General features: G+C 39.9%; 1 long non-coding RNA gene and 1 other non-coding gene across 2 annotated transcripts; both read right to left on the reverse strand.

Annotated features, from left to right (window-relative positions):
• Positions 1–6091: 6091 nt before the first annotated feature.
• Positions 6092–6193, reverse strand: LOC132539644 (U6 spliceosomal RNA). Its single transcript, XR_009550977.1, has one exon. It is a non-coding gene; the product is annotated as a U6 spliceosomal RNA (small nuclear RNA).
• Positions 6194–21999: 15806 nt separating this feature from the next.
• LOC132539265 (uncharacterized) lies at positions 22000–43231 on the reverse strand. Its single transcript, XR_009550528.1, has 3 exons — positions 42850–43231; positions 38672–38714; positions 22000–22339 (listed from the first exon to the last, which is right to left on the reverse strand). It is a non-coding gene; the product is annotated as an uncharacterized LOC132539265 (long non-coding RNA).
• Between the last annotated feature and the right edge of the window lie 28858 nt (positions 43232–72089).

Genomic DNA, 72089 nt, shown 5'->3' on the forward strand with positions numbered 1-72089 from the left:
TTTCTTTAACCCCAGAAGAGCTTACAGTAGAGTAGTGCTAACCTAGTGTTTGGATCAGAATGTGTTGGCAGATCAATAGAGTTAACAGTTCATTGTATTCCTATACTTTGCTCATGTCTCTGCCCTAATCCTGATTTCTAGTCATATTCTCAACTCTGACACCATCTTACCAGACAATACTTATATTCCACCTGCATGTTAGCTATCAGGCTAAGACAAAAGTCAATAAAGTCATAGGCCCCCTGGGAACATACCTAAAATAGACTTCCTAGATTCTTCCAACATGAATAATCATAGTTTCATCTGCTATATTCCTATCTTTGGGTTCTAGTTTATTAAAGAATTTGTTCTGCTTTATATATTACTGACTTTCAGGTACCAAGTTGGTTCTTTGAAAGAGCAAACAAAATTGACAAAGCTTTAGCCAGACTCACAAAACAAAAAAGGGAGAAGACCCAAATAAATTGGATCACAAATGAAAGAGGAAATATCACAACAGACACCACAGAAATTCAGCATATCATGCGAGACTTCTATGAACAACTATATGCCACCAAGCTAGAGAACCTGGGAGAAATGGACGATTTCCTAGATACCTATGAACTTCCAAAACTAAGTAAAGAGGAAGTGGATAACATGAAAAGGCCCATCACAGTTAATGAAATTGAAACAGTTATCAAAAACATTCCCAAGAATAAAAGTCCTGGACCAGATGGTTTTACGAATGAATTCTACAAAACCTTCAAAGAGGAACTAATACTTCTACTTTTAAAAGTCTTCCAGAAGATTGAAGATACTGGAATACCCCCTTCCAGCTTCTATGAAGTCAACATCACTTTGATACCAAAAACAAACAGGGACACAACCAAAAAAGAAAACTACAGACCAATATCTCTGATGAACATAGATGGTAAAATATTGAACAAAATTCTAGCCAACCAGAAACAGAGTATATTAGAAAGACTGTTTATCATGACCAAGTGGGGTTTATCCCAGGCATGCAAGGTTGGTTTAATATACATAAATCAGTCAAGGGGATCCACCACATCAATAAAAGAAAGACCAAAAACCACATGGTCATATCAATAGATGCAGAGAAAGACTGACAAAATACAACATGCCTTTATGATCAAAACACTACAAAAACTGGGAATAGATGGAAAATTCCTGAAGATAGTGGAGTCTATATATATAGCAAACCTACAGCCAACATCATAGTCAATGGTGAAAAACTGCAAGCATTTTCCCTCAGATCAGGTACTAGACAGGGCTGCCCACTATCACTTTTACTGTTCAACCATAGTGTTGGAAGTTCTTGCCATAGGAGTCAGGCAGGAGCAAGGAATTGAAGGGATACAGATTGGAAGAGAAGTCAAACTCTCCCTATTTGCAGATGACATGATAGTATACATAGAAAATCCTAAGGAATACAGCAAGAAGCTTTTGGAAATCATCATGCAATACAGTAAGGTGCCAGGCTACAAAATTAACATTCAAAAGTCAGTGGCATTCCTCTATGCAAACACTAAGTTAGAAGAAGTTGAAATCCAGAAATCAATTCTTTTTACTATAGCAACAAAAACAATAAAATATCTAAGAATAAACCTAACCAAAGAAGTGAAAGACTAATGTACTATTCATGGGTTGGAAGAATTAACATCATCAAAATGAATATACTGCCCAGAGCCATCTACAAATTTAATGCTATCCCTATCAAGATTCCCAACTTCATTTTTAGGAGAATAGAACAAATGCTACAAATGTTTATCTGAAACCAGAACAAATCTCCTATTGCCAAAACAATCTTGAGAAGAAAAGAACTGAACCGGAGGCATCACACTCCCAGATTTCAAGTTTTATTATAGGGCCATTGTCATCAAAACTGCTTGGTATTGGAACATGAATAGACACACTGACCAGTGGAATAGAATTGGGAGCCCAGAAGTAAGCCCTCACATCTATGGACAACTAATCTTTGACAAAGGTGCCCAGACTATTAAATGGAGACAGGGGAATCTCTTCATCAAATGGTATTGGAAAAAATGGGTTGAATCATGCAGAAGAATGAAACTGAACCACTATATTTCACCAAATACAAAAGTAAATTCCAAGTGGATCAAGGACTGGGAGGTTCTACCCAAAATTATCAGATACTTAGAGGACAATATTGGCAGAACTCTTTTCCGCATAAATTTTAAAGACATCTTCAGTGAAATGAATCCAATTACAAAGAAGACTAAGGCAAGTATAATCCTATGGGAGTACATCAAATTAAAAAGCTTCTGTACAGCAAAAGAAACCACTACCTAAACCAAGAGACCCCTCACAGAATGGGAGAAGATGTTTACATGCCATACAATAGACAAGAGTTTAATAACCAAAATAAAGAGCTTGCCAAACTTAACAACAAGAAAACAAATAACCCCATCCAAACATGGGGAGAGGACATGGGCAGAATAGTAACCACAGAAGAGATCCGAAAGGCTGAGAAACACATGAAAAAATGTTCCAAGTCTTTGATTGTCAGAGAAATGCAAATAAAGACAACAATGAGATACCCAGCAGCAAATGCTGGAGAGGTTGTAGGGTCAAAGGAACCCTCCTACACTGCTGGTGGGAAAGTAAATTGGTCCAACCTCTGTGGAGAACAATCTGGAGAACTCTCAGAAGGCTAGAAATGAACCTCCCAATGATCCTGCAATTCCTCTCCTGGGGATATATCCTAAGGAACTCAACACACCCATCCAAAAAGATGTGTGTACACATATGTTCTTAGCAGCAAAATTTGTAATAGCCAAATTGGAAGCAACCCAGGTGTCCAACAACAGATGAGTAGCTGAGCAAGTTGTGGTCTATATACACATTGGAATACTACTCAGCTATTAAAAAAGGAGACTTCTCCATTTTCAGTGATCTTGAATGGACCTTGAAAAATTCATGTTAAGTGAAATAAGTCTGAAATAGAAGAATGAATATGGGATGATCTCACTCTCAGGCAGAAGTTGAAAAACAAGATCAGAAGAGAAAACACAAGTAGAACCTGAACTGGAATTGGCATATTGAACCAAAGTAAAAGACTCTGGGGTAGGTGGGTGGGAGAAACCGGTCCAAAAAGGTAACAGAGGACCTAGTGGGGGTTGTACTATTATATGGAAAACTGGAAAATATTATGCATGTACAAACTATTGCATTTACTGTTGAATGTAAAACATTAATTCCCCCAATAAAGAAATTAAAAAAAAAAAAAAAAACCTTCTCTTGCCACAGCCTGGTTTGCACCATGGATTGTCCATTCTCTTTGATGCTCAGATGGTCTCAGGTGCCCTCTTGCTCTCAGTCAACCACCCATCTGCACTGTGGCCTGTGGAGCTCAGGCCTCCAGGGCTACAAAGGCAGGTGGTCTGGTGATCTGGGCAGGGGCCTCTGGTGATTTTCCTTCAATTCCAGTGCCTGATAGCCCATCAGGACTGTATAGCACATCTAATCCTTTGGGTTTTTAATTCTGTGATGATCTTCCTGGACATGTATCTTTAAGCATGTGGGAGGTCTCACTAGTACTTGTGTGAAGGAATTAGATGACTTTACCCCCAGGGTAGGGGGGGACTGTTGATGAAAAAGATGAACATGGTGGCAGCTAAGTGGCTTGGAGAGGAAAGGAAAGACTCTATCCTGTGGTCTCCAAACAAATTCACATATTAATCCCCCAGACTGAACACAGACAAAGATGTTGATTTAGTTAGCTTTTGCTTCCATTTCGGTAAACCAAATCCTCAAGCTTACTGTGTTTATAACTCTGTCTCTCCATCTACCATAAGCTTTATGCACCTAAATCAGTGCGTGTTTTCTTTCTTTCTTTCTTTCTTTTTTACCTCCAGAAAGGAAAAGTACATTTTAAGCTCAGAGAGTAAAGTAAATTTCTTTTTAATGACAGTACTTTTTTTTCCCAGAGTCAAATACCATTATCAAAAATCTATTTTCAAAGCCTAATTTCAGTTGCACTCTTCTTCCTTTTTATAAATAAGACTCTCTATTATAAGCTTGATTTTTAAGTCTGTGAAAAGCAGTAATTTTGCTGCAAAGTTTTTCTCTGACCTGAAATTCCATTTTTCTAGTTTGCAGCATCCTCCCAAGGTAAGTTGCAGACTTCTTATTAGTCTACGGATTCTCCTTGAGGAAGCTGGTATGAGCCCCACACCTCTGGGGACACCAGTAGGAATTGATTTAATTGTCACAAGGCTATCACACTAAGTGCCAGGAAACTCCAAAGAACAAAGGAGAGCAACCCTTTTAAGTTTCATTTGCAGTTCTGCACTACTAAAAAGTGATTTTTTTTTTCTGGAAAATCTGTCAATTCTGATGGCTTCCTTTTTTTAAAGGTCAGGAAATATCCTGTGGGATTCTTCCATTCATTGGAGCTTCTTCTATGTCTTGATATTTGCTCTAGCTTGATGGCCAGAAGATGAATGTAATACATTACCCAAAATAGAACTATCCAGAGCTGTCACACAGACTCTCCTGCCGTGCAAGCCAGCTGGTTGGGCATTGTGACATGTTCCACTTAGCTTCTTGCTGGAATGTGGGGAGGGGGCAGGAGGTAGTGTGACACAAGGGCCCAGGTTCAAGTCTTGGCTCTTACAATGAGGGAAGCAGCCAAACACTGCTGAAGTTCTCTCTCTCTCTCCTCTACCTCCCCTCTCCTGCTCTCTCTCTCTCTTTCTCCTCTACCTCCCCTCTCCTGTTAATTTCTCTAATCTCATAATAACAAACATCTCTTTATATTTAAATAAAATGTCCATTAATCTTGCTGAAAGAATAACTTTCAGATGGAGACAGGGTAATCGTTCTGCAAAAGTCTTTTCATGTCTGAGGCTCTGAGCTTTCAGGCTAATTCCCCAGCACCACTATAAGTCATGTCTAAGTGGTGCTCTGGTGCCTCTCTCTGCATCTTTCTCTCTGTATTTCTCTCATTAAAATAAAATAAATAAAACACTTAAAAAAAAAACTTCATTCAATCCACTTCTGCTGGTCTTCCACCAATCTGATAAAGGACTAGACCTGCAAAATGGACACCATCTAACTCTTGGTGATTATAATGGACGTAAACGTGTAGTCACAGCCACACCGTACACATCAGTTCAGGACACAAGGACCAGTCAGTGAAAATGTGGAGCGTGGACAATTTCAGGATTAGACATCAAAACACTTGCATTGATGTTACTCAATTGCCAATTACAGCTGCTTGTATAACTCAACTACCCAAAGCATTGTGGTGTGCCTTGATGAATAAACACTTAAAACTAATTGGAAAATGTATTTCTGGAGTACCATGTTGCCATCCTGCATAGCTCCTTTATTACTGCGACCTGGCATCCTGCCCATCAAGTGGGGCCCACTTTGCTCTGAATAAGGCTTGGATGTGATAGGCGGATGCCTGCCCTCCCCACCACCTTTCCCCCAGCTTTAAGAATGTAGCTGATTCTGTTCCACCCTTTGCTGCTGCCATTTATGCTTTTTTGTTGTTGTTGTTTGTTTCTCACCATTCAAAATAAATAAATCCGGCTGCTGGAAGCTCTAAAATTACTAGCTCTCTGGAAACATGCCTTCAAAATTCACGTTGCATCCAGTTTATGAAAAATGATTTTCTTAAGCATGGTGGGGAGGAGTAGGGGGGAAGCAGCAAGGCAATTTCAAGCAGTTTTCTCATTTGTTTATATAAAATTAAAGCGATAATTTCAGCAGATTGAATGCAAAATATACGCATGTGTATATACACGTACACACACACACACACACACACACACCACCGCAGGAGGAGCTATGTCAGAGTTAACTCCACCTGGTTCTAGACACTATGCTTAATGTGATTGTTTTATATCCTAATGTTTATTGTGACCATGAATCTCTGGCATATGCTTAGATAAAATAACCACTGACTTTGTTGAAATAACACCCCGCAATACAGTTCCACTTGTCTTCCTTAAACTAGTCTGGTCAAATGATCAGAGCAGCAAAATGGACCTCACTTAGTGCTTAATAAGTAGAAAGGACCTAAGCATAGAGTCATGAGCACAGTGGCATTTTTATCTCCCCCCAAAATAAAGACTACTTCATGAATTTGCATGGCACCCTTATGCAAAGGGGATGTTAATCTCTGTATTATTCTAATTTTAGCATGTGGGTTAACAAAATAAGCACCACTGGATTCATTTATTATTTTTACTTATTTATTTTTAAATTTTTATTTATTTATTTGTTATTGGATAGAGACAGAGAGAAATTGACAGAGAAGGGGGAGATAAAGAGGAAGAGAGACAGAGAGACACCTGCAGACCTGCTTCACCGCCTGTGAAGCGACTCCCTGCAGGTAGGGATCCAGGGGCTTGAACCAGGATCCTAACCAGTCCTTGTGCTTTGCACCACATGTGCTTAACCAACTGGGCTACAGGCCGACTCCCTATTTTTATTTATTTTTAATATCTTTATTTATTACTTATTGGATAGAAACAGCCAGAAATTGAGAGGAATGGGGATATATATATATATATATATATATATATATATATATATATATATGGAGAGAGAGAGAGAGAGAGAGATCTGCCATCCTGATCCAACAGTTGTGAAGCAGCCCCCCACACACATGGGGACACGGGGCTTAAACCTGAGTCCTTGTGCATGTGTAACATGTTCACTCAACCAGGTGTACCACCACCAGGCCCCTTGATTCATTTTTTAAGATGACTCTATTTATGTGGGAGAAAGAGTGGGGTGGGGGACCAGAACATCATTCTGTTTTATGTAGTGCTGGGAATTGAACTCTGGACCTCATACTTCTAAGTCTTAAGTTCTTTACTGTGCCTTCTCCTGGACAGCACTAAGAGAATTTTTAAATACATGTAAAATGGCACTAAAAACTACCTTCTACTAAAGTTGGACCACTTTTCTAGATAAGAGATTATCATAGAAACCAGGAGGGTCAGCACTACTGTTTACGTAGTTGACATGAGGTAAACAAAGAGAATTTGGGGAAAAGAGAGCTCAGTGAGGAAAGGTTATTTGTTGTTCCAGAAATGTCTGCCCACTTGCTCCAGAACTTCAGGAGTTAGCTATTTCAACTTCAGTTTTAGGGAGACAGACTGAGAAGAGTGGAGTGGTTGCCTTCCTATCTCAATGCCTACACCTGTCTTATTCTCACTTCAACAACAGAGGCAAAAATGACTCCAGGGAGTTACAGTTTTTCCTTTTATGCCCATATTTGAATCCTAGACATGATAGTTTGTGAGTTGTTATTGTATGTTTTACATTGGTTTGGTCTAGCTCTTCCCCTGCCAGGAAAATGGGTTTAGCCCTGCTAGTTTCGGGCCGCTTGTCCCCTCCGCAAAGAACCCCGACAGAGTTCGAGACTTCTTGGCGCCGCCATGTGAGAAGGATGCAGGAGAGTTCTGTTTGATGATTAGTTTGGGTTAGTTTATTAATCATTGTTTGTGAATAAAGAAATACAGTTTCCCAGCCCAGCCGCGTGTCTCTGGTCGTCTCTGTTACCCTCCCATGAAGCCAGGCCAGATTAAACAACATCTGGCGCCCATCGTGTTCCGCACCCATGCCCCGCTGGACGGCCCAGCCTGAGGTCCCCGAAAGCTGCCTAGACACAGGTAAGTGGCATCCGCCCACCTCTGTGGCCCCGCGTTTCCCTCCACCATGGGAAATTTTTCGCCCAGATAAAACAACAAGTTGTGAGGGTTGACCATTTAATTTCATATATGTATACACATATTTATGTATATAGATGACATTATTTAAAATATACATACACACACATACATATAAATATATATATATATATATCTGCATAAGATAGCTGCCTGGAATACAGGGGGTAAGAATTACCGAAATGGGGGGTCAAGTGGTGGTGCACTGGGTTAAGCACCCATAGTATGAAGTGCAAGGACCCGGTTCAAGCCCCCGACTCCCTACCTGCAGGGGGAACACTTCACAATCCTTAAAGCAGGTCTGTAGGTATCTATCCTTCTCTCTCCATCTCTATATCCCCCTCCTCTCTCATATTCTTTCTATCCAATCCAATAAAATGGAAAAAAAGTGGCCACAGGAAAAGTAGATTTGTAGTGCAGGCACCAAGCCCCAGTGATAACCCTGGAGGTAAAGTAAAATAAAATAAAATAAAATAAAATGAATAATTACTAGTAGGATATCTTGTGCAGATCTTAAAGGCACCATACTGAATGAGATAAGCCAGAAGGAAAGGGCAGATAGCAGATGATCTCACCTATAGGTAGAAATTAAGAAGCAAAGGCAGTAAGGAAGAATAAACATGAAACTCGGCTGGGTGTGGGTATTGCCACACCCAGGAAAAGACTCTGCGAAAAGAGGGAAAGGTTGAGATAGAAGGATGCTGGGGTCCTGGGGCATGGTGAGGGAAAATAGCTTAGCTTAGGAGAGAGAGTTGTAGAGACACCTATCCTGGTAGATGAAAGGTTATACCTATGTGTCATTAACTATACTGTAAAACATTAACCCCCCCCCAACAAAATGGAAAAAATATTTTTAAAGTGGCATCAAAGAAAACAAATAGTAGGAAGGTTTTAAGTGTATGAAATTGCCATTCTTTTTTTTTTTTTTTTTTTTTTTTCTTTTTGCCTCCATGGTTATTGCTGGGACTCAGTGTCTGCACTACATATCCACTGCCCTTGGAGGATATTTTTCCTTTGTGTTGCCCTTGTTGTTTATTATTGTTGTTGTTGTTATTACTGTTGTTGTTGGATAGGACAGAAAAAAATGGAGAGAGAAGGGGAAGACAGAGAGGGAGAGAGAAAGATAGATACCAGCAGACCTGCTTCACTGCTTGTGAAGTAACTCCCCCTGCAGGTGGGAAGCCGGGGGCTGGAACCGGGATCCTTACGCTGATCCTTGAGCTTCATGCCTTGTGTGTTTAACCCATTGCATCACCACCCAGCCCCCTAAAATTTCCATTCTACTGAGGAAGTTATAAGTGAATCAGGGAGAGAAAGGAGAGAATACACAGGGGGAAATAATATTTAGCAGTAAAATATTGAAGTTGTAATGAAGTTTTCCAAAGCACATTGTTATATACAATGAGAAAAACAGCATATTATAGAGCTGAACATTAGAAGGACTATTTTTTTTGAAACTGGAAAAGTTTCTTCTAAGCTCAAACAAGACTGTATAGTCAAAATTATTATTATTATTACTATTATTATTTGCCTCCAGGGTTATAGCTGGGGTTTGGTGCCTGCACTATGAATGCACTGCTCCTGGAGATCATCTCTTTTCCATTGTTGTTGTTGTTGTTGCTGCTGCCATTGTTGTTCGTTTGTTGTTGTTGCTGCTACTGTTGTTGTTGGCTAGAACAGAGAGAAACTGAGAGAGGCAGGGATGACAGAGGGGGAATGTAAGATTGACACCAGAAGACCTGCTTCACCACTTGCAAAGTGACTCCCCTGCAGGTGGGGAGCCAGGGGCTTGAACCATTATCCTTGAGTGAGTCTTTGTGCTTTGCACGTTGTGGGTTTAACCTGGTGCAAAACCTCCCTCCTGATCCCAAGACTCCCTAGACTCCTTTGTTTCTTTGGGGACTTTAGGAAATTTGAGATTATAATTGGAGGAGAGAGAACTTTATGGGCTAAGGTCATGTTTAAGTTCCACTTTATCAAAAAAGGGGATATAGAATATATATATACACAGAAACATCTCATAAAGCAAATTAAAATGTTCTTCTTGGCTAAATAATTTTTATTTTATAAGTTTTCATGGGAGTGCTTACCAAGTTTCAATATATGGTTGCATGCCTAAGAGATAATAGAGACATTAACTCCCAGAAAAACAGCCAAAGTGAAGTCTTCCTTAAAGGTGATATGTTAAGTGTCAGCCAATGAGTAATGCTATTCCAAAGAACATTCTTTCTATACCCAACTACGTCCTGGGGTATATAAAGTGACTGAATCTTGTCATACATGAGAGGTGTGTATAGGAAATGGATGGATATCTAATCCATGCCATAACCTAGTGGCACTGTTGAACTCAACTTTAATTTTTTTTTTATTTATAAAATGGAAATACTGACAAGACCACAGGATGAGAGGAGTACAATTCCACACAGTTCCCACCACCAGAACTCCATATCCTATCCCCTCTCCTGATAGCTATTATATTCTTTATTCCTCTGGGATTATGGGCCCGGGGTCATTAGGGGTTGCAGAAGGTAGAAGGTCTGGGTTCTGCAATCGCTTCCCTGCTGAACATGGGCATTGGCAGGTCAATCCATACTCCCAGCCTGCCTCTCTCATTCCTAGTGGGGCAGATCTCTGGGGAAATGGGGCTCCAAGACACATTGGTGAGGTTGTCTGCTTTTACTGAGCACTAAATACATTTTAAACATTTAGGTAACTATTATAGTGAAAATGGGCAAAACGTTATTCTATCCCTCAAGATGGAAGTATGAAACAGTATAAACTTGATGTGTTTTAACAACAACTACTTTAACAGAACATAATACTAAGCAAGTGCAATTACTGAAAAATAAATGAATGAATAAATAAATATATTCATTATAAATCATGGGGCCAGGCAGTGGTGCACCCAGTAAAATGCACATAGTACCATGCACAAGGACCAAGGTTCAAGCCCCCTGCTCCCCACCTGCAGGGGTGAACAGACAGTGAAGCAAGCCTGCAGGTGTTTGTCTTTCTTTTTTTTTTAAAAAAAAAATTATTTATTTATTAATGAGAAAGGTAGGAGAGAGAAAAGAACCAGACATCACTCTGGTACATGTGCTGCCGGGGTTTGAACTCAGGACCTCATTCTTGAGAGTCCAATGCCTTAGCCACTGTGCCACCTCCCAGACCACAAGGTGTTTGTCTTTCTATCTCCCCTTCCCCTCTCAATTTCTCTCTGTCCTATCGAATAAAATGGAAAGAAAACAAACATGGGGGATGATATCTGCTAAGAGCTTTGGATTCATAGTGCTGGCTCCTGGAGGAAAAGAAAGAAAGAAAGAGAGAGAGAGAGAGAGAGAGAGAGAGAGAGGGAGGGAGGAAGGAAGGGAGAAAGAGAGAGAGAGAGAGAAGAATATCATTATCATAACAGAGAAGATTTTGGAAATATTTTTGGATATAGGGGAAAGAAATGGTCTTGATTACACAGCTATACTTGTGATTCACTCTTGTGAAGAGTCTTCTATACTCGTCTCACTAACTCCCATTAGTGACCTAGAGATAGGGAGCATACTACTTTTAATCCCACTCAATAGATGAGGAAGCTCTGTCTAGGGTGTATGCAGCTTTCTGAAAAATAAATAAAGTTACAAAATCTTGTGATTCTTCCATTTCTCTTCTCTCAGCTCAAGGAGAATGGAATATAGGAGTCTTCCTTCTTGAGGTAGTGTAAGATCTTCTGTTTTTCAGAACCTAGGAGGTGGGAGTGAAAAAATCTGGTCTTTAAAAATAGAAAAATGAGCCAGCAGGGGAAAAAGAAGAAACTTAAGAAACTTAGAGGATTCGTGCAGACTGATGTGATAAAGTAAGACTTTTGAGGAATTCACAGTGAGAAAAGAGCCTTGTAGTAGAAACATTGAAAAAGAAATGATGGATGGTATGTAAGTTGTAATAGTCATTAAGAATGTGTTCTCCTCCCTCCCTATTTTGGAAAGCGCCCAGTAAATTCTGAATAATGTTTCATGACTTGTAATGCTGGAACAATGTTAGGTGGTTTTAGGGAATGAAGCTGGGGCCCTGAGATCATGAGGGTTGTCCACTGGCCCCTGTTATTTGTTAAACACATTGATGGTAAGTGACAGAACCAGGCTTCCAATTTCCTTCTAGTAGCAGAGACCTCTGTGCACATAACCTGTGGAAGGGGTGCTTGACTTTCCGAACAGGAGTATCCATTAGTCCTTATCCACTGTCTACATAGACTCCATTCTATGGCATATGACCCTAGCTGCTCCCGAGACTAGAGCATGATGGCAAGAACAATTCCATGGTACACACATTTCTACCACAAATTATGGGGTTAAAAAAATGTAACATTGTGAGTCTGGCAGTAGCACTGCGGATTAAGCGCAGGTGGCACAAAGCGCAAGGACCGGCATAAGGATCCTGGTTTGAGCCCCCAGCTCCCTACCTGCAGGGGAGTTACTTCACAAGCAGTAAAGCAGGTCTGCAGGTATTTATCTTTGTCTCCCCCTCTCTCTCTTCCCCTCCTCTCTCCATTTCTGTCTGTCCTATCCAACAACAATGACATCAATAACAACAACAATTATAACTACAGCAACAATAAAAAAACAACAAGGGCAAAAAAAAAAAGGAAAGTAAATAAATAAAATTTTTTTTAATGTAACATTGCAATTTCAGGAGACATAAAAATTATTTCAGTCATGCAAAAGGACAAAAACATCCTTAGCATAACAGGACGGATGTGAGGAGCGATGCCACTCTCCCACTGCCACTCTCCCACTATCACATTTTGCAAGGAATTATTTCTCAATATTAGGTTGGAAATCCATTTAGTTCTTGAGTCAGTGGGGCCACACAGATACAAATATCAGTTTTCATTATTGTATTTGTAGGAGTAAGTGGCATATTTACATCCTGTCTGCTTAGGAACTTGATAAACAGTCCAAACTTGATAAACTGGATAGAGGAGCTGATGAACAGAAGACTTGTGTGTGGATTTCTACAACCATCATTAGCATCAGAGCCCAGCAGTACTTGCAGCTCCTGTGTTCTTGTTGCCTCCTTTTGACTGTTTTACTTGACAGCAAAAAATGCTGACAACTCAGCTGAATTCCCTAAGCTCTGATTTTCTATCAGAAACAAAAGACAACAAATGAGTTTTTTACTCTTGTTGATGAGCACATCATGGAAATGACATAATGGTGTGATTTTTCTCCCTGGGACAAGGAAAAAAAACAAACCTGTATTAGAAATCACTGCGTTTTATGTTTTTGTCCCCCTTCCACCTTCATCGGACCACAGCTGTCAGTCAGAACTCTAAGGAGGAGTAGGAATAGCCACTGTAGCTGAGTGGCTTCCTTGGTGTAAGCCCATGACAAGGTCATACTTGTCAGTGTCTAGAACATGCTTTTCTTACTGAGAGGGGTTATCCTAGGAACAGTTTACGAGCTATTAAGTGACATTTCCTAAATTGGATGTGGCACCCCAAATGACATCTCCGGGGGAGAAAGCTTGACAGACACCCATCTAGAGTAATAACTACTTCTATTTATGCACTCCCTGAAATAATACCTACACAGTATATATGAGTTCTTTTCAATCTCAGCAAAGTATTGCTCTTGACCCTTTCTCTGACCGTGGACCCATGTAGACCCATTCAGTTATTCAGTTGAAGTTATTGGCAAAGGAAATATCCAGGCAAACAGTTTGGTTTATGTATTCTTGTTAAAGATCACCAGTTTTACCAAATGAGACATTGCTCTGCATAGACCCATGTTCAGGGTTCATGAAGTAGGAAGAGCTGGGCAGAATTCCAGAGAACAGATGATACTTATCTGATGGAGGATCCATGATATGTCTGTAGGGTTTTCTAACTTCAGTTCAAAGATTTGCTTATGGGGTGTTTGGTAGACCTTTATTTTAGACAGGATTCTTTTTTTTAAAAAAATATTTATTTTATTTATTTATTCCCTTTTGTTTCCCTTGTTGTTTTATTGTTGTAGTTATTATTGTTGTTGTCGTTGTTGGATAGGACAGAGAGAAATGGAGAGAGGAGGGAAAGACAGAGAGGAGGAGAGAAAGATAGACACCTGCAGACCTGCTTCACCACCTGTGAAGCGACTCCCCTGCAGATGGGGAGCCGGGGTTTAGACAGGATTCTAAAGTCACCCATGAAGACCTAACTAGTCACAATCAAAACCACTCCTCAAATGTGGGTAGGTTTCCCCCCTTAGTTAGCACAGTCAGCCATTCTTTGGTTCAGTAACAGATGGCTCAGTGAATTTGCATTTTGCTAGCTGTAGTTTAAACTCTGAGGGCGTAGAAAAAAACTGAGACTGTCCCATCTCACAGGTAATACACCATGAAGTTTTTATAATTTAAAAATTTTTTTATTATCGTTATTTACTTATTGGATAGAGACAGTCAGATATCAAGAGGGGAAGGCAAGATAGAGAGGGAAAGAGACAGAGAGATACCTGCAGCCCTGTTTCACCACTTGCAAAGCTTTCCCCCTGCAGGTGGAGTTGAGGCTTGAACCTGGGTCCTTGCACATTGTAACATGTGCACTCAACCAGGTGTGCCGCCACCCAACCCCCACCATGATGTCTATTCTACTGCACAAATGAAATGGGTTTCACTCTTTCATGCTACACTTTTGAACAAAAATTTGAGTTCTTAACCTGAAATGTATGAATGACATGACTTTATAGGTCATGCAGGACACTTTGAAAGGCTTAAGAAAGTAATTTAGAGAAAAACCAAGAGCTTTAGGTTATCAATGAGAAATTTTCTCTACATTCACAAACTCCCCTGCTTGGAGGCTTGCTGGAAATAAAAAAAAAAAAAAGTTTTCTGGTGAAATAGGCTTCTGTCAGCATCAATTATTCTTTTTACTTATCAATTCCAAATTGAGATACTACAGCCCTATCAATTTGGCAATTTCTATATAAACAAGAGACAATCTTCTTATGGTCCCAGTGGCTCTATTTTTCACACCTTTCTGTATCCATACTCTGTGGAAGTGTTCTCCCATACTAACTCTGGCTTTCTAACTAGTTCTTTATCTCAAACAAGACTCTAAAAATCAGTCAAGGAAATCAAAAGTATTCATAATCCAAGTTAGTATTTAAACACGAGCATAACTTGCACAGGTGAAATGGTTAGACCATGCAACTACTTCGGGTCAAACGGGTGCCCTCTGTATGAAAGTGTCAACCATGGAATCTCACTCCAACTCCTTACCTATTTAACCACCTAGAGTCATAGGATTATGTGGGCACAGTTTGAAGAGCAATTCAAGATGTGGAATAATTGTTTGAGTAAATTGGTCATATTCACGTATCAAGTCAATGACAGAACAGGAACCAGAAATTGTACTTCTTTATGGACTATTAGACTTAACAGAGGCTCAGGGAAGAATAAAATTTTCTATTACTATTACTGGTAACATGGATGATATGAGACGGAGTGCAGTGTGAGAGGGAGAGAGAATATAGATAATGTTATATATAAAAGTAGCAAATAGATGCCAACAAAATAGCTCACTTGGGTAGTGTGGTATGGATTTGAGCCTGGCCTATACAGCATTGAAAGAAATTTCTGATCTAAGGCCTTTCATTCTCTCTGTATACCCCTTTATCTGTCTATCTATCTATCTCTCTATCATCTATAGATCTAATAGTTACTTATTACCATTTGTTCTATGGTTCCATAATGCTAAGGAATCCCCATTTGAAAGGAGAGTTAAAAAGTGGATAATGCCAGGCAAGATGAATCAATAATCAGGGATAAGTTTGGCAGGATGTAAGTGAAGAAACAAGGTATATGTCCAGACCACTCTCTTCTGCAATTATGCACCCCTTCTTGTCATGTCCATACACACACACCTTATATTTTTTTAAAAAGGCATAAATCTTTTAAAAAAAAGAAAAAGAAAATAGAGTCCTTTCTAACCTAGCAATGGCCATTGAAAGAGGTCAGTTCTCTGAGGCTGTAGGTTCCTAAGGGAACCACAATGAGCACAAGTAAAACTAGTTTGGCAGTCGCTCCAGATGCACTGGGAAATTATACTAACCTCTGTGAAAAGAAGAGAAAGATAGATGTGCATCTGTAACCAGAAAATCTCTCTTCTGTGGGAGGCTGCAACTGGGAAGGAGCCAAAATTATGAATGTTACAAAATAAGTAAACAATTTTGTACACTCTCTGACATCTTGATTTTAAAAATCACATTTCCAACCCCAAAATGTATGTGTTTGAGAGTGGGTGTGTGATGAGGGAAGACATTTGATCTCTATGGCTGATTTGCTATAAAAATCCGCCTGTTTATCTGCATACAAAAAGGTAAAGGAATTATCACAAAATGAAGACAGGCATTGCTACTTTGCATTGGCATTATCCAACCTCACTGTTCATCATTATTTCAGATTTCTGCTTTGATGGCCTAGAAAGAGACATGAATAGAGCAGAAACACCTCCACTTCCTTTTGACCATAGAGGAACGAGTGAGTGATAGTTAAGAATCAATCCACCACCCTACATGTCACTTTGCTGAACTTCTTAAATGCTGGAGTGCTCAGAAAAAATGCCTAGAATTGTATACTGAATCTTTCGGATAATTACCCAAAATTTAGTTAAGGACTATTAAAGAGAATATATTATGCTGATTTTAAGGTATATATGTAAAATCAAAGTAATAGATTGTCATTATGAATAACTTTAATGATGTCAATTATGTAAATTAAGAGGAAGATTCACTAGGCTTGAATCTTAAACAGAAAACCACATTCACTAAAATCTAAATGACTATTTCATTTTGACTTTTACCATGTGAGGCATTTATTTTTTAGATATGCTAGAGTTCATTTAAGTACAAAAATCTTTTGATCCTCTCTGAACTACCAAATCCACTCAGAAGCAGACAGTAATTTCAGATTTATTCTTATTTCCTAAAACACATTCACATATGCATGATAGATCTTGGCTTTCTCAATTCTGAGACAAAGATTTTAACACAAATCATCATGCAAATTGTTGACTAGAATACACACACTGACTAAAACTTACTCAAAATAATAATATTTGAATTAATGAATTCCCAGTAAAATACGGCTAACTAAGGGAACAAGTGTACAGTCTTCATGTTTTTTAAAGTGGGGAGAGGTTATTGGGTACCTGAAACTGGGCATGGGCTACAAAACGCAGGCGGAGAAGAGGCAGGTATGGGCAGGGTACCGGTGGGGATGGAGATGGTCAAAATGCTCCCCATACTCCCAGTCTGGAGTGGAAGGAATCTCTCATCATCATCATAATCATCCTCACTGGTGCTTTACCACTTTAGACTATCTTTTTCAAGTATAAAAAGAGAGAGCGAGAAAGAGAGAGGGAGGGAGGGAGAGAGACTAATTCAATGAAGCTTCCTTCAATGCAGTGGGCCAGACCTTAAACCTGGCTCAAGCATGAACCTGAGTCACATGTGTGCTGAAATAGGTACCTTCCCAGGCCAGCTACCTTGGTAGCTGAAAATGTATCTGTGTATAAACAGGCCAGGGGCAAACAGAAGCTCTTTGAGAAGGTATTTTTCTCTAGCTATCATATGCAGGCCGCTCTCTTTTGTATGATTTATAAGAATTTAGTTTCATGTTTAATACTGGCATTTTATTAGAGAAGAACTTTGCTTTCAGGCGATTGGTTAATTGAGGTGTCATTGCATTCCTGGTGGTTGTGAATCTTCATCCTTGGAGAACAGATATAACAATTGGAGATAGCCAAAGGCTATTTAGAACCAAGCAGGGTGGGTCAAACCTGAGATTCAGATAAGGAAGATAGTCTAAGCAGGGTGTGTAGGGTGGGAGTGGGTGGGTGGATGGGATAGGACACAATCTTTTGGTGGTGGGAATGGTGTTTATGTACACACCTATTAAATTGTAGTCATATAAATCACTATTTAATTAATATGAGAGGGGGGAAATTGACTGTATGTCTAACAAAGGGACTTTTCAAACTTAACCCAATTACCAAATAATGTGATGTTAACAATAACTATCCATTGTCTTCTTGAACCCTAGACAGCAGGAACCTCACATTTCCACTATAGAGCCTAAACTTCCCCCAGACCTGGGACCCTAGGGTAGGGCCCACTTTCCCGTATGCTCCTCCCAATTCTTATCAAATAATATCGCATCCGCTGATTGCAACCTAATCAACACAATGAGTGCCACCCCAGAATGCTTCACTTCAGACTGTGTCCAGAGACTTCAGGTGTGGAATGACAACCCTTCAGCTTCATCAAGTTAAGGTGAGACCTTAACTTTCATAGTATTCTCTAACTCCATCCCAGGTGGTTCACTTCCTAACAAAGTCCCAAAACCTAGATATAGAACAGGTTCCAGGAGATAGAGTATATGTTCACACGTATCCACAAACTTCCTAACAAAGTCCCAAAACCTAGATATAGAACAGGTTCCAGGAGACAGAGTATATGTTCACACGTATCCACAAACCAGGGCAAATATATACCTGAAAGCAGAAGTACACTAGAGTTTGCAGTGAGTACCCCCAACACTTTATCTCCACTATCCCATCCTTTGGGTCCATGATTCTTCAACAATTTGTTTGGCTTTGTATGTTAACTCTCTTTTCAGCCCCCAGGTTCCAGATGCCATCAGGATACCGGCCAGGCTTCACTAGACTGAAGACCCCACCAATGAGTCCTGGAGCTCTGCTTCCCCAGAGACCCACCCTACTAGGGAAAGAGAGAGACAGACTGGGAGTATGGATCAACCAGTCAATGCCCATGTTCAGCGGAGAAGCAATTACAGAAGCCAGACCTTCCACCTTCTGCAACCCACAGCGACCCTGGGTCCATGCTCCCAGAGGGATAGAGAATGGGAAAGCTAGTGGGGAGGGGACGGGATATAGAGATTGGGTGGCGGGAATTGTGTGGAGTTGTAACCCCCATCCTATGATTTTGTTAATGTCTCCTTTCTTAAACAAAAAAATTAATTAATTCATTAATTAATTTAAAAAAAAAAAAAACAAGACCTGGAAGCCCCTTTGGCCCACAAATGTGCATTGAAATTGGGACCTGACATGTTTGCGCATTGTCATTACCATGAATCCATCACTTTCCAAGGTGACTCCTCAGAAGAGGAGACTCAGCATTAAGACAATACTCACAGCCTCATGAGGTTGAACATAGAAGTAATACTGTGGGTATGTTTTGTGGGATATATTTGTTAATATAACACAGAAATCTATGATTAATAGTCTCTAAGCATCTCTCTACTCTTTTAAAGATTATCTTTATTTATTGGATAGGCACAGCCAGAAATTGAGAGGGAAAGGGGTGACAGAGAGGAAGAGATACACAGATACACTTAGAACCCTGCATTGCCACTTGTAAAGATTTCCCTCTGCAAGTGGGGATCAGGGACTCAAACCCAGGTCCTTGTGCATTGTAACGTGTGCTCTCAACCAAGTGCGCTACCACCCCCAGCCCTTCTAATTACTCTCAAATAAGTGCATACATACATGCAAAAGGGCCCACTTTGTGCCATCTGTATCAAACACTATAGTAGCAATATCCTAGACTTTTAGAGTGGTAGTATAAAAACATGGTTCAAATACACAAGTACATTAATTTTGATGAAGCATTGTCTTATGAGCAAAGCTGGACAAAATCATTCATCCCCATCAAAACTAAGTATTGATGAAATACTCTTGTTTATCTCATTCTGTGAAAACTCAAAGCCACTTCAGTTTCCTCTCAAATAGTTCTGAAAATGTAGAACAAATAGCTTTTTTTTTCACTAGTCTCAGCAAGAAGTTTAAGTTCACAATATCCTCCAAGAAAGAAGATCTATGAATAGTAATCAAATTTAGAAGGAAAAAAAAAAAAAACACAGGGCCAGAGGAAATAAGCTCAGTGGTTTACACAACACTTTCATGTCAGGCATCACAGGTTCAATCTTTAACACTACCATAAGCCAGAGCCATTATCCAGCATTGCTTTGGCTAAAAACAAAAGAAGAAGGTGGAGGAGGAGGAGGAAGAATAGAAGGAGGAGGAGGAGAAGGAGAAGAAGGGAAAATGCAGGGCATCCAGTGAAGCTTGAGCCTCAGACAAAAGATAGATATATTTTTTCTGTATGTCTCTCATATTACATGGATTTACTTTCATGGAAAGTTAATTTTCCTCAATCTGACATGGTATTTTGACGAGGTGTCCTGCATTTCATTTGGCAAGACTACAAGCAGGAACTAGAAAAGAGGTTAGTGTCACTGAGTAGGGTCTCGAAGCTTCTTTCCGCAGGGAATTGCAGGGTCTCAGGCATTATTAGAACATCACAGACATCACCTGTGTCTGGCCAGCCCCAGGAAAAAAGAGAGTGTGCAGATGCTAGGTCTGGGAGTTAGGGGGATAAAAGGTTGAGACTGAAGGCTTTGGCAAAGAGTTCTGGAGACCCAGTATGTGGGATATTGTGTACAGAACAGTTGAAGAGGGGGAGGGAAGGGGATGTTTCCAGTGCATGCCTATAGATTATGAATTGGATCCCCTTTAATGTTCCTTGAGAGAACAAGTAAAGATTAAAATAGCTTTTTAAATTACTTTCAGTTAACTGGATTGTGTTTCTTTCACTGATGCTGCACTAAGATTAAGTCATAAATCCTTCGGGATTTATTTAGGTTGCAAACAGTGTAATTTTCCCCTGTTTTCTTCCTCTCAAGTTCCCAGTGGTGGTATATACTGCTGAGCTGCTACTCACAAGGCCACAGCCAAGAAGCTACTGGGTGGCTGCCGAGACCAGAGACGTGACCCCACTACCTTCTCTCTGTCTCATGGACTCTTATTTCTTCATTTCACCTCCTTCATGGACCCTACGTCATCAGGGGAACTGGAGGTTTCAGTGGTGTGTGGAAGATTATTAATGAATTGTTTCTCTCTCTCTCTCTCTCTCTCTCTCTCTCTCTCTCTCTCTCTCTTTCTCTCTGTGTGTGTGTGTGTGTGTGTGTGTGTGTGTGTGTGTGTCACCCTCTCATGAACATATGTCTATGTAGTAATAGGTTGCCTAGTTCTAGACAGATTAGAGTTTTTAAGCAATATTTTACAAAACTGAATTCATTAAAATAAGAGGAAAGAGACAAATAAAAAGGGAGGAAAACATGTTGGTGGATTCAAAGCCCTTTAAGTTACTGAAAGCAATGCATGTGCTCCCTCCAGCCCCTTGGTTAGCTGGTCCCCTGGTGAATGCTAACCAGTGTTTTTCTATAAACTTGAGTCACCTATTGGTGACGGTCTTGCTTTTTCCTTGAAGATATCCTTGACTTAGTATACCCATGTTTTCTTTGTTTCTATTAATCTCCATGTTTTTTTGCTTGGTACATACTAAATTATCAAGGTAATTGAAGGTATGGGTTTTATGCCTCATTTCTTCTCAGAAATTTCTCTCTCTCTCTCTCCAAATATATATTTATTTTACTTTCCACATTCTTAGTGGTACTTTATACTAATTTCTGAAAATAGTATCTTTCTTAGGCCACAGTAAATTTGGTTTTCTTTTTTCTGTCTGTTTGTTTTCTACCAGAGCACTGCTGAGCTCTGGCTCATGGTGATTCTGGGGACTGAACCTGGGACCTCTGAGAATTCAAGCATGAATGTCTTCATCATGACCATTATGCTATCCTCCAGGTCCCAGAGTTAATCTTAAGTGATTACTATGAATTTAAGAAAAGTTCATATACTTTTCTAGTACACATATGTAATGTTAGTTTCCAGTAGTTCTCCTATATTTCAGTTTTCTTGCTCCAGTGACTCTTCCCACTCTTCTCCTAACAAATGTGTGCATGACATTTGCTAAAATTCCAGATACTCAACCAGAAATGCCAGATGCTTATCTTGCCATTCAATAAAGCTCTCACTCTCGCTTTAAAAGTTAACAGGAAACAATTATTGTGACAGAGTAATTTGCAGTCATGGTAGAACTTTGTGAATTGGCAAAGAATCTTCATCGACATGGGTAGATGCCTGCAAAGAAGGCTATTTTAGTTTCTAAATTCACACCTTCTTTTTCAACTTCATTTTCAGTGGGAGAAGGAGATTATTCCACTCATTTATCTAGTTTTCCAGAGTATTTTGAAACTGCATTCCCTCTGTGCTTCCTTAGAATCAATATTTGATGAGAAAGAAATAGGTAGCATCCATTCTGTGTGATTTGAAGTGTCATTTTCTCCCACAATCCTCTCTACTACAGACCTGTATTTTTTTTTTCAATATTCTGTCATCTTTTTCTTATTTTTAAAATTTTTATTTATAAACTAGAAACACTGACAAGATCATAGGTATAATTCCACACAATTCCCACCACCAGAACTCCCTCCCCTGATAGCTTTCTTATTCTTTATCCTTCTGGAAGTATGGACCCAGGGTCATCATGGGGTGCAGAAGGTGGAAGGTCTGGCTTCTGGAATTGCTCCACCGAAGAACATGGGTATTGGCAGGTAGATCCATACTCCCAGCCTGTCTCTCTCTTCCCCTAGTGGGGTGGGGATCTGGGGAATCAGAACTCCAGGACACATTGGTAGGGTCATCTGTCCAGGGATGTCCAGGTTGGCATCATTGTAGCATCTGGAACCTGGTGGGTGAAAAAAGAGTTAGCTTATAAAGCCGAATAAATTGTTGACTAATCATGAACCTAAAGGCTGGAATATTGCAGATAAAGATATGGGGGGAATCTCCATTTTGGAAAGAGCTAGTAGGCCTATTTTAGTTCTAGTTTTATTTATATTCCAAGGGGCCTATGACTTTACTAGTTTTTGCCCGAGACTGACATCTGATTTGCAGGTGGATCTTAATTATTGTCTGGGGAGATGATGTCATGCTGGAAAAAGGGCTAGAAAGCTGGATCAGGGAAGAGAGTAGCTCCCAAATATGAAAGGTGTATAAATATTGTTGACTATAATCCCCATCGATTTGATCTGGGGCCCATATTCAGCAAAGGAGCCTGTGTAACCTCTGCATTCCTGTAGGTCCATGCTCACATTCTGTGGTCATGAGTGGTAATGTTCCAAGTTGCACCAATCTCAGTACCCATCTTCCTCAGGGGGTAGATAGAGTATGTTATCCAACCTCCCTTCAGAGGATGGAACATTCACTATCATTGTTGATCTACATTGAAGGCAAGGTCCTGTGAGGGCCCACAGAGGGGTCCATTATGTTTTTCCTGATGGAGATGACCAGTGACAATGTAGAGGGCGTCTATCTGATGTCTAGGTCCATTATGCCTGTGTGGGAATCTCAGGACTCCCCAACTAGGGCCCCAGATGATGGGATAGGCCTGTATTTTTTAAAGAAGAGAAATCATCTTGAATAAAAATATTTGAGTGGAGATAGGCATCAGTGCACCTTGGAGAGTGCATATTATGTCATGTACAATGGCCTGGGTTCAAGCCCCCTATCCCCACCTGCAGGCGGAAAGCTTCACAAGTAGTGAAGCAGTGCTGCAAGTATTTCTCTTCTCTTGGCCCTCTGTCTCCCCCTTCCCTCTCAATTTCTCTCTGTCTGAATCAATAAGACAAAGACAAAACTCTCTCTCTCTCTCTCTCATTATATATATATATATATATATATATATATATATATATATATTATCATCTTATTGATCTTTATTCCTCAGTAAGAGACATATGATACTGTGTTTGCCCAAATTAGGCAACCATTTAACAGAATGGAATTGGGTAACCTTGCCTAATAAGAAAATGAACAAATTCACTAAATTATGAGAATTGGGGGTTAAAGGTTTCTACATGTTGTTCTTTGCCATAGGTTTTATGATATAGTATCTGTTAATTAAAGCAACAACAACAAAAAAATGTCTCATCAAATCTATGAATGGCACAAAGCTGTAAGAAATATGGAAACTGACTATAATAGTATTTATTTGTTTATTTATTTATTTATTTATTTTTTATTAAAGAAAGGATTAATTAACAAAACCATAGGGTAGGAGGGGTACAACTCCACAGAATTCCCGCCACCCAATCTCCATAACCCACCCCCTCCCCTGATAGCTTTCCCATTCTCTATCTCTCTGGGAGCATGGACCCAGGGTCATTGAGGGTTGCAGAAGGTAGAAGGTCTGGCTTCTATAATTGCTTCCTCGCTGAACATGGGCGTTGACTGGTCGGTCCATACTCCCAGTCTGCCTCTCTCTTTCCCTAGTAGGATGGGTCTCTGGGGAAGCTGAGCTCCAGGACACATTGGTGGTGTCTTCAATCCAGGGAAGTCTGGCCGGCATCCTGATGACACCTGGAACCTGGTGACTGAAAAGAGAGATAACATACAAAGCCAAACAAATTGTTGAGCAATCATGGACCCAAAGCTTGGAAAAGTGGAGAGGAAGTATTAGGGAGGTACTCACTGCAAACTCTAGTATACTTCTGCTTTCTTACTTTGGTGCCATACTCCAAACTCAGTCAATTTCTGCTTTGCGTTTCTACTTCTTTTTTTTTTTTTTTTTTTTACATGCATAACATTCCCCAGATTCCCATTTAGCAATACAACCCCCACTATTTCATTCATCATTTTTCATGGACCTGTATTCTCCCCACCCACCCACCCACCCCAGAGTCTTTTACTTTGGTGTAATACTCCAATTCCATTTCAGGTTCGACTTCTGTTTTCTTTTCTAATCTTTTTTTTCAACTTCGGCCTGAGAGTGAGATCATCCCATATTCATCCTTCTGTTTCTGACTTATTTCACTCAACATGATTTTTTCAAGGTCCATCCAAGATCGGCTGAAAACGGTGAAGTCACCATTTTTTACAGCTGAGTAGTATTCCATTGTGTATATATACCACAACTTGCTCAGCCACTCATCTGTTGTTGGACACCTGGGTTGTTTCCAGGTTTTGGCTATTACAAATTGTGCTGCCAAGAACATATGTGTACACAGATCTTTTTGGATGGATGTGTTGGGTTCCTTAGGATATATCCCCAGGAGGGGAATTGCAGGGTCATAGGGTAGGTCCATTTCTAGCCTTCTGAGAGTTCTCCAGACTGTTCTCCACAGAGGTTGGACCAATTGACATTCCCACCAGCAGTGCAGGAGGGTTCCTTTGACCCCACACCCTCTCCAGCATTTGCTGCTGTTACCTTTTCTGATGTGTGACATTCTCACAGGAGTGAAGTGATATCTCATTGTTGTCTTGATTTGCATTTCTCTGACAATCAGAGACTTGGAGCATTTTTTCATGTGTTTCTCGGCCTTTTGGATCTCTTCTGTGGTGAATATTCTGTCCAATTCCTCCCCCCATTTTTGGATGGGGTTATTTGTTGTCTTGTTGTTGAGTCTGGTAAGCTCTTTATATATGTTGGTTATTAAACTCTTATCTGATGTATGGCATGTAAAGATCTCCTCCCATTCTGTGAGGGGTCTCTTGATTTGGGTAGTGTTTTCTTTTGCTGTGAAGAAGCTTTTTAATTTGATGTAGTCCCATAGGTTTATACTTGCCTTAGTCTTCCTTGTAATTGGATTCATTTCATTGAAAATGTCTTTAAAATTTATGCGGAAAAAAGTTCTTCCAATATTTTCCTCTAAGTATCTGATAGTTTGTGGTCTAACATCCAAGTCCTTGATCCACTTGGAATTTACTTTTGTATTTGGTGAAATACAGTGATTCAGCTTCATTCTTCTGCATGTTTCAACCCATTGTTTCGAACACCGTTTGTTGAAGAGACTCTGCTTTCCCCATTGAATAGTCTGGGCCCCTTTGTCAAAGATTAGATGTCCATAGGTGTGGGGCCTCATTTCTGGGCTCTCAATTCTATTCCACTGGTCAGTGTGTCTGTTCATGTTCCAGTACCAAGCAGTTTTGATGACAATGGCCCTATAATATAGTTTGAGATCTGGCAGTGTGATGCCTCCGGTTCTGTTCTTTTTTCTCAAGATTGTTTTGGCAATTCTAGGTCTTTTCTGGTTCCAGATAAACATTTGTAGCATTTGTTCTATTCTCCTAAAAAATGTGCTTGGGATCTTGATGGGGATAGCATTAAATTTGTAGATGGCTCTGGGTAATATATTCATTTTGATGATGTTAATTCTTCCAACCCATGAGCATGGAATATCTTTCCACTTCTTTGTGTCTTTTTCAATTTCTTTGAGTAGTGACTCATAATTTTCAGTATACAAGTCTTTCACTTCTTTGGTTAGGTTTATTCCTAGATATTTTATTGTTTTTGTTGCTATAGAAAAAGGAACTGATTTCTGGATTTCAATTTCTTCTAACTTAGTGTTTGCATAGAGGAATGCCACTGACTTTTGAATGTTAATTTTATAGCCTGATACATTACTGTATTGCCTGATGATTTCCAAAAGCTTCTTGCTAGATTCCTTAGGTTTTTCCATGTATACTATCATGTCATCTGCAAATAAGGAGAGTTTGACTTCTTCTCTTCCAATCTGTATGCCTTTAATTCCTTGCTCCTGCCTGATTGCTATGGCAAGAACTTCCAACACTATGTTGAATAGTAATGGTGATAGTGGGCAGCCCTGTCTAGTACCTGATCTGAGGGGAAATGCTTCCAGTTTTTCACCATTGAGTATGATGTTGGCTGTAGGTTTGCTATATATAGACTCCACTATCTTCAGGAATTTTCCATCTATTCCTATTTTTTGTAGTGTTTTGATCATAAAGGGATGTTGTATTTTGTCAAAGGCTTTCTCTGCATCTATTGATATGACCATGTGGTTTTTGGTCTTGCTTTTGTTGATGTGGTGGATCACATTGATTGATTTATGTATATTAAACCAACCTTGCATGCCTGGGATAAACCCCACTTGGTCATGATGAACAATTTTTTTGATATACTGCTGTATCCGGTAGGCTAGAATTTTGTTCAATATTTTTGCATCTATGTTCATCAGAGATATTGGTCTGTAGTTTTCTTTTTTGGTTGTGTCCCTGTCTGCTTTTGGTATCAGGGTGATGTTGGCTTCATAGAAGCTGGCAGGGAGTATTCCAGTGTCTTCAATCTTCTGGAAGACTTTTAAAAGTAGAGGTATTAGTTCTTCTTTGAAAGTTTTGTAGAATTCATTTGTAAAACCATCTGGTCCAGGACTTTTATTTTTGGGAAGATTTTTGATAACTATTTCAATTTCATTAGCTGTGATGGGCCTGTTCATGTTATCCACTTCCTCTTTACTTAGTTTTGGAAGTTGGTAGGTATCTAGGAAATCATTCATTTCTTCCAGGTTCTCTAACTTGGTGGCATATAGTTGTTCATAGAAGCCTCGCATGATATGTTGAATTTCTGCAGTGTCTGTTGTGATATCTCCTCTTTCATTTACTATCCGATTCATTTGGGTCTTCTCCCTTTTTTGTTTTGTGAGTCTGGCTAAAGGTTTGTCGATTTTGTTTACTCTTTCGAAGAACCAACATTTACTTTCATTGATCTTTTGTATGGTTTTCCTATTCTCAATGTTATTTATTTCTGCCCTAACTTTAGTAATTTCTGTCCTTCTGGTTGCTTTAGGGTTCCTTTGTTGTTCTTCTTCTAGGTCTTTAAGATGTGCAATCAGGCTGTTTATTTGTGCCTTTTCTTGTTTCCTAATGTGTGCTTGTATAGCTATGAACTTCCCTCTTAGGACTGCTTTAGCTGTGTCCCAAATATTTTGATAGCTTGTGTCTTCATTTTCATTGAACTCTCGAAACATTTTGATTTCTTCCTTGATTTCCTCTTTGACCCAGAAGTTGTTAAGAAGTGTACTGTTGAGCTTCCACATTTTGGTACTGTTACTAATATTTTGTTGATTGTTAAGTGTTAGTTTAATTCCACTGTGGTCTGAGAAGATGCTTGGGATGATTTCAGTGCTCTTGAATAGGCTGATGCTGTCTTTGTGGCCTAACAGATGGTCTATCCTTGAGAATGATCCATGTGGATTTGAGTAAAATGTGTATTCCAGTTTCTTGGGATGAATGACTCTGAAAATGTCCCATAGTTCTAGTTTATCTATCTCTTCATTTAGCTCCCTTATGTCTTTACTGATTTTCTTCCTGGATGATCTGTCAAGTTGAGAGAGTGGGGTGTTGAAGTCCCCTACTATGTTTGTGTTACTGTTAATATATTGCTGTAGCTCTTTCAGTAGAAGTTTGATGTATTTAGATGGCTTCTCATTGGGTGCATAGATATTAATAATTGTTAAGTCCTCTTGATTGACTGATCCTCTGAGCATTAAGTAGTGTCCATTCCTATCTTTTTTAATCTTATCTATTTTAAAGTCTATCATGTCAGATATGAGAATAGCTGTTCCTGCCCTTTTTTGTGGGCCATTGGCTTGAATGATAGTTTTTCATCCTTTCACTTTAAGTCTGTGTTTGTCTTGTTGAGTTAGGTGAGTTTCCTGTAGACAACATATTGTTGGGTTGTGTTTTCTGATCCATCTTCCTACTCTGTGTCTTTTAATAGGTGAATTCAGGCCATTCACATTTATTGATATCAAAGATTGAAGATATTTTAACGCCATTCTTGTAGAGTTTTAGAGTGTTTTGATATATGTTCTATTTGTGGTGGTCTGGTTGTTTATAGGAAACCTTTCAGAACTTCTTTCAAAGCAGGCTTGGTGATGGTTGCTTCCTTCAACTGTTGCTTGTCTGAGAAGGTTTTGATGCTTCCATCTAGTCTGAATGACAATCTAGCCGGATATAGTATTCTTGGCTGAAAGCCTTTCTCATTGAGCACTCGATAGATATCTTGCCATTCTCTTCTGGCCTGTAGTGTTTGTATGGAGAAGTCTGCTGCTAATCTTATGGGTTTTCCTTTGTAGGTGACTCTTTGTTTTTCTCTTGCAGCCTTGAGGATCCTTTCTTTATCCTTATTCCTTTCCAATCTAAGTATGACATGTCTTGGTGTCTTTAGGTCTGGGTTAATTCTGTTTGGGACCCTCTGGGCTTCTTGAATCTTTATGTCTTTGGTGTTGTCTAGACTAGAGAAATTTTCAGCTATTATGGCCTGGAGAACGCTTTCTTCCTCCCCTTCTCTTTCTTCCTCTGGTAAGCCAATAATGTGTATATTGTTTCTTTTGAAGTCATCCCATAGGACTCTGTTGTTGTTTTCAGCATCTCTTAATCTCTTTTTGAGATCTCTTACTTCTTTTTTAGTTGTCTCTAATTCATCCTCAATCTTGCTAATTCTGTCTTCAGCCTCATTGATTCTATTCTCTCTGCCCTCTACTGTTTTCTGGAGTTCATCTATTTTGTTGCCCTGCTCTGATACTGTTTTAGCTTGTTCAGCTAGTTGCCTTCTTAGCTCAGCAATTTCAGCTTTCAGCTCTCTAATAACCATGAGATTATTAGAATTTTCTTCCATATTCTCATTTGTTGTTCCTGCTGTTCTGATTACAATTTTTTCAAATTCTTTACTCACTCCTGTTATTATTTCCTTAGCTAATGTTTGGATGTTGAACTCGTTGTTTTGTGCTTCGCCCTCTGGAGGACTTTTAGCTGGACTCTTGTCCTGGTTCGAGTCTCCATTATTTTTTCTTGTTGTTTTAACCATTTTATATAAGTTAACAGTTTTTTCAATCCCTGAGTTGGAGTTCAGTGGTGTAAAAGCCTTTTTTTTTTTTCCCCCTGTAGGCTATGGTATCCTGAGGGCTTTTAAACTATCAATAGGCTTTTTGGCTTAATCAATGACTCCTGACCAAGAGATAAAGCAGGGTGTGGCAGAGATAATCCAGTGGTTATGCAAAGAGACTTTCACAGCCCTTCAGCTATGCCACCGAGGTATAGGTCTTCTCCTGAGTTTCCCGGTTAGATCTCTGTGCCCTGGTGTCCCTCCCTGTTGCTGCTCCAGATTCTGAGGGTAGTAGCAATGGAGACTCAGAGTTGTACTTGGTGAGTCTCTGGGGAGTCCTTTCCTCCCTTCAGCTGTCCCCTTGTTGGTGGAGCAGACTGGAGGTGGTGTCTCCACTGACAAACTGTCGAACTGTTAGCAGTCACTTAATCTCTCCTTAGTCCCCTCTCTCCTCTCTGTCACCAGCCACGTGTGTTTGTACTCATGGGTGATTTACTGGGTTTCTGTGGTCATTCTAGTCCTGTCTTGTTTCGGTCCGGGTGGTCTCCTTTGGTATTCCTAGTTGATCCAGGAGAGGAGAGGAGAGGAGAGGAGAGAAAGCGATCTGCTGCTCGTAGCTCCGCCTCCGGAAGTCAAAATCTATAATAATAGTATTCTAACTGTTTTTGACAAGTAGAAGCAATAATGGGCTGACTAATATGATTAAATTTAACCGGTGTGAATAACAGGTCTTAGTACTGGGCTCAAGACTGTAACTGTATAGACAAGACCTTAGCAGTTTTCAGCATTTAGATAATAGGAAATTCAATATCGTCTAGGTTCACCCTATAAAAATTGATCTCTATGGATAAACTGAGAATGAAAATCAACAGAAAAGCACAAGCAAGATCAGGAATTGAAAAAATAATGAGGATATACTTTAAATAGTATGTCAGTAAAAAATCCATGAATGAAATCTTGGGGTTTAGAATTTTTTTAAATTTATTTTGTTGCCACTAGAGTTATTATTGGGGCTTGGTAATGACACTACAAAGTAACCACTACTGGTGGCCACTTTCTTCTTTTTTATTTTACTTTTTCTATTTTATTTGATAGGACAGAGAGAAATTGAGAGGTGTGGGGAATATACGGAGTGAGAGAGAAAGACAGACAACTGCAAACCTTTTTCAGTATTTGTGAATTCTCCTCCCTGCAGGTGGGGACCTAGGTCCTTGACCTCAGTAACATGTTGCAGTTAGCCAGGTGTGCCATCACCTGAACCCCTGGATTAGAAGTCTTTTAAACTGGGTTCTCTGAAAGATAGAGAGGCAAGAATTACAAATTCGGGTATTAGGAATAAAGGAAAATTGGATATAAGACTGAGAAAAATGGCCCTGCTACACAAGTCAGTTAGAAGCAGATAGGTATGTCTGACAAACAGGACCTCTCAGGAGGGGATGCAAATGGGAAGGAAGATGGGTAATTTGTCTGGTACCTTCCTTCTCCTGTTTTCCATTGGGCAAGATCCAATGTGAACTCCTCCTAGCTCTCAAGTTGCAGCACCAAGCACCTGGTGACCACTTATGAAGCCAGATGCTTTGGTATGACTTCTCATTCAAAACTGGAAGTAAAAAGAGTCTCTGAGCATAGGAAGAGAGTGAATGAGAAAGATAAAGGTGACTGGCAAAAATTGAAATACTCTTACAAAGTTTAGTCCAAAAGTAACTTTTAGCTGGCTCCCAGCACATAGAAAATTTGACAGGCAGGACAACCAGAAGAAGTCATACTGGTCTCCAATATCCCTCTCCAAAAGAAACTGTCACCACCACTGCTGTTGGCATTTAGGGCCCTATAGAATCTTCACCAAAAAATGTGAAAAACCAGGATTATTTAGTCACTAGCAGCACAGCACTTACAGCCTTGTTTTTATTTAAAAGCCCAATAAAAAAAAAATAAGAGTTTGCAAGATTTACTATTTCCAAAATACAAATTAAAAAATATTTAACTCCACTTCTAAAAATGTAACATGATGTCAGCTTCATTATTTTTATATTTGGTGTTCATAAAAAATGTTATTACATTTGAAAACAATTTGTTGGTTAGAGTCCCCCTCATTATATAAGAATTCCTTAGCATGCATATTATTTGCCAAGAAACCGTTGGTAACCATAAATTAAGTGAGTTACTCTTAGATTAAAAAAATAAATGAATAAAAGTAAATGATTTGTAGAATCCTTTCAGATATACTAAAACATAAAATAATAATAATAATAATAATAATAATAATAATAATAATAATAATTAAAGCTAACCACTAAGTGCTGTTGACGACTGTTCGTAACAAGACATGTATGGTCTTCTCTACCCTGGACAAGGAACATATTAAGCACTGTTTCCAATGCCAGGTATTTTCCATTCAAGAAACACTTTGATGCTGAAGGCTTTTGAGGCAGCCTTTGTTCCCATGCCCCATCTACCACATACTAGCTGTATGAATCAAAATAAGTTACTTTATCTCTATGAGACACAATTTCTGCTTGCTAATACAGAACTGATATTACCTTGCAGGGTAATTGAAAATAGTATAGGACCTGACCCAAGACCTACCACATAGTGAATCTTTAGCAACCACTTTTCATAATAGTGTTTTCATTGTGAAGTCTGGAGGAAAAAGATTCAGATGAGAAAAAGTGCCATAGATTTTACAAAAAAAGTTGAGAGAATTGGGTGGTTTAGATAGAAAAAGGAAGATAAGTATAAATAGACTAAATATTCATAAGGTGAATGTAGGTCTATTCAGCATTGCATATGACAAAGAGATACTACAAAACACAAACTGAACAAATTATTAATGAATTAAAGATAACTGGTTTTAATACATAATTGACTCTAAGTTGATAGACTGAGCTCACCTTTTGATTCTACAAAGCATAACCAGGGACAATGGTTCAAAATGTAAGGGGAAACAGATACCACCCTCCTTACTTTAGAAGCAACCTTTTTAATAATTACAACTGACCCAAACTAGGGTGGGCTTCCTTGCGAAGGAGTATATTTCCTATAATTAGACAGAAAGATCGTAAAGTTAGGAGTAAGAATTACAATAGATCATACTGGAATCTCTCCCAATACTTTTGTGTGCACCAGACCCTCACTTATGTGCAATTCCACTGCTTTCAGGCCAAATTTTTCATTCCTTTTATTTCAGATCCAAGGAACAGGCAACAGAGCACCACAGCTTTCCTGGAGATGTAGTAGCAGATTTTGAACTCAGTCTATGCATGTTATGAGGCTTGTACCCTACTAGATGAGTTATTTCTCAGTTTTCCATATAACAATTTAACCTCCAATAGGTCTTCCTCTGCTATCATGATCCAGGACCTGAACAATACACCAAAACCCAGTCCAAGTTCTGCTTTGTGGTCTTATTTTTCAAATAAAATTTTTATTTGAAAATAATTTTTAAAATTATTATTATTCAAAAAGGAATAAATAAATAAAATAAAATATTTAAAAAATGTAAAAAAAAAAAAGATTTAAAAAGGCAGTCGGGCTGTAGCGCAGCGGGTTAAGCGCAGGTGGCACAAAGCACAAGGACCGGCATAAGGATCCCGGTTCGAACCCCAGCTCCCCACCTGCAGGGGAGTCGCTTCACAGGCGGTGAAGCAGGTCTGCAGGTGTCTATCTTTCTCTCCTCCTCTCTGTCTTCCCCTCCTCTCTCCATTTCTCTCTGTCCTATCCAACAACGATGACAACAATAATAACTACAACAATAAAACAACAAGGGCAACAAAAGGGAATAAATAAATAAAATAAAATATTAAAAAATGTAAAAAAAAATAGTAGTAGTAGTAATTTAATAAAGGCTGACAAGATTGTGGGATAAGAGGGGTACAATTCATACAATTCCCACCACCAGAGTGCCATATCCTATTCCTTCCATTGAAAGCTTCCCTTTACTTTCCCCTTATGGGAGTATGGACCAAAGATCTCTATGGGGTACAGAAGGTGGGAGGTCTGGCTTCTGTAATTGCTTCTCTGCTGGAAATTGGCATTGACAGGTAGATTCATACCCCAGCCTGTCTCTACCTTTTCCTAGTGGATAGGGCTCTGCGGAGGTGGGGTTCCAAGACACATGGGTGAGATTATCTTCCCAGGGAAGGCAAATTGGCATCATAGTAGTGTTTTTCAATTTCTGTCTACAAGTGAGATCATCCCACATTCATCCTTCTCTTTCTGACTTATCTCACTTAACATTATTCCTTCAAGCTCCATCCAAGATGAGGTTAAGAAAGTAAAGTCGGGAGTCAGGCTGTAGCACAGCGGGTTAAGCACAGGTGGTGCAAAGTGCAAGGACTGGCTTAAAGATCCCGGTTCTAGACCCCGGCTCCCCACCTGCAGGGGAGTAGCTTCACAGGCAGTGAAGCAGGTCTGCAGGTGTCTATCTTTCTCTCCCCTTCTCTGTATTCCCTTCCTACCTCCATTTCTCTCTGTCCTATCCAACAACAATGACATCAATAACAACAACAATAAAACAACAAGGGCAACAAAAGGAAATAAATAAAATAAAAAAATAAGTTTAAAAAATTTTTAAAAAAAGAAAGTAAAGTCACAGAGAGTTGGGCAGTAGCACAGAGTGTTAAGCACATGTGGTGCAAAGCGCAAGGACAGGCTTAAGGATCCTGGTTCGAGCCCCTGACTCCCCACCTGCAGGGGAGTCGCTTCACAAATGGTGAAGCAGGTCTGTAGGTGTCTAACTTTCTCTCCCCCTCTCTGTTTTCCCCTCCTCTCTCCATTTCTCTCTGTCCTATCCATCAATAGGACATCAGTAATAACTACAACAATAAAACAAGGGCAACTAAAGGGAATAAATAAATATTTTAACAAAGCAAAATTACCATTTTTAATAGCTGAGTAGTATTCCATCAGATGAGTTATTTTCTGACCCCTCTCCCAATATTTTTCCCTTGCAGATAGCAACTTGAGATTGTCACTTCAGCTCAAATGAAGCAATTATCTGATCATCGGTAGATGGAACTTTGTAATTCCCAACCTTCTCATCCGAACACTGAAATAACCAGATGAGATCATGTTTGGTATGTGCCTGAAGAGAGAAATTTGCTAGACACTCTAAAAACACCTATCCATGTATACAGCTATGAAACACCAGGAAAAAGAATGTGGAAAGTGGCCTTGCCCTGCCCTTCCACTGAGAAGCTGTTACTGCTTGTCTTGGCTGTTTCTCGTTTGATTTTGAATAGATGTCTCAAGGAAACCATAAGCACTTAATAAAATACCTTAAGTAACAGTGAAAGAAGCTGCCAAAACTCTCTGCTTTGTGGTCAGAAATTCTTGGATTAAATAAAATTCAATCTAAGCACTAGCTCAATTGCAGAGTATTAAGTAAAAAATCTTTTCTGAACAATGACTGACTCACTCAAGTTGTCAAATGAGGTGCCATCTCAGCTATGATGCTTACAGTCTACTTGACTTGGGGGTGAGGCATGCAGTGTTTCTGTTGGAAGTCTATTTTAGTTGTTTCTGTTGGAAGTCTATTTTAGTTGTTTGGCTCCATTTCACTTCTGTAGTCACCCAATGCCTCTTTTTGACAGCCTCCGTTTGATATTCACAACTTCTTAATTGTTTCTGTAGAGGGCAGAATCTATCTAGATGACTAGATCCCCATAGCATAAATGAGTGTGACCTGATGTAGGATAAAATAGCAAGAATGGGAGGACTATTGAGATGTGGGAGTATTATGTAACATGTCTTGTTTGCTTTCAAGTTTCATTTCTCAGCTGTGGCCACTCTTTCCTTCCCTCTGTCCTCTTCAATGTGTCTCAGATTTTGACTTGTGAAATGAGGCCAGGGCTATTCAGGCAGGACTACAGGAGACCTCTCATTTGTGTCTGTTTATATTTTGCCAAAGAAAACTGCAGCTGAATTGTGGCCACATGCTTCTTTTTATCTTTGGTCCAATCATGGAAAGAAGCGGCTTTCCAACTGAGCAATGACCTAGCACATGGATGCAACTCAAAACCCTTCTCATTTCTCCTTTTGTGTCAGTTCTGTACTTACAAGAAGCTGTGGCTTTCAGTTTACTGGAAATTCTGGAGACCTAAATTTAAATCTTGAAGCTGATGTTCTTTCATTACCTAACATTGAGTAAGGTCATATAAATCTAAGTCTTAGACCCAAATCTGCAAAACTAAGAAAAAGCCTGCTGCTGCTACCAATATGCAAAAATATTAAGACAATGGACCTGAACATTTATTTTAAGTAATCCTCATTTTCCAATCTTACTAAAACCTTTTATAAAACACCTGACCAGGATATAGTAAGCTAATTCCTCTGAGGAGTGCCTTGAGTTTCTGTGGGTTTTTTTTGTTTGTTTGTTTGTTTTTGTTTTGTTGTTTTTCAGCTGTGTGTTGGAGGGAAAGAGGAGAAGAGAGCTGAGCTGTGTCATCCTTGCTCTCTCACCTGGTTTCCCAGAGGACACAGCTGGTTGAGTATGGGGCACAGCCCAAGTGTAGGAAACAGTCTTTTTTTTCCATTGTGTAAGACTAATTGGCCCTTATGGAAATTGGACCCATGCCCTTTGGCTAATTAACGCTTATTGCCTATTAGCTCCAGTTGAACTAACTTCCTCAAATGTGTACTCATTTTATTTAGTAGATAGTAATTTGCATTTTATAAAAAGAGATTTCTTGCCCTGAGCTAATAAAAGATGGCCACTAAAGATGCTTCAAATTCCATCCATATTCGGGGCACTGAGGATTTAACTTCACACCAGGGCTCCTGAACTGTCAGGAGCCATTTAAGCCTTGTTATTTTGTGGGTGTGGCACAGGTGAGGTGTGAGAAAGAAAGGGCGGGCTTGTAAACCCTGACTCTGCCAGGAAGTAACTAAATGACCTTTTTTCAAGTTAGTGATGAGCCTCCTAGGGTTTGTTTCCTCTTTAAAGTAACAGTTCAACTTAAATGATCCCTAATGTCCATTCTAGATTTAAAACTCTATGACCTATAGCATTACCTGCCTTGGGAACATGCAGCTTCGCTAAGAACAGCACTCCTTGCCAGGAGGAGAGCCGGCGAGAGGCTCAGTTAATATGAGGACCTTCTCTCATGCTCCACACACATAACTCTTACTGAAAGTTAATGGGAATTAGAAACATCGTTCACTAAGCTATCAATCACTCGAACCCTTAACACTTCCTGGCTGCCATTTTGTGGACCCTATCTGGCCACCTTTTCTAGTGCAGGAAAGAAGTAGAAGGCACTAGAGAGCAGCACTCTGACCTTTATGGGAAGGTGTGTTTCATGGAAGGTCATGTCCTTGTAACAGGTGGAGCAGAAGCAGCCAAGGTAGACAGGCTCTTTCCACCTCATTCTCAGTAGTGTAAACAGCCCAGTCAGGACTGTAATACAGGGCGGGAAAGAGAAATTTCGTCTTGTATTTTTTTCACGAATCACTTCTGCCATGCACCATCCTGCCATGTACAAACAGATTTTTTTTTTTTCCACTAAGGTTTTCAGGTCAGTCCGTAGTCTATAGCGATGAGTTAGACCTAATGATACAGTTTCAGTTCCATTTCCTGGTTTGTGAAGGCAAGCCCACAGGTTAGGATTGTGCCTCTCCTGAAACCTCCTAGCAGCATGGACCAGCGGGGGCATGCAAAAGCTGCAGGGTTTTTTCTTTCCTGCAGGAATCTGAGATAGCAAACAGGAGAAGCACAGGCAAGGGGGCCTTTCCTGCTGAGCACAGGCTGGACACTATCTGGGAATTCTCACTATTCCTACATTCTTACCCTTGACCCTTTGGTGCTATTCAGTTCCCCCATGTCAGGTCTGTCTGAAAGTTGTGATTTCCTCTCCTGACAGGCAGCAGGAAGGGGAGAAAGCTGCAGGCCAACCTTTGCTCTGAGAGCACTGGAAGATTATTAACAAAGCAACCACATGACAGGGCGTACTCAGGAAATATTGATAAAGTAAGAGAGAATTGTAGGGGGACAGGTGCCTTCCTTTCCCCCTCCCTTTTCTTCTCCACCTTTCCTGTCCTCCTCCTCCTCCTCCTTCTTCCTCTCTCTCTCTCTTTCTCTCTCTCTCTCTCTCTCTCTCTCTCTCTTTCTCCTAGGCTGAGACATGTAGGCTATCTTAAACGCTGGTATGAACAGACTTTGGTAAAGATTCTTCTTATTGAAGGATTCTAAGAATTCTGCCAACTAAAGTCATAAACTTCCTACACACAAAATGAAAAATAATATTAAAACTTTCTCCATGGGAGGTGAATGAGTCAATCAAAGTAAAGCACTTAGAAGACAGATGGACATAAACCAAATCCTCTGTAAATAAGAATCTCTGTTAGTGCTTTAATCATTATCCCATGAGGGGGGCAGTAGGTGGCTGACCTGGTAGAGCACACTTTATCATGCACAAGGACAGAGGCTGAAGCTGTGGACCACCACATGGGAGCACCTGCAAGAGGGAAGCTTTACAAATGATTGAGTGTGTCTCTTCCTTTCTCTCTCTGTTGGTTTCTCACCCTCTATTTAGAGAAAATACAAAAAAAATGAATGCTGGGAGCTCTGGGGTCCTGCGGGCACTATAACCCTAGTAGAAAAAAGGGAATAAGGAAGGAAGGATGGAGAGAAAGAAAGAAAGGAAGGAAAGAAGGAAGGAAGGAAGGAAGGAAGGAAGGAAGGAAGGAAGGAAGGGAGGGAGGGAGGGAGGGAGGAAGGGAGGGAGGAAGGAAGATAAAGAATAAAAGAGAAGGGGAGTTGGATGATAGTGCAGCAGGTTAAGCGCACATGGTGCAAAGCTCAAGGACCTGAGTGAGGATCCCAGTTTGAGCCCCCAGCTCCCCACCTGCAGGGGAGTCACTTCACAGGCGGTAAAATAGTTCTGCAGGTGTCTATCTTTCTTTCCTCCTCTCTGTCTTCCCCATCTCTCTCCATTTCTCTCTATCCTAACAATAACGACATCAGTAACAACAACAACAACAATAATGAAAAACAACAGGGGCAACAAAAGGGAAAATAAATAAATAAATATAAAAAAAATTAAAAAAATAAAAGAGAGGGAGGGAACATGGGAGAGAGAGAGAGGAAGAAAAAGAGAGTTTCAAGAAAAGAAACACACCACATTAACAGAAATATTTTATATTGATTTTGCTCATATTGTGGCCAAGAAGATTCTCTGCTTAGAGAAGCAGCCTAGCATATGTGCTCTCATGACTTTTGCTCTTTGATTCTGTTCTGTTCTTTCTGACTTCATTTCTTTTCTACCTCTCTAGGCCTTTGATGAACATTAAATTATCCAAACTTTGCTGCTTGCACTTGCTTATATTTTAAAAACATATTGTGAGCATGGGCAGAAAGACAGGCAACCAGGATTTATTCTTAACTTAGATGCTTACCTTGGATGAGTTCCTTAGTATTTCAGAATAATGGTTTAATTATCTGTGGAATAAAGCAATAAAGTTTATCCTGATAGCCTCATGGCATTATAATGAAAACTATATTAGGGGACCGGGTGGTGACACACCTGGTTAATCACACATATTACAATGCACGAGATCCCAGGTTAAAGCACCCAGTCCCCACCTGCAGGAGGAAAGCTTTGCAAGTGGTAAAGCAGAGCTGTAGCTGTCTCTCTGTCTCTCTATCTCCCCCTTCCTCTCAATTTCTGGCTATCTATGTCAAATAAATAAAGATAATAAAAATTTTTTAAAGTAAATACAAATTTTTAGAAGTCTATTGAGATGAGATCAAATAATGTGAAAAGACATTGAAAAGTACAAATTGCTATAGAAACACAAACAGAGTTAAATCTTTGAGTTCATTTTTATATAGAGGTTTACCCAAAGATTTATTTTTTAAATTTTTTATATTTATTTCCCTTTTGTTGCCCTTGTTGTTTAACATTGTTGTGGTTATTGATGTCATTGTTGGTGGATAGGACAGAGAGAAATGGAGAGAGGAGGGGAAGATGCGGGGGATAGACACCTGCAGACCTGTTTTACTGCCTGTGAAGCAACTCTTCTGCAGGTGGGGAGTCAGGGGCTTGAACTGGTATCCTTATGCCAGTCCTTGCACTTTGCGCCACGTGCGCTTAACCCACTTCACCACTGCCCAACTTCCTACCCAAACATTTCTTACATTGTAAGTATTAACTGTCGATGTAGTTTGGGCCAGTAATGATGGTTGGACACATGGAGGACTCTAGAGAGTAAGTCCACAAAGTTACAGAAATAATTAAAGTTTATTACAGTAGACTGGTAGAAGAATAGTCACCAAGGGAGGTGACAATCAAGCCAGCAAAGGACCAACTGCTACCTGAGTACTGACTGGGGCATGTCAGTATTTATTCCTATAGTATTCAAGGGTACATTCTTTTCTTTTTAATTTTTTTTAAAATGGAAACACTGACAAGACCATAGGATAAGAGGGGTACAATTGCACACAATTTCCACCACCAGAACTCCGTATCCCATCTCCTCCCCGATAGCTTTCCTATTATTTTAGAGTTTCTCAAGCAAACTACTTCTTCCTTCTTATCTCATGCATGGTGACAGAGTTCACCAGTAGTGGTCCACAACCTAGGGTATAGGCAGGAAACTTCTTTATAGATGCCCTTAATCAAGTAGAGTTACATCTAGGATTACAACACCATCTTACTGCTCTGGGTGATTCCTGATCCTGTGATGAAATGTTTGCTCAGTTTCCTTTTTAGGTCTCCAGTCTGGCAAAAGCCACATCTGTGAATTTATGTCACAACAATAGTGAAGATTAGTCAGTAGACCTACAGCTATCAAAATTGCTTTGCATCATATATTTTGCTCTCAAATATCCCAAGTCAGATGTGGAAAGAAAACTTGAAGGAGACAGTTGGTGTTGCACATGTCACAATGCACAAGGACCCAGATTTGAGCCCCCAGTCCCCACCTGCAGGGAGAAAAGTTTTTTGAGTGATGAAGCAGGTCTGCAGATGTCTCTTTCTCTCTCCTTATCCCATCCATATTAGGCTGTCTCTATCCAATAAATAAAGATAATAAGTTAAAAAAGAGAAAAAGGAGAATAATTGGTTGTGAGGCCAGGCAGCAGTTCACCTGATGAGTGGATGCATTACCATGCACAAGGACACAAGTTCAAGCCCATGGTCCCCAAGCACAGGGGAAAGCTTCACAAGCTGTGAAGCAGTGTTGCAGGTGTCTCTTTCTCCCTTTCTGTTTTTCCCATTGATTTCTCTCTGCCTGTCTCTATCTAATACATAAATAAAATATTTTTTAAAGATTTTTTTTAAAAAATGTTGATTTATTTATTCCCCTTTTTTGTTGCCCTTGTTGTTTTTTATTGTTGTAGTTACTATTGTTGTCGGTCTTGTTGGATAGGACAGAGAGAAATGGAAAGAGGAGAGGAAGACAGAGAGGGGAAGAGAAGTGACCCCCTTGCAGGTGGGGTGCCGGGGGCTCGAACCAGGATCCTTATACCGGTCCTTGAGCTTTATGTCATGTGAGCTTTATGAGTTCCCACCGGACTCCCAATAAAATATATTTGTTTTAAAAATTTGCATGTTCACTCCTCTCCAGTACGACTTGTTAACTCTGATGCTCACCTGCTCTTCCTCTACTGAATTCTAGCCAATAATGACGTGTGCGCTTATTCTGTTTCAGTAGAGGTTTTTACCCCTTGCCTCTAATGTAAAATGACAGCCAACTCTTCAGAAGGTTTGGTGTTAAGATTATGTCTTTTACATTTCTACAGTCTCTGTTGTTTAGTTCAGCTTGTCAGACTGTCAGATAAAGGCCCGTGGAGCATTCTACAAGGAATTATTAATGAAGATTCGACTGGTTTTTCTTCTGGAAACGGATGGCTTCACTTTTCATCTCACTGGCTTTTTACATTAACAAACTAAAAATAGCCTTGAGTATTCCAGAGAAGGAATTATCAATATTTGGTTGTGTATTTTTTATTTTCCAACTGTTAGATGTGGTTGTTTCCCTAGTTAGGACACAGACAGGTGAACATATTTTGATGATACCATTCCTAGATTGCAATCCATATATTTGTACTCTAAATAAGAAGAACTGAGTCTAGTCTTGGCACTCTTTAAGTCCGAGTCTTACTTGACTTGAATTGGACAATAGTCATTTAAGCATAAAGTCTGATGGCAATGACCTTAGGAAAGTGGGCCACATGGAACTATATCCCAGCTCAATCTCTGTCCTGCAAACATCCATTCATACCAACACAGACAGTTGGAGCTCCAGTAGTTACTGGCTGGTAATCTCACACATTCTTGTTTGTGTGCTTAAATTTATCCCAATCTGGAGCAGTTTTCCTCTTTGCAGAATCCACAGTAGCCTGTCTTCATCCGGGTTCCTCTTTCCTGCAGAGAGCCACATGTGTCAGAATATCATATGGACAAAGTCTGACATCTTTATTCATCTTCTATTTATAGAATAACATACAGTTAAAAGGTGGCTTGAGACCATCAGGCCCACATCTAGCTGTGATCTAAGTGGAATTTAATGTAGGGCTTCTGAGGTGAAGGGGGAAATAAAGGAAAGAAATGAAGTGCTTGTTTCAATTTAATACTTTAAGCTCCTCTCTTTCTCTCTCTCTCTCAAAAAATTATATATATATATATAATTATATATATCATTGTATATAATAATAATAATATATATATAGTGAAAGACTGGGACCTTTCTTGGACCCCTGAAGTTTTAGGGTTTCAGATGCTCAGCGATACAATCTGTGCAATTTCTTGGCATCTGTTTTTTGCAGACATTGTATTACCACTATAAAGTAGCCTCAACAGTGGGGTTCTCCCTATTGGGGGTCCCCTTCAAAGGCAATGTTTGAAGTCCCCTGATGCTGGCTGTGGGCAAAAAGGCATTGGTTTTTGTGTTTAGTTTATTAATTACTTATAACAGATATAGGGGAAAAGAAAACTAATTGTTTCTTCCTTTTCTTAGCCCTTTCTTCCTTCTTTAACATTTTCCAATCTGTGTTTTTGTCATATATGAATAGCTTCAGTTCCAAGTATTGGTATGATGTAATTATTTGACTCCTTTTAATCTGGGGAAATTGGCAGCTCCAGTGAGATATAAATGGAGATAGGCAAAGAAAGCAGATTCCTCACTCAAATTTGTGGAAAGAGGTAAATTCACCACAGGACACTGGCAACTTTGAAATCCCCCTGAAAAATCCAGAAGACTTTCTCCTCCTTCCTGAAGAACCAAATGTTCCCCCAAGTTTTACTTCCATGTGTTGTTTCATACCAAACCACAGCCTGATTCGGGACTAAATACTTTCTCAAAACTAAAGCAAGTCAACAGTGTTCTCTGTGGTGTGAAGCAAAGCAAAAACACCCCCCAAAGTTCATGTATTGTCACCAGACAAAAATTTGCAAAGAACAAGCAGAAATGAGGAGTTAATGGGTCCCATATGTGGTCACTAACCCAGGTTTATGAGATTTTCTAAGAGATTTCAGAAGAGATTCCTGGAATACAAAACATGATCAGACACCCATTCCCCTGTCACACAGAATAAATAACAAGTGCTCATTCCATAGTTCCCCTGCATTTACCTCAATAAACAAGGAGAGGAAATTTGGCCACAATATCTGTTTTGCAAGGAGCTGATTCCAGTGTGTAGTATCCTCAAAAAGGAAAGCAGTTTTTAAAGATCGAGCCCAGTCCGTTTCTCATAGCACAATAGACCAATCCTCCTAGATCTACTGTTTGGTATTAAGTTTATCCTAGAGATGAGTATTGATGAGCTCAAGATGACAGCTGTAAAACTATCTTCACCTAGGAAGAGTGCAGGTATGCACAGATAATTGTTTTTTGTTTCTTTCCTTCAAATACCGATCAATTCCTTGAAATTCCAAGCTTCTTTCATCAAGGAGGAAGGCATTTCCTCTGCACTGTTTCAGTGCCACACAAGGCAATTCTGTGACACATACTTTCAAACTTTAAGACATGGGGGCGAGGGGGAGAACTTTTGTGTTCTTGTTATTATTGTTGTTGGAGTGGTTGGAGTGGAGGCAGGGCAACTATAGGGCTTCAGATGGTTTCCATTGTTATTGTTTTCTTTCTCCCTTTGTGTGTCATGAACTCTGCACTGCAGAAATGAGAACTATCTCCACTTTTGTTGGTGGATGGACTTCTGAGAGGAAATTCCAACTACTAGAATGTCCTGTGTATCATAAAGACAACCACAAGAGCCTTAGAAACTTGTTTGTAGAGTGATTGCTGAGCTTCCTAGCCATGTCCCTTCCTCTCTCCAGCCTGGGATTTGAATCCACCAGGGCAGTGGGGGAAGAGTATAAGGGGACAGACAAATGAGAGAGAGGGCACCTGGCTGCAATGTCAGGTCACTGACGATGGGCCTTGGGGCTTGGAAAAAGGAGGCCTCAGCAGGTGGTGAGTGTAGTGTCCGGGCACCTATCACAGGGAGATAAGAAACTATGCTCATGTGATGACTACCTTTTAATCATTATTTATTGAAAGGAATATATATATATATATATATATATATATATATATATATATATATATATATACCATAGTTTGGGATGGGGAGACAGTATAATGGTTATGCAAAAGACTTTCGTACCTGAGGATCTGAGGTCCCAGGTTCAATCATCAGCATCACTGCTAAACCAAACATGAGCAGTGTTCTGGTCTCTCTCTGTATCTGCTCTCTCTGTCTTTTGGCTAAAATGTATCCATTAACCAAGGACACATGACCAAAGAACATATTGACCAAAAGAACATATTGGCAGCAGCAAAGGCCAAAAGCACCCTGCAAGACATCTCAGTCTTAGAGCTGCTCGTGACAGTGAGATGTGCCTACCCCAGACAGGTTCACAAATTTGAGAGTCGCCTGAGGCTACTAGGAGAAGGGGTTAAAATGTTCATGGTGTAAGGAGTCAGTGAGATTTGTAGAGATAATGGAGCTTTCAGTTTGACATCTGAAACTCTCATGTATCCAGGAAGAACTGGAGCCTTGCTGGGAGGGAAGACAGTAATTGTTTTTAGCATGACAGATAAGACATTCCAGCTCCTGTAGATTCCTTACAATGAGGAAACAGCTTCCCTGTGTCAGTGTTAAATATTTAAATTAAGTCATGTTGACTCTTCCAATTTCCTTCCCCCACACCCCAAGATTACTTTGAAATAGTGATGCCCTTTTACACTAGATAGGTAAAATGTAATCAATTTTAGAGCATTGTTAGGTTTTAATCGGATCAAAACAATGTGTCACCAAGAAGCTTCCAAGAGATTATAGGAAACATTAATTGTGTAGCTGGACTAGGTTTCATGACTGGAAGGGGACCCATAAATAAACCCTAGGACTTAAGCCCAGTGGTTTATAAAAAGAGAGAGAAAACAGAAGCTAGTAGAGAAAGGTGCCGATGTCTCTTTTTAGGTGAAAGTATATAAATACATAAATAGTCTGTTTCCTGGGAGGCTTTATACCGTTTTGCCTGTCCTAAGGTATCCCCTGTTTAAAGATGTTGTCAAGTGAATAGTCAGAGATGTTATTAGTACCTAAAAAGTAAATCATCTTTTCTATAAAGATGCCAGTCCCCAATTTGTGTGTGTGTGTGTGTGTGTGTGTGTGTGTGTGACTGTTCTTCCCTCTGTCTCCCCTGTCCCAGAACTGAGAGATATTTGACCCACATAAACACACATCTAGGAAGAGGCTACACTATTTTGTCCTCCTCCAGACTCAACTCGTGTTTTTCACAACATCAAACAAAGCAATACGCAGAATAATGTTACTGCGGAGGGGGATTCTCCCTCCCAGTTCTGTTGGGTCAGTCAGTCTTTCTCCTCTCCCACCCTTCAACACCCCCACAAACCCCCACTGGCAAACTCTAGAAAAACAGTAGTAACTAACATTTGTGCCTTTGGCAATAAAGCCACAGGCCCCGCAAACCCCAAATGGCAAAAAGACATTTCCATTCCAATCCCAGTTTTAAATTAAACTGTAATGAAAAATCAGCAGTGGCAGCTGGGACCAGAGACACTGATTGTCTCTGGGAACAAAAAGGAGGGGAACAGAGGGGGAGAGGAAAAAGAAAAGAGACTGCAAGAAGCCTCGCTCTTGTAATAAAGCAGCTGGTAAACCTTCAAGTAAAAAGAAATTAGAAAAACAAATCTAGCATAGAGACAGGCAAAGATGGCTGTTTCCCTCTACAATCACAATGAGCCTATCACAAATCACCAGCCACTTTGTGAATGGACAAGAAGGGGGCAGGGAGAAGGGTGATGTATAGTCCTCTACTGACACCTGGAGGAAGCACAGGGAAATTCTCCGGGGGGGGTGGCCCCAGCCCCATGCAAAGGGAAATGGGAGATGAGGGCTGTCTCTGAGCAATACTGGCAGTAGTAGTGAGGCTTCTGGAGGCTTCAAGAAGTCAGAGGACTTCACTGCTTTTTGGTTCTTCATATAGAAAAAGATGGATTGGAGAGAGCATTTGACTTTGATACAAGCTTTATTAGTACCAAACAGATGCAGTTTATGTAGTTAGGTAATGGGGCTAAAGCAAGCCCAGTAGCTTTAAGCCTAATGTTAGAAAGAAAGAAAGAAAGAAAGAAAGAAAGAAAGAAAGAAAGAAAGAAAGAAAGAAAGAAAGAAAGAAAGAAAGAAAGAAAGAGAGAGAGAGAGAGAGAGAAAGAAAGGAAGGAAGAAAAAAGAAAGAAAGAAAAAGAAAAGAGGGTGCACTTAGGCTGTAGCACAGAGGGTTAATTGCATATGGCACAAAGTGCAAGGACTGGTGTAAAGATCCCAGTTCCAGCCCCCAGCTCCCACCTACGGGGTGTGGGGTTCACTTAACAAGTGGTGAAGCAGGTCTGCAGATGTCTATATTTCTCTCTCCCTCTCTGTCTCCCTTCCTCTCTCAGTTTCTCTCAGTCCTATCCAACAACAACATCAATGGCAACAATAACAATAATGACAACAACAAGGGCAACAAAATGGGAAAAATGGTCTCCAGAAGCAGTGGATTCTTAGTGCAGGCACCGAGCCCCAGCAATAACCCTGGAGGAGAAAAAAAAAAAGGTGGAGATAGATAGCATAATGGTTATGCAAAGAGACTCTCATTCCTAAGACTCCAAAGCCCCAGGTTCAGTCCCCTGCACTACCATAAATGCCATGAACAGTGTTCTGTTAAAAAAAAAAAAAAAGTAAGCAGCTTACTCAGAAATGGGGTAAGAACCCAAGATTCAGGCATTATAGTTTGTAATTGTCCAAACCTTTCAGAGTCATGCAGATCTTTCGGTAGATAATCCAGGTCTATTGTAATCAATAAGAACCAGAGGTGCTACCACTTAGTTAAAGATCAAAACAACGAGGGGACTTCTAGGTGGCAAATCAGTCATGGAGACTGGTTTCTCTTCAACCTTTTTGTTCTCATAACTCTTTAAGAATCTAACAGAATTAATAAACTCAGTGTGTGTGTGTGTGTGTGTGTGTGTATGTGTGGTGTATGTGTGTGTGTATCAATGTAGCTAGGAACACATACAATTAGAAATTATCATGGAACTCCTCAGGCAGTCCAGAGGGTCCAGACTGAGAACAAGCATAATAATAATAATAATAATAATATTATTATTATTATTATTACTATATTTTGCCACTAGTGTTATGGCTGAGGCTTGATGCCTGCACTGTGAATCCACTACTCCTGGCAGTCATTTTTTACCTTTTTTTTTTTTTTTTTTACATACTGGATAGGACACAGAGAGAGGAGGGTGAGATAGAGAGGGGGTGAAAGATAAACACCAGCAGACCTGCTTCACTGCTTGTAAAGCTACCCCCCCCCCCCGCAGGTGGGGAGCCAGGGCATCTAGCTGGGATCCTTGAGTGGGTCCTTGTGCTTAGTACTATGTGCACCATCACTGGGTCACCAGAACCAGCATAATTCTTTAAGGGAAAGAGAGCAGAGAAAGATGGCAATTCATTAACAATGAAGGTGATTGCTGGCCCTCCATGAGAAGAAACACAGATAAAGTATAAAATGTATGGTTGCCTGTTTAGATGTCAAATAAGATTTCTTTCCCAAAAGAGGGAAAATCGCTATCACCAAAAATTACACACTATTTGCACATAATAAACATCCTTTTCAAAGTAAGTCTTTTTTCTTGATTACTTACTCTGGAAACTTGACAGGCACAGGGGAGAAGTATGGCACTTGGAGGCTCCCTCTCTGAACAAAGTCATCATCAGTACAAATTCAATGCTGTAAGTTAATTATTTAAGTAGAAAAATCTATATAAAATTGAAATAATCTCACTAAACTGACAGGCTGTTGTTTGTCATGCATTGAGATGTAGAACTGAGAGTGAACCTGAAAAAACTCTGGGTATTCCTTTGGGTGGATATTTCATTAACTCTATACTGGCTTCTTGAAAGAATTGAAGCTAACCTCTACCAACACTCCCATAAGAGCTACTCTTTTCATGACTACTGCTTACAAACCAACTCTGATTTTGGCTATTCTGGTCATCATTTCTCAATTCTTTGTTGTGACAGAAATTGAAAGCAGAGAAACTGCATAACAAAAAAGCTTTGGAAGACCATGTGTGTTCAACCCTACTCGTTAGATCTAATTAGTTCATTCTCCTAGATTCCACCCTTCTTCCTACTTCTTAAAGCCTTATTTTGAGTTTCGTATGATAATCTTAAAAAGCATTGGGAAGTAAAAAACAAAAACAACAACAACAACAAACAAACCTCAACTTCCACATGATGGTGGAAAAAGGGTCTACCTTGGGAGTGAGAATGTTGTTTTGCAGATACTTATCACGCTGAGATGAGACACTGTAGCCATGTGTCAATGACTGTACTAAAACCATTAGCCAACCTCTCCATAAAAAGATAAAGGAAGTGGGGGTAGATAGTATAATGGTTGTGTAAACAGACTCTCATGCCTGAGGCTCCAAAGTCCAGATTTCATCCCCCACACCTCCATAAGCCAGAGCTGAGTAAAATAAAAATAAAAAGATAAAGGAAAGGATGAGGTGAAGAAATTTAACCCCTAAAATCTTATTACAAATGTTTTAGTTAATCTTATTTCATTGTGCATACACACTTACTGTGGATATCTAAACATGATTCTCTTCTGATGTGATTGGCATAATATAAAAATTTAGCCATAGAAACAACTATAAAACAGAAAGTCAAGGGAGTCGGGCGGTAGTGCAGAGGTTAAGCGCAGCACAAGGACCAGCGGAAGGATCCCTGTTCGAGCCCCTGACTCCCCACCTACAGGGGAGTCGCTTGACAAGCAGTGAAGCAGGTGTCTATCTTTCTCTCCCCCTCTCTGTCTTCCCGTCCTCTCTCGATTTCTCTCAGTCCTAACCAACAACGACGACATCAATAACAACAACAATAATAACTTTAACAATAAAAAAATAAAAAGGCAGAGAAGTGGCTAAAAAAAAAAAAAAAAAAAAAAACAGAAAGTCAGATTCAGATACATTAACAGCAAGGCAAACACAAGATCCCTGGTTTGAGCCCCAGCATTGTATATCTGAGAGTGATTCTCTGGTTCTCTACCCCTGCCCCCTTAAAAAATATATATGTTTTAAAAAAGAGAGAAATGAGTGATAGTATTTTATTTCACTTGGATGTTGTGGGCTCCTTCTCCCACCAAACTTAGTTGTAAGCCATGATATACACCAAAGCTTGTTTCTCTCTAGGTGATTTGGACATGTTTTCATAATATGACATTCTCCTACTAACGAGTTCTTTGCAAAATCAAGCACTTTAATTTATAGTTCTTTATTTATTACCCCCGGAGGCCATAAGAAAGCATATCTTTACGACCTTTGCTGTTCCCTAGCCTCTAATTTTTGTTTATTTATTTTTGATTTAAGCAAACAAGTAAAATTTTGCATAAATTAAAGTGTCTTCCTCATCTAATTCCCAAGCATTAAATAAATCACAATCACCAAGCCTCTTGTCAGCTAGAATTTGCTTACACACATGATAGGAGGAAAGCCATCAGGTTTTGCAGTGGTGGAGAAGGGGAAGGTGGTTACAAAGGCTAAAAAGCGACAGAAGATAATGAAGCCACATGACGATGGATGGAACACAGAACGCGGAATATTCCAAAAGGAAAAATTATCTTCCAAGTTCTGACTTGCTGTACACAGAAACTCACATGTTTTCCAAGTTCTTTAATTTCTTTGAGCTTTTGTTTCCTTATCAACTGGGCAGGTTATTATCTTATCAAAATGCTCTGAATATTTCCTGAATATATATATTACTCCCTAGAATATAAGTTCCCCAGGGTAGGAGCTGTCCAATGAATTTACTTCTGGGAACTGGACAAGACCATGCATACCTTGTGACATGCACTGCCAGAGAGTACATTTCAGTCTAAATTGCAAATTAACTTCACTAGAACTCCCAAAGATGGAGTCATTTTTCTGTATTTATGCTGCCCTGCTATTTAACTTCAATAGAACTCCCAAGGACGGAACCATTTTCTGTATTTATGATGCTGTACTATTTCATAAAAATCCTATGTGTGATCACCTAAGTTTCAGAGTAGGAAGTGAAGCATGCCCCGTTATCTGACACCAAAACCTACTCACATAGCATCCACTAATGTCACCATCTGGGAAAGTCAGGGAAAGAAATACAGAGAGCGTGAGTGGTCTAAACAGAACTAGGCATAGTGGTAGGGAAGGTGACATTGGGAGCTGCCCAGTTGTTTCCTATCCAACTCTCCAAAAGAGCTAAATGAAGAAGAAACTGAGGTGGAGAAAGTTGTTAGCTTCTAACATCATAGCTGCTCTTCCTGTCCATAAACAAATGAACCACTTCTAAGAACCCACTGACTCACTGCTCTGTGCTTCCAAAGCTGACCCTACACTACTTTCAAAAGATGAAGTTATCTCTGCAAATGAATATCAACAGAGAAGCAAAGCTCTTCAGAGCTATTAACCTCTGAAGGGTTGTTATTCAGCTGAACTTTTCTCATTCTTTTTTTTTCCCCCAGAACTATTTCACTAGAGAAATGCTCTTAATTAAAGCCATTGTCAGAGGCCACAAATGAATTTTTATTAAAAAAAAAAAGTTTCAATACCTGAAACACCGTGAGGTATGTCTATGTAACGTCTTTTTCCTGCACCATGACAAGGAGAGTGAATTATTTTCTTCTGCTATGAAAGGTTTCAAATAATAAGAATATTATGTTTACCAGCACACTGCACAGATAACCAATCGAGATCACGGATGGTTTTGTAGAATGCAAGTGCATAAAATCCACACATCTGTGGGAAGTAGCACAAGCTGTATTTTAAAAACATAAACCTTACATCACTTCCAAACAATTCTCCCCAGTGACGGATTTATTAGCATTGGTTCTCAAAGTGCATTCTGGGTCTGACCTGCATTAGAATCACCTGCGTTAGAGTCACCTGGCCACTTGTAAAACATGCAGATTCCTGACCCCAGCAGCATACCCGTTAAATGAGAATCTCTGGGGATAGGGTCTTGGAAGTCTCACATTTAACAAATATCCCCAGGTGACTTTTAACTCATACCCAAACCTTAGAAACACTGATATATAACGTAGCATAGGATTTAAGAGCATCATCGACTTTGGAATCAGACAGATCTCGGTTTCAACCTCAGTTGTCCCATCTGCAGAATGATGATAATCATCCCTACCTCTTAAATCTGTCGCTGGGATTAACCAAGATGTGTGCCTAACAGACACTTCATGCTGCTGCTTGACTTCTGGCCCCGGCAAGCTGACTAAGGGCAGGAGTCTCCCATGGAGCTGAAGGGGGTGGAGGGATATCTGAAAGTGGGAAAAGGCGGGAAGAACTGAGACAGTGGACCAGTCAGTGGTGCAAGTTGTGATGGGAAGGGGATAAAGGGCTCCGGTGGCTGAGACAGGAATATTGGAGCATGGAGCACTGGTGGAGAGAGATGGATTACAATGATTTGGGGATATCTTTTCAGTGTGGTATAGCCTCAGATTTGACCTTTGAAACTGATTTGAAAAGACTTTAAAAATAAAAGGTACATTTCAAAATATCTAGTAGTCTGTTTTGAATTTCTTTTAGATAGATCACCATTCACCATCATGCATTTGAGAAGGTTTCAGTTAAACAGATATTAGATTAGATAGATAGGCAGATGGGTATCTCATTCCATCCCCTCCCCTAATTTTATGCCTTAGTCCTACATTCAAATAAACAAGCACAAGGAGAAGAAATAGGGACAGAGAGGGAAAACACAAAGTCAAACAGGGACTGGGCATAACATTTTGCATTAAAGCAAAGGACTCTGGGAATAAAAGGGGAGGGAAAGAATGGAGAGAACCTTGGAGTCCTGGTGCAGATGTAAAAATGTAAAAAGATGTAGGTTTTGGATGTGAGTATTCTGCAGAGAGCTTTCACAGGGAGATAAGGAATTATACCGTTACCACCACTCAGAAAAATAATCAAGGAAAAGTAGCCCCTACTCTAATTTGTCTTAAATTTCCATAAGTAATTTTTGTCTTGCTTCTTTTCAAGCAGTTCCTTTCTATGCCACCATCTTGTGGAACAGCCTCTCTCTGTAAACTCCTAGGGTCTAGGCTTAAAACCGCATATCATGAGGAGCTCCACAATCTGATTTTTGGCCTCCAGGACTTGCCATCCTTGGAGACTGGTAATGTCTGTGTGTGGTATTTTGGCTTTCTTCTTTCTGACAGCCGGTTAATTACCTCTATAGATACACAGGGATGAGCTGGGCCCTTGCATACTGGAAAGTCTTGCAGCAGCTGTGAGCCCTGAGGCCTGTTCTTTGATCTTAACCTCTCAGTGCCTTCTATGGATTCTTTGCATTCCTCCAGAAACCATTAATTGAGGTTTCTCCTGCACATTACACCCTTTTTCCCCCCTGCTTTATCTTTTATTAGTGATTTCTTACTGATTTACAAAATTACATATCAAGGCCAGGCTGTGGCACACCTGGCTAAGCATTTACATTACAGTGCACAAGGATCCAGGTTCAAGACCCCCCTCCCCACCTGAAGTGGGAAAGCTTCATGAGTGGTGAAGCAGGGCTGCAGGTGTCTGTCTGTTTCTCTTCCTGTCTCTCTGCCTTGCCCCTCTCAATTTCTCTGTCTCTATACAATAATAAATAATAAAATATGTTAATTTTTTTAATAAATTACATGTCAGCAGGGGTGGACACCATTCTCACCACCGGAGTTCTGAATCCCCAGTCTCTCCATTACAGTCCACCTTGGTTCTCCCAAGGTTGCAGACATGGGCTAACTATCATCTCTACAACTCTCTGTCTACATTTATACATAATTTCCCCCCTTGTCTTCCAGGTCCAGTCCTCTCTTCTCCTCCAAGCCACACATAATCCTATTACTTCATCCAAATATCTCCCCCCTTTTTATCCTCTTTCTCTCTGAGACCTGATGGAGCTGGAGTTCAGAGCCCTCTTATCCTCTCCCTTCTATCACTTTTCCCCCACTGGGAGTATGGATGAAAATTCTTTTGGGGGCTGCAGAAGAAGGGACTCTGGCTTCTGTCACATTACACCTCTTCATTGGAGAACTAGTGCTCCTTCATCCCATGGGAATAGAAGAGACCTTACAATCATATACTTAACAGCACATGGACCCAGGTTAGCCAATCATGGGATCTTCGTCTTCTTTAACTGCAGCGCTTGGTTGAGGTATAAGTTGATACTGGAACAGCAGATGACTTCATATTCAGATAATGTCTCCTGGCACTGAGTACTGTGAAAGGAATGAAAATTAGAAATAATTGCGCCTATTTTTTCTGAACTTTAAGAAGAAAGACACATGTAGTCAGAGAATAAAATCCTAAAAAGAAAAACAAAAACCCTCAAAGATTAAAGGACCAAGAAAGCACGTGTACCCCTATCTCTTCACCAGTCAAAGGTAGAGCTCTAAGGCGTGCGCCACTTACCCACAAGGGTCTCAGGCAGTCTGAGTTCTAATTTCCCCATCACAGCAACATGTTCAGGAACACTCACTTTGTTTACTTTCCCAACCCCCTTCTCTACCTCACTTCTCCATTCCTTCACAGTGCTTTCTGGAATCACTTTCTGAATGAAACACTCACACTCAGATTTTTATGGAGTAGGTAGAGTCATGGAGTCCCTCAAATATCTATACCCTAGATTTTTGGAGCCTATTAAGATATTAGGTTGCATGGTAAATAGGAATTAAGGTTGTAATTGATTGTAATTGAAGCTTGCTAATTCCGTGCTCTCAACAAAGAAAGGCCATCTTAGATTATCAGTCACTTCAATTCAATCACATGGCTGTTGAAAGTAGGAAAGAAAATTAGTAGATAAATGTCTTGTTAGCTTCAACTGTGGAAGATAGGGATCAGATGGCAAAGAATTCAGGAAGCCTCCAGAAGCTGAACAAGGCAAAGAAATATATTCTACTAGAAGTCTCCAGAAAGAAATGTGCCCTGTTGGTAGTCTTTATCTTAGAGATCTGTGTAAAATTTCTAATCTATGGAATGAAGAGGTAAAACATTTTTTGATGTATTTTAAACCACTAGGCTTGTGGCAATTTGTCACAGAAGCAGTAGAAAACGAATATATCTTCTCTCAGGATATACTTTAGGGAAAACCCAAATTTAAGATGATAATTGCTTTTCCTATTGTTTGTGAGGTGTTCAGTCCCAGTTTCCCTGATAGATGATGGGGCAAATGGTTGGTGGATCTGACTGCCAAAACAATGTAGAAAATCGAACTAATTTGTAATGATGTCTGGCTAATTACATTAAACCTCTGTCTCTTTGGCAGAGGAACTCTTACCTTGGAGCGCCAGATAAATCTCACTAGGGTAACAGTTTTAATTAGTCCAGCCTGGTTTTGTATATCCAGTGCCTAGTTCTGCATCTGTTGATATTTTTCATTCAAAATATAAAATGATCTAAACATTCCGGCATTAAGGAATAATTATTGTTAGAGATGCTGGTGGGCTCAGCCATTACCTGAATGCAAATGGTTTCAAATTATTTCTAGCATTGGGTATAATGTAATAGTTCTACAGATCTGCTAATGCAATGATCTTTTAAAGTGAAATCTTTTGAAATGAAGAACCATAACTTTCTTATTTATTTATTTATTTATTTATTTATTTAAATCCTTAAAGAATTGGCCTATCCCATTTGCTTAGTCAAAACTTGCTCCCCATTTCTGCCCTGTTAATAACCTTTCTCTCTCTCTCTCTCTGCTTTAGGACCAAGAGCTCTTTGATTAATCATTCTCAGTGTTAATATCAAACAGCCTTTGCATTCTTCAAACAGATTGCTGCTTCTGTTAAATAATGCCCTAAATATACAAAGCGGATAAATTATGACCATTGAGCCAATGGGAACAGAACTGAGCTCCAAAACTGTGTTGCAATTATAATGAAAAGAGACATAACTGATGAGCTCCATATCTGAACTTAAAATGATTTGTGAAGCCTAAGATCAAGAGAAGCAGAGACTGAGGTCTCAAGTTAGAGTTGCTATGATGAAGCATTAACTACTGGGGATAGAAAACATTTTGAAATTGTGTGTGTGTGTGTGTGTGTGTGTGTGTGTGTGTGTGTCTTTGAAACAGTTAAATGCTTCAAGGAGTACAACCTCTTTGGAGGGCAAAGGCCCAGAATGATATGCATCAGGGTTTAATTTCATTTCAGCCTATTGCTTATTTTAATTTATGAGGTGTGGAGAATATTAGTTTTTAAGATGATTTAATATTTTATGTTGTAAGTGATCTTCTGCAGTCAGTTTGTTAATTAGATACTGCAGACAGGCTGTTTAACATTATGTGTTGACTCTGCAGGAAAAAAAGGAAGAGAGAATCTTTCTGATAGGAAAAAAAATCCAAAGCACATCATCAAAGTTCTCTTACTGACTATGTGTTAGAGGTGCTTTGTGGCAGAACAAATTCATTTTGCCCTTAGAAAGCCTCCCTGAAAGTGCTGGGGATAATTGTAGCCCTCTGTTGTTTTGTTCCCTTAGAAGCTGTCTGACTCAGGCAGGAAAAGGAGAAAGAAATCTGAGCAACTTACTTAAATTAAAAAAAATATTTTCTGGGAGACTTAGGACAAGTTTGCAATCTAGATTCCATTGAGATGAATAGTCTTATTTTGATATCCTTGAAGGTCCTGGTTTGATAAATATAATTTAAAAATATTATTTTCAAAGACAAATAGGAAGTACTTATTACTTCATTTGAATTTTATTATACTTCATATAACTTTAAGGAGAATTGAAGTTATATCTAGATATATAGTTATAAATACACACACACTTATATCAGCTCCAGAATTTCAACTATGTCTATATAACACACACTGATATATACTCATGTGTGTATACACCATTTTATACAGTTTTGAAACTGTATGGCATCAATAATAACTACAATAACAGTAAAAAACACCAAGGGCAACAAAAGGGAAAATAAATAAATATATATATAAAAAAGAAATGAGTATAAACTTTCCTTCTGTGAAGTCTTGTCATCTGAGATAGTCTCTTTCTCTCAGTCATGTTATGGTATGTCAACAGAAATGTACTTTCTGACTCATTTCTTTTTTATATATATATTTATTTATTTTCCCTTTTGTTGCCCTTGGTGTTTTTTACTGTTATTGTAGTTATTATTGATGCCATCCCTCGTTGTTAGATAAGACAGAGAGAAATAGAGAGAGGAGGGGAAGATAGAGAGGGGGAGAGAAAGATAGACACTTACAGACCTGCTTCGCTGCTTGTGAAGTGACTCCCCTGCAGGTGGGGAACCAGGAGCTCAAACCACTGGAATCCTTATGCCGATCCTTGAGCTTCTTGCCACATGTGCTTAACCTGCTGTGTCTGACTCCCCTGACTCTTATTTCTAAGAGTTTGTTCCAAAAAGAAGAACAACTAAAATGGGACCAAAATGTTTCATAACTCAGTAGCTAGTGATTGGCTATTGAGTACTGGAAGTTTAACCACAACTATAATCAAGATCTCTCTCTCTCTCTCTCTCTCTCTCTCTCTCTTTCTCTCTCTCTCTCAAACGAAGTATAGCATATACCTTTCCTGGAAATAGTGGGTAAAATAGAAATACATCATTTCCAGCATGCAATATGAATGACATTTGGCACATAGTGGCTATTCAGCACTGTTGTTGCCAGATGCCCCTATTACAATCTTCACAGTACACTTTTAAGCATCAGTTGTCATTCCAACTAAAAAACAACTTTCACATCCAGTAACTACAATGTATAAATAAAAGATTGTCTTGGTCCTTCAGAGAAAAAATGTTTTATTTCTTAACATGGATTGTTAAGCCTCAAGACTTTGCTCCAATTAATTGCAATATACTGATATACTAATATCACCTAATAGAAACACATCATGTACATATATATATGTAATTATATATATATTTATATAATATGATAATGCCATCAACCAAGCCTCACTCTAAAGAAGGCATCTTTTTCCTATCTGCTGTTTTAATTTCATCATGATTTCTAAAAATTCTCTGATAGTGTACAGCTTCTTCACTGTTAATAGCCTTGAAATAGAAATGTGTTACTTTGCTTAGCAAGAGACATCTGCATACTGTAGAAAAACAAAACCATTTCAAATGATTAATACAGGAAGATGGTTATTCGTATTTTTAATGTGTGTTGTTTAAACTCAAATATGTTTACCCTCCAGCCATTTTTAGATATGTTATTCTGATGTATGATATAAATGTGTGGTGCTTTTAGGATCTACATAAAAGAAGAATGTTTGCCAGCCCATGCAATGCCTCCTGCTGCTTGTGGGCTGGGGTGTTTTGAATGTCACAGTTCTGCTATGGTACCTAAGGGGCCCTTTACCCAGGATGGTATAAATAAATAACTACTCCCAACATTTGGCCCTTCCACCATCTTTGATTGTGTCATCATGAAATTTGTCCTTGTGATAAACAAAAGTCTTTACCTTCACATTAAAGGAGCTCAGACTCTATTTGAAATGTCAAGTATATAATCCCTAAGAGGGCAATTGGACAGGTTCAAAAGTTTTCAGGTAGATGGATTATTATAGGTTTAGAAATTACAGTGAGGGAAGCCATCCATGCCTTTTTTCATTCACCCCATAGTCTTGAAAATCTCTTGCTATATCATAAATCTTTCTGTATCCATGACCCTGTTCTCTACCCACTTCACAAGTGGTCAGTCTCAGCCTCAGATTTACACACAGAACCTGGAACTGACCTCATCAGAGGACACAATTTATGTGGTGGAGCTGGTGACTGAGTGTGGAAGAGAATCCAGTTCTGCTGTCATCTAAATAAAATACTCCCATTGGACTGTTGGTGCTCACACATTTGTAGCATGCCAGTGCTTAAAGGGATCTTCAAGTACATTAATTATTTCAGCTCCTTCTTTTTACTGGTGAGATGAAACCACAGGGATACCTGATGTCTGCATAACAAGGAAAATTGTCTCTTTCTCATGTGGAGTGATGAACTATATTCATAATCTCTTTAAGAAATTATTCCCTTTAACAATGTAAGCCCGGTGTCAGAATTCAATCGGTTTACAAATTTGAAACATTAAGTGCTTAGACTAAAGGAATATACACTCAGAACTGAAATCTAGGCAGTTAAAGAACTTGAGCCATTCAGTCTATTTTCTTTCTGACATATTGATTAATTAATGACTTAAAAGTTCATAGAATCACAATTTAACATCATCTTCATCACCAAAGGTCTGTGTCCCCTCCTCCAACCCCCTATGGAGGACCTGAAAATCCACCCTCTCCTCAGTCTTTTACTTTGGTGCAACATGATTCCATCCTGACTTCCCTGGGTAGACAACCTCACCAATATGTCCTTGAACATCACTTCTCCAGAACCATACTCCACTAAGGAAAGACAGAAACAGGCTGGGGGTATGGATCAACCCGCCAATGTCCATATCTAGCAGAGAAGCAGTTACAGAAGCTTGAACTCCCCAATTTCTGCACCCCATAAAGAATTTTGATCCATACCCCCAGAGCGGGAGAAATGTTATAGAAAGATCATCAGAGGGCTCTGAACTCCATCAGGACCCATAGAGAGAAGAGGGGAAAAGGGAGACATTTGAAAGTAGCAATAGGTGTAGGTATGACTTAGTAAGGAAGTGAAAGCAGGACCATATAAAAATGGGCAAATACATATATAAGTCTAGATAGTTATAGAAATAATAGTTGAGGGTCAAGCGGTAACGCAGCAGGTTAAGCACACATGGCGCAAAGAGCAAGGACTGGTGTAAGGATCCTGGTTCAAGCCCCCAGCTCCCCACCTGCAGGGGGGTCACTTCACAGTGGTGAAGCAGGTCTGCAAGTGTCTATCTTTCTCTCCCCTTCTCTGTCTTCCCCTCCTCTCTCCATTTTTCTCTGTCCTGTTCAACAACAACCCATCAGTAACAACAACAGTAATGACCGCAATGGCAATAAAACAATAAGGGCAAAAAAAAAAATGGGGAAAATGGCCTCCAGAAGCAGTGGATTCATGGTGCAGGCACCAAGTCCCAGCAATAACCCTGGAGGCAAAAAAAAAAAAAAAAAAAAGAAAGAAAGAATAGTCAACTCATATCTGTGAGCTTGGGAGGACTATTGCCATTTCCAATGGAGGGAAGTGGGGACACAGAACTCTGGTGGTGGGAATAGTGTGGAATTGTATAACTGTCACCTGGACATCCTTGAGGAAACACTCACGAAAGACATGTCTCTGATATCTGATTACTGTAAAAAAATGGCGACTAATCCCTAGCACTGCAAAAATGGTATCATCTGTTTTCCATCTACACCATGCCTCGGCCTCGCATGAGCTTAATGTGCAGCTTGACGATACGAGAATCCGGCATGAAGCCCAGCCAGTCTATCTTGGCGTTACTCTCAATCGCACCCTGTCATTTCACGAACATCTCATAAAAACTGCAGCAAAGGTGGGCGCGAGGAATAACATCATTGCAAGACTGGCCAGCTCCTCATGGGGCGCGAGCGCTTCCACACTACGATCATCCTCTCTGGCATTATGCTATTCCACTGCAGAATACTGTGCCCCAGTATGGTTCCGTAGCCCCCATGTCCACTTGGTCGATTCCAAATTATATTCCTCCATGAGGATAATTTCTGGAACCATCCGTTCCACCCCGGTTCCATGGCTGCCAGTTCTTAGCAACATCGCCCCACCAGATATTCGTCGGGATGTGGCATCATCTAAGTTCATTTCCCACGTCTACGCTCGACCGGACCTGCCAATATACGCGGATATCTTCGCCCACCCTGTCCAACGTTTGACGTCTTGTCACCCAATCTGGTCCCCTATGCCTACACTGAACTTCTCTGTTCCAGACTCTTGGAAACAGAGTTGGCAGTCAGCTGAGGTAAAGAACAAACACCTCATCACAGACCCCTGCAAGCATCAACCCGGCTTTGACCTAGCACGTTATGATTGGGCCCTCCTCAATCGCTATCGAACAGGCCATGGCTGGTGCGCCACTATGTTCCATCGCTGGGGAGCCAGAGACGACCCGAACTGCCCCTGCGGCTACAGACAGACTATGACCCACATAGTCAACGACTGCCACCTCTCCAGATTCAAAGGAGGTCTCGAAACTTTACATCAGGCTCAACCTGACGCTGTTAACTGGCTACAGAAGAATGACAAACGCTAGAAGAAGAAGAACTGTCACTTCAGAATTTTGTAAATAAATATTAAATCACTAAGAAGTTTTTTTTTAATATTTATTTATTTATTGGCTAGACACAGCCAGAAATTGAGAGGGAAGGAGGTGATAGGAAGAAAAACAGAGAGACACCTGCAGCACTGCTTCACAACTCATAGAGTTTTCCCCTGCAGGTGGGGACCAGGGACTCGAACTTGGGTCCTTGGGCACTATAACATGTGTGTTCAACCAGGTGCTCCATCACTCGGCTCCCTTGCTAAGCAGTTTTTAATTAAGAAAAAAGGTGTGCCCTCCGGTCAACAGGACAGCTCACATAAGTGGGTGACTACCTTGTCATGCATGTGACTCTGGTTCCCCTTTGCTCCAAGGAAGTTGCAGTGTGTGTGTGTGGGGGGGGGTTGTCTCTTTCTGTCTCTTTCTACCTGAAAAAGACAACCAGGAACAGTGAACTCTCCATGAACACACACACACACACACACACACATGAAAGTGAAATACATGCTCCTTTCACAATCTAAAAGCATTAACAACAGAGACCTTAAGCCCTCAGAGTTCATAGCCAGGGAGCAAACTCTTTGTCTTCTGGCCATTGTCCCTGGAGCTACAAGAAGATCTTTGATGGTATCTGTGATGAAACTAGGAGACACAGGAGAAGTTCTTTCCTGCCCCAACAGGATGTAGACCCAACATATTTCACAATAGATAATTAAGGTGTTCAAATGAGATGTTCTTTAGTCTTCACTCAACTCAATGATTAGCATACCTTATTAGGTAGATGTTACAAGACGCACTTAAAAACAGTGGAGAAAGAATAGATTATTTAGTAAGTAGCATTGGGGGAAAAAGGATTCACATCTGGAAAACATAAAGCTATATCTTACCCCTCGACTCTATATGACCATAAATTCCAAATGGATCAGAGACTCAGATGATATAAATAAAACCATAAAATTACTAAATGAATCTGGTAGAAGTTTAATCCATTGAATGTAAGGTCGTTTTTAGCTCATTTAAAATCTAAGAGTCATAAAAAATTGATCAATGTGGGAAAAAAAAACTATAACACACTCCTGTTAAAGTAGAAAAATTCACAAGTCAGGAAAAATATTTGCAACCCACATATAACAAATGACTAATTTGTCCATTAGATTGAAATTTTTGCAACTAAAGAAACACAATTTTAACACATGGATGGGAAAACTGGGTAAAATATATAAACACAGCTCACAGAAAATGAAATATGAAAGGCTTGTCATCATCTGGAAGTGTGTTTGACTCCACTCATAGTAAAAGATATGCTAATTAGAACTACACTGAGATACCTGCTCTCTCATATCAGATTGGAAAAAGTCCAAAAGTTTGATCACAGACTCCATTGGTGAGTCCATCGAAAACAGACTCTCTCATAAACTTCTCGTGGGAGTATATGTTAACATAACCCCATATGGAGAGCAATTTAGCAAAATCCATCAAAATTACAAATGCCTATTTCTTTTGCCCCAGTAATTTCACTTCTGAAAATTTATGTTACATATGCACTTGCAGATGAATGAGAGGACATATGTTTAAGATATTAATCACAGAGTTGCTTATAAGGCTAAAAAAAAAAAGACCTTAATAGTTAAATTCAGTAACTTGTTTGAATAAACTGCTTAAGTAACTGATAATACACTTATAAAAAAGAATATTTTAGGACATAGAAATAATGAATAGCAGACTCACTATGGTGGTATGAAAATATCTTTCAGAGATAATTGAATGATAAAAAAGCAAAAAAAAAAAAAAAAAAAAAGGGAGTCGGGCTATAGCGCAGCGGGTTAAGCGCAGGTGGCGCAAAGCACAAGGACCGGACTAAGGATCCCGGTTCGAACCCCGGCTCCCCACCTGCAGGGAAGTCGCTTCACAGGTGGTGAAGCAGGTCTGCAGGTGTCTATCTTTCTCTCCTCCTCTCTGTCTTCCCCTCCTCTCTCCATTTCTCTCTGTCCTATCCAACAACGACAACAACAATAATAACTACAACAATAAAACAACAAGGGCAACAAAAGGGAATAAATAAATAAAATTTTAAAAAAGCAAAAAAAAAAAAACCTGAAGAGTGTGTAAGGTAAGCTGCCTTTCATATTAAGAAGTGAACTAAGAACCTAAATTCATATTTGTTATTACGTACCCCAAAAAATGAACTGGAAGTATTTACAAGAAAGTAAATAGTGATTCTTAGTAAGAGGTAGGTATAAGAACTAGGTCGGCAGTACATAAATGTAATTGTTTATCCTTATGTATATTTTGAGAATTGGACAAATACATATTTTCAAAATCTTTCAATCAAAGGAAAAAATTCCTTTCTTTCAATCCTGGATTCTAACTATACTTTCTTTTTTTAATTTTAATTTCTTTATTGGAGTATTAATGTTTTACATTGGACAGTAAATACAATAGCTTATACATGCATAACATTTCTAGTTTTCCACATAACACAACCCCCACTAGGTCCTCTGTCATCATTTTTGGACCTGTACTCTTCTCCCCACCCACCTCAGAGTCTTCTACTTTGGTGCAATACACCAACTCCAGTTCAGGTTCTACTTGTGTTTTCTCTTCTGATGATGTTTTTCAACTTCTGCCTGAGAGTGAGATCATCTCATATTTATCCTTCTGTTTCTGACTTATTTCACTTAACATGATTTCTCCAAGCTCCATCCAGGATGAGCTGAAAACGGTAAAGTCACCATTTTTAATAACTGAGTAGTATTCCACTGTGTATACAGACCACAACTTGTTCAGCCACTCATCTGCTGTTGGACACCTGGGTTGCTTCCAGGTTTTGGCTATTACAAGTTGTGCTGCCAAGAACATATGTGTACACAGATCTTTTTGGATGGGTGTGTTGGGTTCCTTAGGATATATCCCCAGGAGAAGACTTACAGGATCATTGGGCAGGTTCATTTCTAGCCTTCTGAGAGTTCTCCAGACTGTTCTCCACAGAGGTTGGACCAATTTACATTCCCACAACAGTGCAGAAGGGTTCGTCTGAACCCACCACCTCTCCAGCATTTGTTGCTGCTACTTTTTCTAATGTATGACATACTCACAGGAGTGAAGTGGTATCTCACTGTTGTCTTTATTTGCATTTCTCTGACAATCAATGACTTGGAGAATTTTTTCATGTGTTTCTCAGCCTTTTGGATCTCTTCTGTGGTGAATATTCTATCCATGTCCTCTCCCAATTTTTGGATGGGGTTATTTGTTTTCTTGTTGTTGAGTTTGGCAAGTTCTTTATATATTTTGGTTATTAAACTCTTGTCTGATGTATGGCATGTAAAGATCTCCCATTTTGTGAGGGGTCTCTCGGTTTGGGTAGTGGTTTCTTTTGCTGTGCAGAAGCTTTTTAACTTGATGTAGTCACATAGGTTTATGCTTTGCCTTAGTCTTCTTTGTAATTGGATTCGTGTCATTGAAGATGTCTTTAAAATTTATGCAGAAAAGAGTTCTAATAATATTTTCCTCTAAGTATCTGATAGTTTCTGGTCTAACATCCAGGACCCTGATCCACTTGGAATTTACTTTTGTATTTGCTGAAATATAATGGTTCAATTTCATTCTTCTGCATGTTTCAACACCATTTATTGAAGAGACCAGTGGGCATAAGGATCCCAGTTAGAGCCCATGGCTCCCTACCTGCAGGGGAGTGGCTTCACATGTGGTGAAGCAGGTCTGTAGGTGTCTATCTTTCTGTCCCCCTCTCTGTCTTCCCCTCCTCTCTCCATTTCTCTCTGTCCTATCCAACAGCAACAACAATAACTACAACAACAAAACTAGGGCAACTAAAGTGAATAAATAAATAAATATTTAAAAAAAGAAAACCATCCGTAGTACAAAACTTCAAAATTCAGTATCCTGGGCGTCAGGTTGTAGCACACCTGGTTAAGCATACATGTTGCAATGCACAAGGACCCTGGTTCAAGACCCGGTCCCCACCAGCAGGGGGAAATTTTTGTGAGTAATGAAGCAGTGTTCCAGGTGTCTCTCTCTCTCCTTCTCTATCACTCCCTCCCCTTTTGATTTCTGACTGTCTCTATCCAATAAATGAATAAAAATTATTTTTAAAAAACTAGCAAAAATTTAATATCCTAGATTTTTTATTATTTTTTTTTTTGACAAACAAGGTATGGTACCAGCTAGAGATGTTTTTGGTTTCTCTCAATATCACCTTTTTTGTAGAGTTCCATAATATCCTTTGTTATGTATACTGCAATATATTTGAAACTCGATTCTAAATATAGCCCTTGCTTATGCAGGGCTGTAATAGTTTCCTCAGATTTACATTGACACCTTTTTATTAATGCTCTAGAATTATACAGTGGGCCTCTACATTCCTTTCATTTCTGGTTTCCCTCTTAGCTTTATTTAGTTTACATTCCATTATGATTAATTTTCAATCCAAATATCTGTTCTTGGTCGCTCATGCAAGTCCCTTATATATCATTCTTTCTTCCTCTGTCCTAATCCACTTCAGGCAGATGAGAGCTGATGGTAAAATTCTATTAGCTCAGTGTATATTTGTACATCAACCATATACTTTTATAATCACATCATCAAATTTCAGGACTGAGCCCATTTCCTTAATGCAACAAAGAATTCCTTTCAGGGCTGTCCAATAAAATTTTCCATGAGGACTGAAGTGTCCCCTTTCTTCCTTCCCTCCTCCCTTCCTTCCTTCATTCTTTTCTTCTTTCTTTCTTTCTTTCTTTCTTTCTTTCTTTCTTTCTTTCTTTCTTCCTTTCTGTCTTTCTTCCTTCTTTCCTTCCTTCCTCCCTTCCTTTCTCTTTCTTTCTATTTTAATTTAACTTATTTTACCTCCATGGTTATCGCTGGGGCTCAGTGCCTATACTATGAATCCACTGCTCCTGGAAGCCATCTTTTTTCCATTGTTGTTGTTGTAGTTGCTGTTATTATTGTTGTTGTTGTTGAATAGAACAGATAGAAACTGAGGGGGGAGAGACAAAGAGGGGGAGAGGAAGATAGACACCTGCAGACCTGCCACACAGCTTGTGAAGAAACCCCCCCTGCAGGTGAGGAGCTGAGGGCTCGAACTGGGATCCTTGCACACATACTATGTGCTCTTAACCCAGTGCACTACTGCTGGGCCTCTATTATTATTTTTTGTTTATGTATTCATTTATTTTTTTGCCACCAGGGATATCCTTGAGGTTTGGTGCCAGCACTATGAATCCACAGCTCCTGGCAGCCATTCTCCTTTCTACTTTATTTGTATTTGACAAGACAGAGATATTGAGAGGGAAAGGGAGATAGAAAGGGAGAGAGAAAGATTGATCGCTACAGGCCTGCTTCACCACACATAAAGTGTTCCCCCTGAAGGTATGTCCTGAAGGAGTAGAGACTCGAACCCAGATCCTTGTGCATGGTGATATGTGTGCTTAACTGAGTGCACCACTGACAGCCGGATTGAAATGATTTTTAGTTGTGTTGTGCAAAATAGTAACCCGCTCGTAGCTATCAAGAATTTCAAAAGTAACTACAACAGTGGAAGGATTGTATGCTTAGTCTGATTTTATTTAAATCAATGCATTTTAAAGGGTGACGGGGAGAATAAGATGTAAATGCAAGGTATTTGACTCCAAAGAATAGTCACCCATCCAAACAGCAGTTGCCAAACATAGAGAGGTCACAGTAGCAAGAATCTTTGGGTATTCCAAGATGTTGAAGCTTTTTGCTTGGTTAAGAGTGGTCCTCACAAACAGGGGATGGTTTCTAGGTAGTCAAGATATGGAGCACCTGCCATTCCTCCTACACTCAGGAAGCATCAGCAATATTTAGAGTTCTAGGTGGGCTCATTAAGATGCAAGGCAAGGGGGTGGGGCGGTCGCACAGTGGGTTAAGTGCAAGAACCAGCCTAAGGATCCTGGTTAGGGCCCTCGGCTCCCCACCTACACTCCAGGTTGAACTCTGTGTTCTGAGAGTGTAAGGAATAAAAGGCAAATGAAGGAGGAGGAGCTGGAGAAAGCTGCAGCTTATCATGTTCTGAGCCTAGAGATATAGGCTCACCGGGTGTGCCACCATCTGGCCCCCAGAATATTGAATTTTGGAGTTTTGTACTATGGGAGATTTTTTTTAAAAAAATTTATTTATATATTCCCTTTTGTTACCCTTGTTTTGTTGATGTAGTTATTATTGTTGTTGTTGGATAGGACAGAGAGAAATGGAGAGAGGAGTGGAAGACAGAGAGGGGGACGAAAGACACCTACAGACCTGCTTCACCGCTTGTGAAGCGACTCCCCTGCAGGTGGGGTTCGCTTCACAGGAGGTGAAACAGGTCTGTAGGTGTCTTTCTCTTCCCCTCCTCTCTCGATTTGTCTTTGCCCTATCCAACAACAGCAATAACAATGACAACAACAAATGGGAAAAAATGGTGGCCAGGAGCAGTGGACACTAGTGCAGACACAGAGCCTCAGTGATAACCCTGGAGGCAAAAAAAAAAAAAAGACGCAAGGCTAATTCCTAGTACTTCACTATCCATCAGGAACTGGGGGGGGATTATCATATGAATTATGCACCCCTGTGTATCTGCACCAAACAAATATACCTAAAAGGAACTAAGATACTGGACTTGTGAAAATAACCATAATGTTAGATCTCCCCTACTGTAGGTAATAAACACAGCACTAATCATGCAGGCAGACACTAGCTCAGGACCTCAGTGCAGTTCTGCCAGTGAAGGAAACTGCCCTTTCTAGGCTCAGAACTTGATAAGCTGCATCTTTCCCCAGTTCCTCCTGCTTCATTTGCCTTTTATTCCTTGCTTTTATTCCACTCTCAGATTCACAGAGCTCAACCCAGAGTTTAAAGTTCTTCACAGTCCAGGGGCATATTCCATCATTGCTTTGTTCTATCTTTGTCTCATAAATTCTCCACTCTTAAGCTCTACTCATACATATTTATGTATACTTCCTACAACACGTACTTGTCTAGTCTAATGCCTAAATTGTTGGCAGTAATGACCTAGTATCTTTTTTTAAATTTTATTTATTTTGATTGAACCGAGAGAAATTGAGAGGTGATGGAGAAAGAGGGGGAGAGTAACAGAGAGACAACTGCAGCATTGCTTCCTCATTTGTGAAGATCTTCCTGGCAAAGTGGCACTGCCTAGCCCCTTCACATCTCCAACTATCTAAACGCCATTCACACTCCTGGTTCACTTCAGACTGTTCGTCCTCAGAAGCACCTTCTATACAATTCACAGCTGCATGTGTTCATTGTCCTTTAGCGGTTTATAGCGGTTTTGAAACCAAAGAAAGACCCAACACTGGCTGCCAGCTATAGACCAATTTCTCTCCTCTCTTGAGAGGCTGCTTCTGTCACATATTTCTCATCTTACAGAGAAATTCCTATCACCCGCCCAAGCTGGTTTCCGCCCAGGAAGATCCACCTGCGAATAAGCCCTGGCCCTCTCAACTTACATTGAAAATGGATTCCAGAAGAATTTAAAGACGGGTGCTGTCTATGTTGATCTCACAGCAGCCTATGACACAGTTTGGCACCGTGGTCTCCTAGTCAAGATCTCAAGATGCCTGCCTCCATGGGTGGCCAACACTATATCTTTTCTTCTCCAAAACAGAAGATTCCGGGTGCATCTGGGTGACAAGTCTAGCAGATGGAGACTTGTCTCAAGTGACCTCCCCCAGGGCTCTGTTCTGGCTCCTACGCTATTTAATATTTACATCAATGACCTCCCAGAAACTTCTTCAAGGAAGTTCATCTATGCCGATGACATCTGCTGTGCAACTCAGGCATCCAAGTTCGACATCCTCGAGGAAACACTCACGAAAGACATGTCTCTGATATCTGATTACTGTAAAAAAATGGCGACTAATCCCTAGCACTGCAAAAATGGTATCATCTGTTTTCCAACTACACCATGCCTCGGCCTCGCGTGAGCTTAATGTGCAGCTTGGCGATACGAGAATCCAGCATGAAGCCCAGCCAGTCTATCTTGGCGTTACTCTAGATCGCACCCTGTCATTTCACGAACATCTCATAAAAACTGCAGCAAAGGTGGGCGCGAGGAATAACATCATTGCAAGACTGGCCAGCTCCTCATGGGGCGCGAGCGCTTCCACACTATGATCATCCTCTCTGGCATTATGCTATTCCACTGCAGAATACTGTGCCCCAGTATGGTTCCGTAGCCCCCATGTCCACTTGGTCGATTCCAAACTATATTCCTCCATGAGGATAATTTCTGGAACCATCCGTTCCACCCTGGTTCCATGGCTGCCAGTTCTTAGCAACATCGCCCCACCAGATATGCGTCGGGATGCGGCATCATTTAAGTTCATTTCCCACATCTACGCTCGACCGGACCTGCCAATATACGCAGATATCTTCGCCCACCCTGTCCAATGCTTGATGTCTCGTCACCCAATCTGGTCCCCTACGCCTACACTGAACTTCTCTGTTCCAAACTCTTGGAAACAGAGTTGGCAGTCAGCTGAGGTAAAGAACAAACACCTCATCGCAGACCCCTGCAAGCGTCAACCCGGCTTTGACCTAGTACGTTATGATTGGGCCCTCCTCAATCACTATCGAACAGGCCATGGCCGGTGCGCCGCTATGTTCCATCGCTGGGGAGCCAGAGACGACCCGAACTGCCCCTGCGGCTACAGACAGACTATGACCCACATAGTCAACGACTGCCACCTCTCCAGATTCAAAGGAGGTCTCGAAACTTTACATCAGCCTCAACCTGACGCTGTTGACTGGCTATGGAAGAAGAATTGTCCTTTAGAATACCAGGCTACTGAAGTTAGTGCTGCTGTTTTGGCATTTACTTCATATATCCTTGTGCTGTGGGCATGAACAAGTTTATCTACTTCCCTGTGAGCAATTTCAGGATGGAGTCTGTGTCACTCTTATGTTTTTGTTTTTAACTATAGAATTTCATTAAGTAATAGTTCATAGTATAGTATATATTTTTTTACCACTCCCATCATCAAAGATCGATGTCCCTATCTCCACCCCCAGAGATAACCACTAGAGTCCTCCAGGTCTTAGATATAGATTGACTTTTTTCCCCACATTCTTATGCTTAATTCTCTATATTTCACATATGAGTGAAATCATTCTGTAGTCACTTATCTTTTATATGTCCATGAGTGCCTGACATATACTGGGTCTTCAGAAAGGACGATCTTCAAAGTGTTTTACGGACAGTTTTACATAGGAGGAAAATTTTAGCTAGTCAAAAGAAAAAAGAAAGAAAGAAAGAAAGAAAGAAAGAGAGAAACAATGAAAGAGATCTTTTACTCCAGAAGATAAAAGAGTCCATGTAGTTCTGTGCATTTATCTAAAAAGTACTTTATTGTGTAATGGGACATTTTCCAAACCAAAGGTGGCAATCAGTGTACACATGTGCCTCAAGGCAAGTATTTTTAAATTTTTTATTAGTTGTTAAATAGTGGTTTACAAGATTACTAGGGTTTAATTCCACACATCAGTCACAACCAAAGTTCTGTGCACCCCTTCTCCTGTGATAACTGCCATCATTACCACAACATATCTATCTCTATATCTATTTATTTATTTATTTAATTTTTACCGGAGCACTACTCAGCTTTGGCTTATGGGAGTGCAGAGGACTGAACCTGAGACTTAAGAGCCTCAGGCTCTTATTTCTTTACATAACCATTATGCTATCTACCCCCACCCTAATTTTATTTTTTAATATTTTGTTTATTATTGGATAGATACAGAGAGAAATTGAGAGGGGTGGGGGAGATAGAGAAGGAGAGAGACAGAGAGAGGCACCTGCAGCCCTGCTTCACCACTCATGAAGCTTTCCCCCTGCAGGTGGAGACCAGGAGTTTAAATCTGAGTCCTTTCACATTGTAATGTAAGCATTTAAACAGATGTGCTGTGGGGATATGGCAGGCAGGTCCAGCAGGGCTGACATCCCAATTATCTGAGACCCGTAGGAGTTTACCCAAATAAAAAGCCTCCTTGCCCCTCCTCCCTCTCCTCAGCCAGCCTTGTTGCCAGCATTCTGCACCTGGCCCAAGTGCAGAATGTTTATCGAAACTGCTGCCCAGATTATAGTTGAATTTCCATTTCCTGCAGGCAAAAGAGTGTTTCCACAAATAGGTTAACCATTGAGATTGCATCAACCTTTGCCCTAGTCCGTTCCTGATAAGACCACAACTTCCCTGTCCCCAGTGTGTTCCTGCTTCATTTCATTGACCTTTACAGTGATGAGTCCTACCATACTTCCTTTTTCCTGCTTGCTTCTCAAGTATAAGAATACCTTTGTGTAACCCAATAAACGCACTATCTTCTACCATTGTGTCCAGAGAAGTCTCTGTATGCTCGCCCCCACCATGGCCTGTTCTCCTCCTCCTCCACACCTCTCTGGTGGCCAACAGACTGGTGGGTGTGGGGTGGTCAATACAGGCCATCCAGAGCTTGCCCCAAAGTGTGCCACCATCTGGCCCCTCATATATTTTTTTAATTACCAGCAACACTTAAATTTATGGAGCATTCATACAAGAATCCATGCTTTCACATTTTCATACATATATATAACTGATCTGGTGTATTGGTCATCATTCCTCTCTGGCAGCTTGTCAATATACCATAGTCCATGTCTAGCTGACTGCCCTCAGATCCTTTAAGAACCTCATTTTCTTCACTGAAGTTTATGTACAAAGAGTCCTGGTATAGCCTTAATGATGATATGATCTACCCATATCATTTATAAAGCTCACAATGTCAATTATTTTTTTATCATGCTGGTCCTGATGACTGTCATGAATCATAGGCATGTGCCCTTCCCCACTTTATCTGCAAGAGTAATTTTTAGACATTAATCAAGGGACCTAGAGTTTAGAGCAAAAGACATACTTGTCGAAAATAGAAGTGGCAGACTGAAAAAGGAATACAGAATGTGAGACCTACGTGATATTGGATGCTAACATGTGATTTCACATCCATAACACCTTTTGTGTGAAGATTTCCAAGTAGATTCCAGACAGTAATTGAGTCTCACAGCACTTGATTAGAAGGGGCAGTGTATTCTTCATTCTCTGATACAGGACACTAAGACACTGTTTGTTCACCAAGTAAGGACTTCTCTGCAAAAGAACTGGTAGTCAAATTGAATTATCTTCATTTCTAGCTCCTTCCCTAATCACTCATTCTTACTCTTTGGTTTCAAGAGTAATTTATGTTAGATCAATCTAGACTCACTCTCAGAATTTAATCAATACCATCTGCAACTCATAGATCCTCTTTGGCTAAAGTGTAATCTTCAGAAAAATGCAAGGACTAAAGAGGGTAAACATGGAAAATTTAAAACCTGGGTTATTTTCTAACTTGTAGGCAAATGTCAGTGTTTCAAAGCCATCACATTCCATTATTGACAGTTGCTTTCTCTCCTCCTTCCTGACCCCCTCACATCTCAAACTAGTCAGAGATCAGTAGTGATGCACTTGCTTGTGATCAGCATTTATTTTAATGTCTTATTCCTGAAACACCTGCAGGGAGACTTCCAATTTCCTTGATCCACAAGAATATTAAATTTTTAAGAAAATAGGGATTTTGTTAGCTATATAACCCTTGAAGTGTCTAGCAAGTGCTGTCAGATTAGAAAAGAATAATAAACCACCTCTTAATTTTAAATCAATTACTTTAATCACACTTTAAATGAATCATTTAAAGTCCTGATTTATATAATGTCTCTAAAAACAATATTTCCAGGGTGTAGGAATTTATGATATTTTGAATAGGAGTTGGTCAGAATATAGTCTTTGTAGTAATAATTACTGATGCAGATCATGACTCCTGAAATATTTTTTCAAGGTCATCATCCTATCCAAGTAACAAAGGGGGAGAGAGAGAGAGAAGAATGCAGGAATTAAATATTAAATCTTAGGGGTGTTTTGTTTTTACCAGGTTTATTAGTTAATCTTTCCACTCTGGGAAGGTGGGATTAAATTCTACTTGGGAAAAGATAATTTAAGAGTTTTTCTCCTATATATTTTTGGAACCAAGAACAGAATATGAATATCGGGATGTGCCTAGAAATCTTTGTAGTA

The sequence above is a fragment of the Erinaceus europaeus genome, chromosome 7 (genome assembly GCF_950295315.1).
Source record: "Erinaceus europaeus chromosome 7, mEriEur2.1, whole genome shotgun sequence".
In the NCBI taxonomy this organism is placed as follows: Eukaryota; Metazoa; Chordata; class Mammalia; order Eulipotyphla; family Erinaceidae; genus Erinaceus; species Erinaceus europaeus.